This window comes from Neovison vison, chromosome X (genome assembly GCF_020171115.1).
Source record: "Neovison vison isolate M4711 chromosome X, ASM_NN_V1, whole genome shotgun sequence".
Taxonomy (NCBI): domain Eukaryota; kingdom Metazoa; phylum Chordata; class Mammalia; order Carnivora; family Mustelidae; genus Neogale; species Neogale vison.
This window is the reverse complement of record NC_058105.1, coordinates 80429045-80494391: the sequence shown is the minus strand read 5'-3', so window position 1 is coordinate 80494391 and position 65347 is coordinate 80429045. Positions and strand designations below refer to the sequence as shown.

Sequence of the window (65347 nt, the reverse complement as noted above, 5' to 3'; positions counted from 1 at the left end):
ACCTACCCATAAAACTGAGATCCAAGGTCACTGAGTCCCAGACAAGTTTCCAGCATCCATACATCAGCAGGCAAATACCTGAGATCATATGGGTCCTACATATCAACTAAGGACAAAGGTGAAAAGGTGAGTTATTACCAGCAGCTCTGTTCAGGAGATAAGGAAAGGCAGGCTAAAGATGGCTTAGTGCAGAACGTCAGAGGATAAAACTGCCTAATCCAGGAACATCTAAGATTTCACATCACTGAGGCTTAAATTGGAAACCCAGAATATCCTTAACCACCAACCCTCTCCTAACATATTTTCCTTTCCCCAAACTATGCAAAATAAGTACCTCTGAATTTTGCAAAATTTTGGAAAATTTAGAGATAAGTCCGGAAGTAGGTGGCAAAGTTTTCTTTCCAAGGATACCTATCATGTCTTTAGTCATCTAAATCTGCATAGTCTAGCAATCAGCTTAAAACTGGACAGACTTTCCTGTTCTTCACACTTTTTTTCAGTCATTTCCATCACTAGGAAAGGCCTACTAATGATCCCTTCTCCTGGTCCCCACTCCTCATTGCTATTGGGCCCTTTCTGTCCTTCAGCCTCTGGAGGAGACAACTCTTCTATTTTCAATTTTCAGATTCCTATGTCCCCTATCATGAGCTGCTGGTGAAATCTCTCTTTTTCTTCCTTTTATGTGCAGGACAATCTATTTTGTAATACTCTATGCCCAGAAAGCCATCTACCCACAATCACAATGACCTCATTTTGTTAAACCAAGGACAGATTTCCCATAGATGAGGAAACTGGCTACCCTCTTTTGGACTAATTCTTTTTCCCCTGCTCCTTGCACATTGAGTCCTTTCTCAACACAAGTCTGTGAAGCAGGTTCAGGCCATTCAATAGCCACTGAGCACCAACTCCCCTGCATTTTTAAACATTGATATTCCTTTTTTTGTTCTTGCTTAATTTTATAACTTGAAAAAATATAGCCTCCCTTCCTTATTCCATCCATTTTTGACAGATAATTTCAACTACCCACATTTTAGTACAAGGATATTAGGGTCACTACCCTCCCCCTGCCCATTCAATGACTCACTTCTCAGTTTCATCTTTCCTTTACATTGTTCAGGTTATTAACATTTACGTTCTGTTCTGCAGCCACAACCAGGTCTTTTATGTTTTGTCCCCAGGTTGGCTCTAAAACCTGAAAACCAATAAATAACATTTGTGTTATCATGACTATGTAAATATTTTTCAAAACCCAGCTGGGTACTGAGCCAAGAATACACTTCCTTCTTTACAAGTCCAAAGACACAGTCTTTGGGCCTCTCAAAGAAGATTTCTACTCTCAAGGTAGAAGAGAGTCTCCCTTATGTTCTGTCAGTGGCTTATAATCATGTTATACTCTATTTTCCTTTATATATGGACCATGATTTTCTCAGTTATACATTAAACACACACACACACACACACACACACACACTTTCTAATAGACTTTCCTTTTCCTTTGAGTCATTTGCCTTTATCATATTCATTCATTCAACAAATATTTTTTGAATGTCTACTATGTGCCATACACTGTTATAGATGCTGAGGTTACACAGTGGTGAAGATAGACATTCTTGCTCTCAAAGAGCAAATATTCTAGTGAAAGCAAGAGAAAGAAATAATCAGATAAAGAAGTAAAATATACAATAAGTTAAAATGTGGTAGGTGCAATGGGGGGGGGAATAAATCATGGTAAAAAGAAATGTGGAATGCCAGGGAGGGTGGGAGATTATTGTAGTTTTAAATAGGTTGGTCAGAGAAAGACCCACTGAAAAGGTCAAATATGAGCAAAGACTTGCATAACATGAGAGAGCTAACCAAGTGGACACCTGAGGAAAGAACATTTCAAATGAAAGAACAGTCAGCGTAAAGGCCCTGGAACAGGACAGTGTCTACCATTTTTTCCTCCTGCCTGACATTTTTAGAGAGCGTAAAGGTCAAAGTTGCTAGAGTAAAGGTAGAGAGGGAAGTAATATGAGGTCAGATAGATAACAGGACTTAATCTTATCTGGTCCTGTAAGCCACAGTGGGATCCACAGGAGACTTTTGAGCAGAGGTAGGAGAGGATCTGACTTTGGTTTTATGAGGATCCCTCAGGCTCTTCGGAATACATACTGGTGGTGGGGGGGGCGGTGAAAGGGAAGATGACAAAGGGAGAAGCAAGAAGATGGGTGGGGAGGCTACAGTAATCCCTTGGGTGGGAGTAACCACTTCCTGGGTTCACTGTTCTGGGCATCTGTTCTGAAGTCCTTCAGTTTTGGAAAATTAACTTCTAATATGTTTTTAACTATTCTTCTTTCATTTTTTTCTGTTCTATCTAGAACTCCTATTATTCAGATGTTGAAACTGCTGATCTCTATCTCTTAAAATTTCTCTCATACCTTGTGTTTCTTTGTTTTTTGTTTTTGTTTTTGTTTTTTGTCCCCTACATTCTGGGAACTTCCCTCAATTTTATTTCACGGTCCTGTTGACTTTTTTTTATTATTATTATTTCAACAACTGATTTTCCGTTTCTTTTTAAAAATTTTTTAATTTTTTATAAACATATAATATATTTTTATCCCCAGGGGTACAGGTCTGTGAATCGCCAGGTTTACACACTTCACAGCACTCACCAAAGCACATACCCTCCCCAATGTCCATAACCCCACCCCCCCTTCTCCCAACCCCCCTCCCCCCAGCAACCCTCAGTCTGTTTTGTGAGATTAAGAGTCACTTACGGTGATTTTCCGTTTCTAAGGAATCTTTCTTTTCTCTGATTGTTCCTGTTTTGTGGTATCTAGCTCTTGTTTTATTCATGCTGTATCTTCTTGAATTTTACTGAGAATATTATCATTTTTCCCCCCGCAGTTCCTTCTTGTTTCCAAAATTCCCAAATTGCTCTGGGATCAGTAGTTTTATTTGTTTACTTCAGTCTTTTTCTTCCATGCTGCAGTTACTTTTAATTTGCTTGAGGATTCTTGGTTATCTATTCTTAGTTAAGGGATAGGACTGGTAGCTGGTTTCTCTGTTGTACAAGCAGGGCTGTTTTCTAAATAGGGCTCTCCTCCATGAGGAAATTCTGACAGGAAACTTTGTGTGAACTTGGGAGAGGTATCAAGTGACAGGCTATGAGTGGTCCAAATATCAAAATGAAGAGGCTTTGTTCTGTGGCACCTAATGCCATAGGACAAGTCGGAGTGTTCCCTACAGAGTTTGTAAAATGATGTTAGAGATTTTGCCTGAAGCTAAGTACTGGAGTCGTATGTTCTCTACATGGGTGGAAAGGGCAGGGAGACAGGGGTTCTGGCTGATATTGACATCCCATGTGCAGACCTTCAGGTAATCTTTTTCTTTCTTTCTTTCTTTCTTTCTTTCTTTCTTTCTTTCTTGCTTTCTTTCTTTCTTTCTTTCTTTCTTTGACAGAGAGAGAGAATTCACAAGTAAGCAGAGAGGCAGGCAGCGAGAGGAGGTGGAAGCAGACTCCCAGCTGAGCAGAGAGCCCAACGTGGGGCTCGATGTGGGGCTTGATCCCAGGACCCTGAGACCATGACCTGAGCCAAAGGCAAAGGCTTAACCCACTGAGCCACCCAGGCGCCCCCTTCAGGTAATCTTTTTATCATCTCTACTTCTCACTGTCATCCTCCACTATACCTGCAGACAGTCCAGAGCATCTCCGGGTTCCCCCTACTGACTGATGCCTACCAACTCAGCCTCTTCCCAGACTTCCTCCACCTAGGTCTCCAGAGGGACAGGGAGCTTCCCATACTTTTCATCTCAGTCTGGTCTCATCCCACTCTAGTCCTAGCAGTTAATATTTACTGAACACTAATCTTGTTCCAAGCATTCCAAAAATACAGTGTCACTTAATCTTTATTACAACTTTACCACAACCTTATGAAGTAGGTGTTATTATTATCTTCATGTTATAGGAAGAAATGGAGGCTATAGAGTGGTTAATTAACTTAATACTATTAAATACTAATTATTAATATTATTATCTCAATGTTACATCTTCAGTAAGTGACAGAACTGAGCTTTAAATCCAGATGATCTGAATCCACTAGTTCTATTTTAAACTACTGTGTTATATTTTCACTCTCTCCTTAGCCTGTCTTGGCCTCTGACTATTCTGTATAATGTAAGTCTCATGTCTGTGGAAATTCTAATTAGTTATGGGACCCTAAGTAAGCCTTTCTTGTCTCAAAGTTAAAGTTAGTGCCAGAAGGGACCAGGATTGGGGCCTTGCACCACCAACCCCTCTCTCATAACTGCAACATTTTTAAGATGATCCATCCTAAGTGACCTTTCTCTGGCCTGAGTTTCTGGTCTCCTCTAGATGTTTATAAGAAAGAAAAACTCCACCTTGAGCCAACATAGCAAACAGACAGATCCACAACTCTAGTATGTTTAGCTTTTATTCATCTACAGCTGGATGAGGGGGAAAAACGGAGGCATGGAACTGGCCCCTCTCCAGGCAAGATGACAACCCCAGCTCTTGGACAATTCTGGATTGTATGGGCTTCAATGCCACATTCAGAGTCTTCCCCACCCTTCAGGATAGTTCCTCTCTTTCAAGAGAAGGGATACCCTGAAGAAAGCAAGAATTTGGGGAGTGACCCAAGCCAGAGGTGAGATATCTGGGTGGAGATGCTCATCTGTGTCAGCTTTTTGCTGACCATCCTCCTTGAAGTGACATACCGGGGACCTCCATGCCCACCTCATCAAGCCCAAAGGTTAGTTCTGGGAAAAGGAAACAAAGTCTGGGATTTTTGAGAAAATTAGCTCTTTGAAGGGGAATAGGGAAAAGTTACTGGATCTGTTTTCTCAGTCCTACAACTCAGAAGCTAGGGGCAGAGAAAAGAGATATTATTGCTAAGCGCATGTCAGGTGCTGCACCAGAGATTTGAGAGTTACTCTTTCACTTAATCCTCACAGTGTCCCCGTGACCTAAGCTCTATTATTGTCCCCATCAAATAGAGGAGGAAACAGAGGCTCAGAGGTTAAGACCTAGTTAGGAAGTGGCAGAACTAAAATTTGAACCTAGGTCCATCTGATCCCAAATGCCTTCATTTCCCACTGCCCAACACTGAGAATGAACTAGGTGTATGTTATATGTGAATAAATGGAAGGATCATGGCTTCAGAAAAGGTGAGGAAGAAGATCAATATTTTAATTGTAAGTGACTTCAATCTCTGGGCCCAGTTAACACATTGGTAAAATGTGGACTAGAGTAGTATCTAGCTCAGAGAGTAAATTCGAGAGTTAAATAAGATCATGGGTGCCAGATGCTTATCATGCTTTAGGTGCATGATGGCATTTATCGGATGTAATTTTTTATACCTGAGATCTTGAAGAGGAAGAAAATATATATGTTTGTCACAGTGCCTTGCATAGAGTAGGGCTCAATGAATGACAGCCACTCTATTATACTCTAAAGCTTTGCCACTCAAAGTAAAATCCATGTACTAGCAGCATCAGCATCACCTGGGAGCTTTTCAGAAAAGGCACAATCACAGGCCCCAGCCCAGACTTGCTGAATCAAAATCTGCATTTTAACAAGATCTCCAGGAGATTCATGCGCACATTGAAGTTGCTGAAACACTTGTACACAAGTCCCTTAATTTGTGATCTCCTGAAAATCTGGTTCTGAGACTTGATAAAATTCACAGAATATTAAGCAGATTTATGAAATGGATGACAGAGGCAGTTTCCCCTCTCTGGTCTTCAGCTTCTCCACCTGTTCCCTGTGGTTCAGGAGTTCTGGGTTCCCAAGTACATGTTCCTTAGCACATGTAGGCCCATGGGAGAGTCTACTTAACCCATCTCCCTGTCTTCTCTCTCAGCTGTTGATGACAAGTTATTGTGTACACTCTACTGTGGTTTCCCACTGTACTCGCACCTTGGTCACCTCTGTCCTGTTCATCTACATGCTGAGGCCCATAAAACCACCTTTGACCTGCATCTGCCTCACCTTCCCTTTATCTCCAATTTCACTTATGTATGCCTGCTTCCAAACTTATTGTTTTATTCATTCGTGTGGACATTTATTCATTCTTTTGTCCATTTTTTTCAGTAGAGCGTAGTGATAAAGAGTATGCATTACGAAATCAGATTTCTTGAGTTTTAATCTTGACTTTGCCAATTTTGGTACTCAGGACAAGTCACTTCACTTCTCAGGGTCTCATTTTACACATCTGTAGAATGGAGATAAAATTAAGACCCACCTGCAAGAATTAAATGAGTTTACATATGTGAAAATGTCTGCTAAAACCAGTGCCAGGGACATAAGTCCCTGATAATATTAGCTTGATTATTTTTTTAACAAACATTTTCTGATACGATACCGACTGTGTGACTTGCACTGGGCTGCGTACTATGGAAAGAGGAAGATAAATCATACACAGTCCCAGATCCCAAAGAATTCACAGTCTAAAGGGGGGACAGGAAAAAGGAAGCAGATAGTTTTAATAATATGCTGGGAGAAAAGAGAAGTGTGAATGCAGGATTATGGGAATGGTGAGGACTACCAGGAGACAGTTAGTTCCCCCATCCCCAGGCAGTGAGAGAAAGCCTTACAGAGATGACACATAAATTGAGGCTTGAAATATGAGATATTCACCAGGTGAGTAAGGAGAAGGCAGGGCTGGGGAATTTCAATGTGCATGTGCCCATCACTTTAGAAATAACTGCAGTCCAGGGCACCTAAGTGGCACAGTTCGTTAAGCATCCTACTCTTGATTTCAGCTCATGATCTTATGGTCCTGAGATCAAGCTTCCCCTCCCTCATCAGTGGGGAGTATGCTTGTATGCTCTCTCTCCCTCTCCCTCTGCTCTTCCAACTCATACTCTCTCTCTCTCTCTCAGATAAATAAATCCTTAAAAAACAAAGAAATAACTATGGCCCATAATGAGGAGACATGGCAAGGTTTAAGTAAGATGTGACAATAATGAAATGGGATGGGCTGGAGGGGCCAACTGGGAAACAGAGAGCTCAGTAAGAAACCTGAAGGATGCTGGAGCTGGAGCAGTGCAGTGTTGGTGAGATTAGAGACCATAAACAGGGAGAAACAATCTGATGTATGTGAAAAGTAAGTAATACAGAGGTGCCAACCTGATTTCAGCTTGTCTGACCTGGTAGAAGACAGTGCCTTCTTTGAGATGATAAAAATGGGAGAAGGAGCAGGTCAAGGGGAGCTTACTGGGGACTCATTAGCCCATATAACACCTTAGGGTGAACTAGAAAAGTTCCCCCCACCTCTTGGGGAAAGGACTCAGATTTAGCAGTTGAGTAAGGCCAGCACAGGCAGTTTCAGTCTTTGCTCTGACCTCCTTCACCAGAGAGGGTCCCTGTACTGCAAACAACCTGCAAGCCTCAGCAATAGCCCTGGGCTTTGTCATCTGGAACCTTCTGGTTTTGATGAGCAGATGGCACTCCCTAGGTTAAGGAAAGTTTGGAGGATGTAAGATGTGTGCCCCTGGCAAGGGAGTTCACAGGGGAGGTGCTGAAGGGATTAAAGTGGGCTTTCTCGAACCATGATTTTCCATATAGGTAAGAATTGAAGGTACCATAATCATTGCAGGGAAAGGAGAGAGGAACAAAGGCAAAACAGCTGGTATGAATTTGTAGTATGAAGGCTAACCAGAGAGGTTGCTTGTCAAATGATGCAAGGGCCAAGTAGTGGGGCAGAATTTGGATTTTTACTCCAATAGGAAAAAAAATTAAAAACACCAAAAGTTTTTTTTAAAGATTTTATTTATTTATTTGACAGACAGAGATCACAAGGAGGCAGAGAGACAGGCAGAGAGAGAGGCAGAGAGAGAGGAGGAAGCAGGCTCCCTGCTGAGCAGAGAGCCCGACGTGGGGCTCGATCCCAGGACCCTGGGATCATGACCTGAGCCGAAGGCAGAGGCCCCAACCCACTGAGCCACCCAGGCGCCCCAAAAGTTTTTTTTTTTAATTAGGCAAAGTAGGCTGGGGGAAATGTTCTTGGGCAGACTCTATGGAAAGTATGCTTGTTGGAGGCAGCGCATACACAAGATGCCCCAGTGTGCTGCTGCCTGACCAGCTCCACCCTACACCCCCATACCTCCCAGAAGACCTTGGGGGCATTGCCAGTCCAGCCCACCCCTAACACAAGTGCAACAATAGTCTGTTTCAACTCCCTAGAAACACTTCCCTCCTAAGTGGTCTCTTCTGCAAGCTGCATATCTTCCTCAAGTGTTCCTGTCAGACACTGCTTTGCTCAAATAACTTCACCCATGCTTCACCCCATATCTGTGCCTCAGTTTCTCCATATGTAAATGGAGATTGTTTTTTCTTCCTTTTACAGAGTTGCATGAATATTCTCTAGGACACTGAACTCCTTAAAGGACAGCTCTGACCCATCCCTTCCCTTTTCAAGATTTATCCCTAACTCCCTATTCTCCATAGCAAAAGTCTTCACTGCCCTGTGAGCTCCTTGATTCTAGTATTCAAATCTCTTTATTTTCTAGGCCTACCCAAATACTCCAAATTTCCCTCCATATCTTCTTTACCTGCACCTCTGCGCTAACTAAATACTTGCTGTTCCTTGAAATACATTCTGTGTTTTTATGCTGTCTATCCAGAATGGCCATTATACATATAATTGTTGAGTACCTGTTGTGTGCCAGGCCATATTCCATGCACTGTGTATATAGCAGAAAATGAGACAGACAAAATCCCTGCATTAAAGGAGCTCATAGTCCACTGGAGAAGACAGACAAGGAAAAATTAAACATAGATGTATATGTCAGTTTATGGATAAGAAGTGTTACAAAGAAATAGAAAGTGGAACAAGGGAGATACAGAGTGAATAGGAAGGTGCTATTTTAGAGTAATCAAGGGTGTCCCTCTGATGAAATGACATGTGAACAAAGACCTGAAAGAAGATAGTGTGTAAGACTTGCAAAGATCAAGAGGAAGAGTGTTCCAAACTAAAGGAAAAGTTATTGCAGATACTCTGAGACAGGAGTATGCTGAACAAATTCAAGAAACAGCAATGAGGGAAGTGTGGATGGAGCAGAATAAGTGAGGGAAAGAGTAGGAGATTATGGGGTTAAAGAGGTGACAGTGAGCCAGACTGTGAAGGGTCATGGGGCCCTTGGTGAGAGCTTTGGCTTTTACTCTAAGTATAGATAGTCACAGAGAGTTTTGAGTAAAAAAGGGACATGGCCTCACTTAGGATTAAATGACCTCTCTCACTGTTGTGAAGAGAACAGACACTAAAGAGGCAGAGCTTTACAGAGGGAAGCCAGTTAATAAGTCATTTGTCCAAACAAGAGATGTTGGTAGTTTGAGGTTGGGTAGTAATTGTAGGAATGGTAAGAATTAGATTGTGGATGTATCTAAAGATAGTGCCAAAATTCCCTGATGGATTAGATGTGGAATGTGAGAGGAAGAGGGGGGTCAGTCATGACTCTAAAAATTTTCATCCAAACAACTATTTCCTGAGATAAGGAGGACTGGGGAGGAGCAGACTGTGGAGGTGAGGGTGGTACCAAGAACTAAGTTTGGGTTATGTTAGGCTTTAGGTATCTATTCTACATTCTAGTGGAAATGTCAAGTAAGCAATTAGATATGTACCTCTGGGTTACATGGGACAGGTAAACAAGAGAGATACAGATTTGGGAGTCATCTACATATAATGATATTTAGAGCCATGGGAATAGATGACATCACCTAGAGAGGGACTGTAGAAAGAACAGAGGAGGGAAGAGGAAGTTAAGAACAGAGTCTAGGAGAGTCCCAAAGAGTTAGATGCCAGGAAGAAAAAAAGCCAACAAAGGAAACTAAAAAGGCATGGCCAGTAAAAAACATGTATCCAAAGTCTCTCTGTTTTTCAGGCCTAGCACTAAGGCCACCTCCTCTAGAACCCTTTCCTAAAAGCTTGGGAAAAAAGTGACCCCTCTCTTCTTTGAAATTTATACTCTATTAGCTTCTTAGAGCAACGGAAAAAATTGAGGGAGGTGTGGTGGTAAGCAGTCTTACTTGTATTCCATTAGTCTGTGAGTTCTCTGAGGTCAAGACCCCCTCCCTATTCAGGCCAGATGCCTTAGCAGGGATTTGCATTTTGCTTTCACAATTTTTATCACATGTACCACCCACCATATTAATCACTTAATGTAATTTTTTAAAAATAGATATACTTTTTGAGATTAACTAAATTAGTCTTATCTTAAGCAGCAGTATTTGTGAGTTCATGGGTTCAATGTGCTAGTTATATTTTAATACATATTACAGTAGACACATAACAGTTACAATAAAAATGTTCAGTTGTGTTCCATAACTTCATGTGCCAAAACATGGAATTCATTTCAACACTTTGAGAAATGAAAAAGTCCCAGCACCAGGTCTACCATATGCCAACTGGGTGGTCTCCATTTCCCCACCTGACAAATGGAGATAATGATAACTGCTTCACTTGATTTTATCTACCTGGACTCCCCTCTCTTCTGTTGTTCCTTTTCTCACCCTAGTTTTATGGTACGATTTTGCTCTTTCTCTCTCCCCATCCTCCACCCTTCTCTTTTTTTGTTTGTATCTTCTCTCTGTTTCTAACCACCTCTTTTTTTCCTTTGTCTATTTCTGTCTCTCTCATTCCTCATCTCTCAGGACCATCAACAATAAAGTCTATGTTGTGGAAGTCAATGAGAAGCACCAGGCAAAGAAAATCTGTGAGAAAGCCTATCAGCAGGGAAATGCAGTTGCTCATGTGGGCATCAAGATAAGGCTTCATCCAGTCTGAAATGTGACCAATTTCATCTTAACTGTGTGATCAGGAACTTACACATGTTTTCCCAGGGCCTCAGTTCCTACCTCCATGAAACAGAGATAATATTCTTTACTCCATAAGATTATATGAAGATGACATAAATTAATTAATATTCAAACTTGTAAGAAAGTAGGTGTTCAAAAAATGGGACTTTACATCCCCATTTCCACTTTCGTCCTCCCAGCAGGATGTGGCTTATTTAAGAACTGGCACCTTCTAGTGAGGTTATATTCAGGTAAGATTTTTCTAAATTGAATCCTATTTCCTAAATGAGTTTCATTCTACTGGCAGAAATGTAAAGTCTTCCTTCAGTGTTTCCTCCCAGCTTCCAAAAGAGTTTCATCAAGCACATAAACTTTAGGTTTGGCTCCTACATTCTGAGGAATTAATGGCATATAAAGAAGTTTACTCTAAAGCATGGGGAGAGGATGGGTGTGAGGGGCTATTTGATGGGAAAGAAGCATTGTGTGTAAATGGAAAACATTTTTCATAAAACATTAGCCAATTATTTTTCTATTCTACATTCATATTTTCACCCACAGAGTTTCTTTGTGTGTAAGCTGCCTGTGAATCAATTTATCAGGCACAATATTTAGGAGTGTGAATGAGGAAGAGAGATTAACGAGCAGATGACAAACTATGGGTGAGGGGTTTAGTTGAACTAGAAGCCCAGTCAGGTCTCCTAGGGCCAGGGTGGGCATGTGCAGAACTGGGCCATCTATCCATTTTCTTCCCTTATGAGATCTCATCCCCTTTCCACCCTCCTCCCTTTCACGCTCAGGGACTAGAAGAAGAGAAGTTTGGAATCTCTACTAGCCCGGCAGCAGGTCTGGAGGTGAGTTTTCCATGGTCTATGAGGGGCTGCTATAATGGTTCCAGGGACAGTACCTGGCAGTGGTTAGCTTGAAGCTTGGCCAGTTGGTCACAAGGCTGACTGTGGAGGTCACAGTGTCAGAAAGAATGGGAACTGGCTATGTTCACATGCCACCTCTGAAGGCCAGCCACCTGTGTACCAACACCCACAGGGGAATATCAGCAGCACTATGTGTCAACCATCATAATGGATGGCTTCCCCCAAATCAGAAACTGTACTTGGGATTCCCTTTAATACCACTTCTGGCCTGACCTCACTGCCAAGATCCCTCTGCATTCAAATGACAAGGGGTAATACTTGGACTTCAAGATATTTGTGCCATAAATTTGGTCTGACCCATGCAAGCTGTGTGAAATGAGCAAGTCCAATAACTTTTCAGTTTTGATTTCTTTTATGAAAAAATAAAATTGCAGTAGGGAGTGCTGGGTGGGCTCCATTAAATCATGTGGTGATAAGACTGAAGTTGAAGAAGCCAACCTAGACAAAACTGGCAGTCCTCAAATGACCACTGAGAATGCAAGGGCAATGGGAAAACAGTGTGAAGTGCAGGCTGCCCTTGAGGATACCATCTCAGTCTCTCTAGGCCAGAGAACTGTCCTGGCTGCCAGCCTTGTTTTGAACATTACATCAAAAATTAATGATGTATTGTATGGTGACTAACATAACACAATTTAAAAAAAAAGATGGAGCACCTGGGTGGCTCAGTCTAAAACATACAAACAAAAATAATGATGTACCGTATGGTGAAAAACATAAAAAATATAAAAAATTTCATCTACAGATGTTTGAAGTCCAGACTGGCTACATCAGAATCACTATGTGAGCTGTTAGAAATACAGATTGCTGGACCCCATCCTTCTGGATTTTGCTTCAGTAGGTTAGGGAGGGGCCCAGGAATCTATGTTCTTAACCCATTTGCAGGTGAAATTGGTATCCAGCCAGATTGGAAAACCACTGAGCTGGCCTACCCACCTCCTCTGGGAGATGAATGGACAGACGCAGAGAAACCACTCATGCCATGTGACCACCCTCACCAAGCTGTTTAGCTTGGAGGCCTTGCCTCATTTGAGCCTACTGACCCAGAGAGGCAGGGTGGTATACATACATAAAGACACACACAGACCTGGGTTCTGAACCCAGCTTTGACCTTTTCCTAAGGTGGGACCACAGGCAAATGACTCCACTGCTCCGCTTCACTATTTCCACCAGTACAATGGGGAGATGCCATCCACAGCCCAGGACCATTGTGAGAATTTGAGAAAATGCCTTCCTTCAAATCACTGGTGCAGAGTCTCATGAAGATGTGATGATAACTGTAATTGTTAGCGTTATTGAGCACGTACTAAGAACCAAGTATGGGGGCGCCTGGGTGGCTCAGTAGGTTAAAGCCTCTGCCTTCGGCTCGGGTCATGATCCCGGGGTCCTGGGATTGAGCCCCGCATCAGGCTCTCTGCTCAGCAGGGAGCCTGCTTCCTCCTCTCTCTCTCTGCCTGCCTCTCTACCTCCTTGTAATCTCTGTCAAATAAAATAAATTAAAAAAAAAAAAAGAACCAAGTATGGTTCCAAGTGCTTTATGTAAATGGTCTCATTTAATCCCCACAAACGCTGTCTATGAAATAGGAGTTATTATAATTCCCATGCTACGGATGAGGAGACTGAGGCTTAAAGAGTGTGAATAACTTGTCTAGGGGCCCACAGGGAGCATCTGAGTCCTTGCAGCCTGCACTCTTAAGCCCTAAGCTATAAATGGCAGCTCCCTCCCCCTTCTCCTTAAAGGTTAAAGCAGAGGGTAGAGCCAATCCTGTGGGGAAAAAACAGAACAAAGACCTCTGAAAGGAAGGAAGCCAAGGGAATGTATGTAAGCAGAAGTCTCAGAGAGTATGGGGGCTCGGTTTGCCCCTAAGCTTCCTGACAGCTGTAGCAGGAAGAAGGGGGGGACGCAGAATTCCCAAGGTTCCATTTTCTGGAAAAAGGGAGGCACAGGGACATGTCTAAATGGACATTTGTCTTGGGCTGGAATTCCAGAAGAGCTGATCTTGTGGCCTGCTCAGCAAACATCCGGGACCAGAAAATCATCTGTGATTTCATGAGGCGCTAAAAGCCTTCTTCACACACGTGATTCTGAGAGTCAGAAGGCCGGGTGGCGGGCTGTGTGTGTCAGAAAACACATGAAATTCTATCCCAGAGGAGAACCTTGCTAGACTGCAATTTTCCACAGCAGTAAGGGGCATGGGAGGGGACCTAGGCCCTGTTTCCGTGTTTGTCTCTCTCCACAGCACACACCACACAGCCTCTGTGGGAGGAGACCCAGGTCTCTGGTCTAGGTGGGGACATGACACTCCTCCAGAGACTGGGCCCAGGGACGGATGGCAAGTGAGCCAGGGCAAGGTTGTGGGTGAGGGTCAGACTTCTAGAGCCTGGGAGCTGTGGGGAGGGCTGGGTGGGTCAGCCTGGGCCTGCTGGAAGAGGCAGAGCAGGAGGAGCTAGCTGTGGGATTTGGAGAGGATTATAGCACTGGGGCAAGTGGAAGGGTGCTGTAAGCAGGAGGAGCAGTGGGTGGTGCAGGGTTTGCTTTTCTCCATGCTCAGATATTGCCCCTTTTGATGTCATCCCTTTCTGCCTGGTGAGCCCTCCATGCCACCCATCTCAATCCTTCCCACCCGTACAGGTGAGGCTGACTCGTCCCCTTCTACCAGGATTGAGAGGGGGAGAGACCCGTGTCTGAATCACCTTCTGCCCAGCACTGCAAGACCAGTCTGCCTTTTCCAGTTCAGGCACCATGGCCCACTTTGTGGTCCAGCACATGGAGTCATGGAGGGCATCGCTGGAGATGTGCAGGTGAGGGGGAATGGAAATGGAAATGGAATGGAAAGAGTCTGGCTCTGGAGTCAGACAGGCCTGGCCAGTAATCTGGCTTCTGCAAATTGCTCATCTGATTTTCCCTAGAGATCAGTGAGGACAAGTGAACACAGACAGAATGATGTATAGGGACACATGACTTGACACCACAGGAGACACATGTGCTTCCTCTAAGTGTTGGAGACTCAGAACTGCATAAATTGAATAAAACTCCAAATGAACCCGTTCCTTTTTTTTTTTCCCTTAAGACTCCACTTATTTGAGAGAGAGCGAGAGAGTGAATGAGCGCAGGAGGAGGGGTGGGGGCGTGCAGAGGGAGAGGCAGAAGGAGAAGCAGAGGGAGAAGCAGACTCCCCACTGAGCAGGGAGCCCAACACAGGGCTCCATCTCAGGACCCTAGCATCATGACCTGAGCCGAAGGCAGATGCTTAACCCACTGAAGCACCCAGGCACCCTGAAATGAATCCACTCTTGGTTGAATTAAATTATAGCCCACTCTTAACCAGTCCTTTTGGAAAGTGAACCATTAGCCAGTAATTGGTCTCTCACGCTCATGGGGCTCTCACACTTTCTGCAGCTCTGATATTCTCATGTTCCCTCACACTTTCATGCCGTCTCTAAGTTTTAAAAATTCTTTTTGCCTCACCTGAGCCATCTGCCTAAACAGGGAGCCCTTAATTCTGAGCTCACACATTCATGAAGAATATGCAGAGATCTCATGCTCTGCCAGGAGGTTCCAGCATGGATCCAAGACCCTTGGCTTGACAACGATTGCATGGCTGCCTGAGATGTCTGGTCCCAGCCTTCCTTTCTTGCCATATCTCTCACCACCTGCAGCACACGAACCACCCTCCAGCTGCCCCACACACCACACCACACCACACCACACCACACCACACCACACCACGCCACATGCCTTTCTTTAAAAACACCTGAATTTGCCACTCATTTGTGCCTGAGTATTTGCTCATACTCTCTGCTTGCCCTGGGAATGTCTTCTCCCTCCTTTCTCCATTGGTTCTTGTCCTTGAAGATCTTGCTCAAATGCTACCTCTCTGATGAGTCCAGCCCATTGACAATTTTCCTGTCTGCTCTGGGCTAATATAGTGCTTTGGTAACACCTCTCCCCCTGCACATATTTACTCATTCATTCATATGTGGATACATCACCACCAAGCAGAGCTACTCTAGCCCAGTCCTGTCCTCACTGATTCTGGGAGCTCAGAAATGAGGTGGACACAACCCCTAGTCTTCCTTTGGAACATCCTAGCCCCTAAGCAGCCAGATACATAGACCTGTGGCAGTTATAAACGGTTCTAAATGCTGCATATAAATCTGTAATGGGTTATGCACAGATACCACTGAGGAGGGTTCCAGGAAAGCCTTCCTAAAGGAGTTGGCCTTTAAATTAGCCTGGGAAAAATATGGAGACTCTACCTCTGCCAGGGTCGTTGGGGTGAAGGGAATAGCAGATGCAGAGAGATGTAGGGAACAGTGTGTGCAGAGGCACAGAGGTATGGTACAGCCTGTTGCGGAGGGGGAGTAAAATAAGTCTCCCTCAAAAAAAAAAAAAAAAAAAAAAGTCTCCCTCTCCAAATAAGAGCTGAGGGTACCCTGCCAGTAGGTGGCAGCAGGGGCCTTAACCTGGTGTTCTATCCTGGGGGTGTGTTAATTGAGGTATTTGTCTGCATCCTCATTCTTTACCTTTTTGACCATTGCCTGGAGCAGAAACATAATCAGAACAGATGGAATTAGGCATTAAATAGCAAGACAGATACTCCCATTTACTACGTGCCTTGACTCCTGCATCCCCTACCAAGAATCCCTCCACTGACCTCCCATTCCTGCTTGAGGTTGCCCATCTTTCAAAGTCCTGCACATTCACCCCTTCATTCACTCAGTTGGGACTCCCTGGGTACCTAATCTGCTTCATGCCCACTGCTGGCTGATGCTGGGAACCCTGAAGTGAATCACACGGAGATCCTATTCACTGTCTCTGGGTGAAACACACACACACACACACACACACACACGATGAAAAGTTCTCTGTCAATGACAACACAAGCTGGGACGGATGCCATCATGAGGTGGTCAGGGAGGGCTCCCTGGCAGAAGTGAAAACTGAGCTGGGTGAAAGAATGCAAAAATGGATGCCAAGTTGGGAGAGGGGCTGTGAAATGGGAAAGACATTCTAGCCAACCGAGGCCTGCACGATACAGGGAATGAAGGCTGGAAATATCCAGGGGTGTTTAGGGAGCCTCACATAGGCTGGAGTTCCTGGAGCATTCATTTGAGACACAGGAAATGGTAAAAGGTGAGACCGAAGGCTACGAGTGCTGCAGGGGTGTGACGAGGAACATGGAATAAGTCTTGAAGGTGACAAGGGAGCCATGAAAGGGAATGACATTGTGGGGTTTGAGTTTAGGAAGACCTAACTGAGCAGCTGCTGCAAAGATGCATGGATGGGAGGGGCCGCAAAAGAAGGAGCAGAACCAAAGAGAAAGAAGTCTTGAATTTGGGTTTTGTTAGTCTGGAATGGAGAGGAGGGGTGGGCCTGGGATATATCCTGCAGATTAAACCAGCAGGAATCGGTAGCTGGTTGGATGTGGGGAGTGAGGGGCACAGGAAGATTCAAGGGTGATGCTCAGGTTTGTATCTGGAGTGACCATGTGGATGATAGGGTCTGTAAAGGACAAAGGCACACAAAGGCAGGATGGGGGAAATATAGCAATTTATTGTTTGGGCAAAATACGTTGGAAGCATCTTCAGACGTCCAGAGGAATGGGTCTAACAGTGATCAGGTATGTAGTTGTGGAGGGGGAAGAGTGGAGAACATTGGACAGGAGAAAGATGTGGTACTGGGTCATCATGGAGATTCAGGGACTGACAGTACAAGAGCTAGAGAAGCGACCCAGGGAGAATGTGTTGAGCCAGAAGAGCAGATCCACGATGGCAACTGCTAAGGTCCAGCAGCCACTGATCTCCTCAGCTCTCTGGGTGTCTAGCTCCACCAGCTGCCAGCAGTCTGCTCAGAGCTCTATATCGCCACCACTTCCCTCCATTGTGTTACACAAGCATAATCATTCTCTTTGCTTGCCATGACTGAAAAAAAAAAAAAAAAAAAAACCAAAACAGAAAGCACTGCTTAGAGAAAATGGAACTCATGTAAGGACTGAATCAAATGGGCCAGAGAACTGGTCGGAGAGTAAGGAGACTTTGCCATCTGAGTTTCCCAGGACAGAAGATTCTTCTTGGGACCAAAAGTGATCGCCAGTTGTGAAATACATCAGGGAGATGCAGTCTGATAAGAATAAAAAAACACGCACGTGCACCCGAATGTTTATAGCAGCCATGTCCACAATAGCCAAACTATGGAAAGAACCTAGATGTCCATCAACAGATGAGTGGATAAAGAAGATGTGGTGTATATATATACAATGGAATACTGTGCAGCCATCAAAGGAAATGAAACCTTGCCATTTGCGAAGACGTGGATGGAACTTGAGGGTATTATGCTTAGTGAAATAAGTCAATCGGAGAAAGACAACTATCATACTATCTCCTGATATGAGGAAGTAGAGATGCGACGTGGGGGGGTTAGGGGGTAGGAAAAGAATAAATGAAACAAGATGGGATCGGGAGGAAGACAAACCATAAGGGACTCTTAATGTCACAAACCAAACTGAGGGTGGTGGTGGGGAGGGGGGTAGGGAGAGGGTGGTGGGGTTATGGACATTGGGGAGGGTATGTGATATGGTGAGTGCTGTGAAGTGTGTAAACCTGGTGATTCACAGACCTGTACCCCTGGGGCTAATAATACATTATATGTTTATAAAAAAATAAAAAAATAAATTAAAAAAAAGAATCAAAATACACCTATTGAGTTTGGAAACCAACTAAGTACTGTTGCCTTTAGTGAGAGAAGAGTCAGTGTGTGGCGGGGGCTGAAGCCAGTCTGTGGTGTGGAGAGGAATAAACTGGACGTGAGCAGACCACTGCAGGCGGTGATTCCATTACCTTGGTATGCTGCAGGGAGGAGAGAAGATGGTTTAAAGTTTTGATGGGATTGGGATCAGTGGGGATTGTCTTAGTGGATGGAAAAGATACAACACTTTCCATATCCTAAAGAAGACCCAGGAGCTTGTGTGGGGCAGGTTGGAGAGAAGGGTCTGACTGGCGGAGGAGGTGATGGAGCCTGGGAGGGCATGGGGTCCAGGACAAGACTGTTTTGTCCTTAATAGAGGAAGAGGTGTATGGGTGTGTGAACCCTGTGCAAGGGTGGGGTGGGCAGTCCAAGGGACATGGCCTGGTGCCATTAATTTTCTTCATTAGGAAGGAAAGGAAACATTTCCTCCAAGTGAGGTGGCATGGCAGCTGAGGGGAGCGTGAGAGGGTGGTGACCTGGGTCATGCCTCTGGCTTATAGGATGTGAGGTGTGAGGCCACCAGGGAGCCTGGGACCACGAGGAGATAGGAATGTGATTTTCCCAGAAACTCTCACCTGCTTAGGTTTTAGGAGGAATCTCAGGACAGCTGGGCTCTGCCTTGGGCCTGAGCAGTGGTATGGTGGATGACCCAGGTCTTTGAGAACTGCTGTAGAGCGTCAGGAGAAAGTGGAGACAGAGCCCCCACATGCACATGTGAATTAACTCAAAGGCTGGAGTGGAGGGAAAGAGCAAGATGTCCTCCTCCCTTCTCCTCCTTTCCCCCTGAGAGAGGAGGGGATAATGTGTCCAGGCTTGTGATCAGAGAGCGCCTGAATGGCAGAGAGGAGAGTAAAGCTGGCTGTCCCAAGGCAGAGCTTACTTCAGGCTACTGAGCAGCACAGACCCTCAGCAAGCCCATACTTCCCTAGGCTGAGCTGACACTGACCCTGGGGGCCCTCCCAGCATCCCCCCTCCACTTCCCTCATCTGTTCCAGCCCCCAAGCTCTGCAGAGGGGAGATGGAGTGGGGGAAGGGGGTCAGCAGCCAATCACATCCTTGGCAGCCCAAGGCATCTGCACCTGGTCTAACCAATCCCCTCTGAACAAACAGCTCACCCAGCCTCTGCTCCCTCCTTCCCTGCCTACTCTGCCCAGCAACAGCAGAAAGGAGGCTTAAGGAAGAGAGGGAGGCCTTGCAAACTCTCAGCCCCTGGCAGCAATGGAGCTGGGCCCCTGGCTCACTCTATAGAGGGAGGTTAAAACAATACTTACAGTTCCTGGAGCCCAGGCAAAATGTCCCCAGGGGCCCTCAGGACTGTGCAAGTCAGCTCTCATGAACAGGAACTCACATATTACAGAGATCCTGATCCTTGGAGCCTTGGGCCACAAGCCAGCCTCATTCACTCCACAGTTCTGGGACAGGCCCTGGGCTGACAGCCTGAACAGCAGAGACACAGCTCTGGTAGAGGAGGTGGACATTGAAACAAACAATCGCACAGATGCCTATTTAACTAGAAGCAGAGAGAAGGCCTAGGAGGGAAAAAGGCACAGGGTGCTATGCCGGAGAATAAGAGGGGGGACCTGATTTAGACTGCCTTTCCTACTTCTTGTTGGTTTCACTTCTTTTTGTCCAGATTTACGAGGGCGATTTTATTCATTATTTTGCCCCCAGAAGCCTCCCACCTGTCAAGAAAAACGTGGGATTCGTTGTTGATACAAGCGGCTGGCTCTATGTTTGGCACCACGATGAAGCAGGTAACAAGGACCCGGCAGACCTGTTGTAGCTCTTGTTTTAGAAGGCTCAGAAAGCAGAGGGTACAGGAACAGTGGTCCTCTGGGACCAGAGACTCTACCTCCCATGACCCTGGGATCTTAGAGGCCAAGGCCTACCTTGGGGTCCTGGTACCTTGCACATTCAGGAGCCACATAGACCTGAAACCACAGAATACTGGGAACATTGAAACATTGGACATGGGGGGCTGTAACCATCAGGACCCTTAACCACAAAACTTCAGATCACCAAGGGGCCCAGAGTCATAGAACCTTCAAGCTGGAGAACTCTGGTGTCATAAAGCCCGAGTCAACAATATAAAAAGGAAACCATAGTCAATTTAGACTCTGAACCTTCCAGAGGCCACAGGTTTGTTTTGTCTCATTTTGTTTACTTTACCTCAAAGCCAGAAAAATACAGTGCACCGGCATTGTAGTGTTTAGAAACTACAAAGTCCCGGATCCACCTAGATTTAAAATATTGTCGCCCTTCTACAGAGCACCCTTAAAATGGAATACTGGGGCCATAGGCCAAAGAGATTTTGAGTTTAGAGCCTGAATCCATAAAGTTCCGGAAACAGTATTTTGAACTACAATACTCTGGGACTTGAGAATGATAAAGTCCAAGTGACCTGGAGCAGTACAGTCTATGGGCCTTAAAGTTCTGAACCATAGAGCCCATGGGGCCCAAGTCTACTAACTTGTACGACACCAGAGTGTAACCAAACTGGGGGAAGGGAAATATTGAAAGCTGTCTTTTGTAGTCTCAAGTGTAGGGGAAAGGCTATACCCAACTCCAAATTTTTCTAGCCTACCCATCCCAACTAAGGTCAGGAAAAAGCTGAGGAGCACTTGTGGTGGTCATATTTCAGGGGCATAGTTGCCCTCAGTCTTTTAGCATGGAACTATGAAATGCTTCTCCTTCCCCCACACAATATCACCTCATGCACTGCACTCCTGCATAACAACAGGAGATTATAGCTGATGGAACTGGAAGCTTAGCGGCTTTAAGAAAGACTATCCCAAGCAACCCAAGACAATAGAGGAGTCAAAAACAAGGATTCTAAAAGAAATTTTTGCCTCTGACACATGAAACTGTTAGCACCTAGCAAGCACAACCTAATTCCTGGCCGGATAAACATAGAATCTCCCACCAAAGACCTATTTACCTAGGATCTTTTTACGTGATACATCATGTCTGCTTTCACCAAAAACTTACAAGCTATGCTAAAATGAAAACAAAACAAAACAAAACAAAACACAGTCCAAAAAGATGAATCAACCATCAGAACCAGACTGATACGGCAGAGAAATTATTAGACCTGGAATTTAAAGTGGCCATGACTAATATGCTAAGGGCTCTAATGGGAAAAGTGGATAACATGCAAGAATAGACAGGTAATGCAAGCAGAGATGGATACCCTAAGAAAAGAAAAAGTAAATTCTAGAAATATAAAACACCATAACAGGAATGAAAAATGTCTTTGGTGGGCTCGTTAGGAGACTGAACATGGGCAAAGAACAAGTCAATAAGCCTGAGGACATGTTAATAGAAACTTCCCAAACTGAAAAGCAAAGAGGAGAAAGAATGTAAAACAAAATAAGAAAAAAGAGAATATCCAAGGACTGTATACAATTACAAAAGTATCACATATGTGTAATGGGAACACCAGGAGGAGAAGAAAGAAAATAACACAAGAAGTATTTGAAGTATTACTGGGTACAGATTTTCCAAAATAAAGGACAGCCACTAAACCACAGGTCTAGGAAGCTCAGAGAGCACCATGCAAGATTTAAAAAAAAAAAAAAAAATCTACACATAGGCATATCCTATTCCGACTACAGAAAATCAAAGAGAAATTTCTTAAAAAAAAAAAAACATGGAAAATATCACCTTACTTATACAGGAACAAGAATAGGAATTACATTGGACTTCTCTTGAGAAGTCATGCAACAAAAAGAGAGTGAAACGAAATATTTACCATATTGAAGAGAAGCAAAACAAAACAAGGAACCCCCAAAACTACCAGCCTAGAATTCTGTATACAGCAAAATTGTCTTTCCAGCGTGAATGAGTTAGGAAGACTTTACTAGCCAAACAAAAATTGAGGGACTTTTTGCCAGTAGACCTGCCTTGCACAGGTAAATGTTTAAAGAAGTTCTTCAGAGAGAAGGGAAATGGTGTAGTTCATATACTTGGGTCTACATAAAGAAAGGAAGAGTGTTAGGAAAGGAATGAATTATGGAAAAAGAAACTCTTTTCTTTTTTAATTAATAGATGTAACAAAAAGAGTTTGCTGAAAATAGTAATAGAAATAATGTGTTCAGTGAATACTTATAGATAAGTGAAATTAATGACAGCGATGTTACATAAGAGCCAGGAGGGATGAATTGGAAATATTCTTCCATGAGGTACTTGAAGCTGTATAGTGTTTTCTGAAAGTGGACTCGGATTAGTTGTAAAAGCAGATTGCACACTCTAGGGCAATCAATAAGAAAAAAAACATTGAAACCATAATGGCTTTGCTAAAAGACAAGAGAAAATGGGATCATATAAAACACTCAATTAAAACCACAGAAGACAGAAAAATAGTATAAGACCGAAAAAAGGAAGGAAGGAAGGAAGGAGAGACAGAAGGAAGGAAAGAAGGAAGGAAGGAAAGGAGAGAGGGAGGGAGGAAGGAAAAGAAAAGAAAATCAAGGGTAGCAAATAGAAAACAGTTAAAAACATGGCAAATATTAATCTATCCAAAGCAGTAATCACTCTAACCATAAATGGTCTAAATACACGTATTAAATGACAGAGACTATCAGTGTTGATTAAAACAAAACAGAACCTAACAAAAACAAACAAAAAACAAACAAACAAAACCAGACCCAACTCTGTGTTGTCTACAAGGAACCCATTTTAAATAAAAAGACACAGATAGACTAAAAGTCATGGTATGGGGAAAAAAAGATATCCCATTCTGAACACTAATCACAAAAAAGCTGAAGCAGCTATACTAATTTCAGATGAAACAGACTTTAGAGCAAGTAAGTTATCAGGGATAAGGAGATGCGTTGTTTAAAGAAACAAAGCAAATATCCCTGATAGATAACACACTGGTTGATCTCTTGGTAAATATGGCATTGTTTGCATGGAGGATCTGATTCACAAGACCTATAAAGTATCAAAAAACTTCCAGGGGCCCTGCAAATTATCTTCTCCATGAAGTGGAATGAAGAAAAGGATCGCCCATTTTGTGGGAGGCGCAGTTGCTGGCAATAGGGAAGACCAGATGAACAGCTTATTAGAAGGATAAGCTAAGGTATCTGCCATCACTATTTCTGCAGTTTGGCCAGTTAGTAAACCATGACTGCTTTCAGACTGAAAAAAAAATCTTATATAACTATAATTATATAATGGCTCTCCAAGAAGACACAGCAATCCTTAATGTGTAATGCACCTAACAATAGAACGTCAAAAGACATGAGGCAAAAACTGTTAGAACTGCAAAGAGACATAGATGAAACCACTGTTATAGTTAGAGACTTCAGCTCCCTTCTATCACAAATGGACAGATCCAGCAGGCACAAAATCAGTAAGGACAGAGTTTAACAGAACAGCACCATTAATCAGTTGAATAATTGACATCTACACAGTACTTCATCCAACAGCAACACAATACACATCCATCTCAAGCTCACATGGAATGTTTGCCAAAATAGACTACATCGTGGGCCGTAAAACACGCCCTAACAAAGTAAAAGAGTACAAATCATACAATAAATATATGCTCTCAGACCATGTGGATTAAACTAGAAATCAATAACAGACAGATAGCTGGAAAATCTCAATAGATTAAATGACATACTTCTAAAAACACGATTTGTCTCTGGTTAGCGGGAGATTCTCAGGAAGGGCCATCATGCTCTATGTGTCAGTCCTCTGAATGAAAACAAGAATGAGTGGCTAAATCCTTAAAACCATGCAACATTTAGGCCTTAGTACCTTGTATAGAAATAACCTTTCAGTCTTGAGGAAGACCTCAGCTCCCTATTCCAGAACGTGTGACCTCTACCCTGAGCTCATCCTGTGGCAGGAAAGACTCTGATCCCCTTGAAAGCATTCAAGGCATCTTCTATCAGTTTAAGGTGTAGAGAAAGGTGGGTCACAAGTGGTATTCCCTGTGGTCTCTGAAATCTATAACAATATAAAACTTGGAAGGCATAATGTTTAACACCTCCAAAATATGGATTTGCGTCCGTGGTTCATCAGTGACTAGTTGTGTGACCTTGAGCAAGTCACTCTGCCTCTCTGAGCCTCGGTGTTGTCACTGATAAAATGGGTATAATATCAGTATCTTTTCCATTGTGTTGCTATGACGATTAAATGAGCTGATGCATCTAAGTATTTGGCACAGTGACTGAAACATAACAAGTGCCCTGTAAGAGGTACCTAATACTAGGACCTACATTCCCTGTTCCCTGAAACTCTTATGTGCCTAGCCCTATGCTAGGTATTGTTACGGATAAGGGAGCCAAAAGGGAGAAGTATTCAAAGCCCTGTTCTCAGAGGGCTCAATATCAGTGTGTAAAATGAAAACATTCTACATATGACAGCGAGCAAACCATCTGGGACAGGGACTATCTGGGTACAAGGGGCATGGGTCAGAGTAAGCAATCAAGGAAGGGCTGCCCAGAGAAGGAGCAGTGGAGATATGAATAAGTAAAGGGGAAGTGGAAAGGTCTGTTACCTAAAGGGCACAATAAGAGCAAAGTTTGGGGGAGAAAATGGGATCTGGGTTATCTGGGGACTGAGGAGAGGATCCGCCTGGAAGAAATGGAAGGTGAGGTAAAAGAACAGATTACACAGGGAAGAACCAGAGCTTGCAAAGTCACTTAAAGGAAGTTGTAAAGACCCAGAATCATAAAAGTCTTAAGCTTTAGGGTCCTGGAATCACTGAATCCTGGGTCATGGGGTCCGGGAACCATGGAACACATAGGGCCCTAGCACCCTGAAAGCATGGAGCTTGAACCTTCTAGACCACCACTGTCTAACAGAACTATCTTGATGATGGAAAAGTTCTGAAGTTCTGAGGTGTCCCATACAGTAGTAGCCACTGCTCTGCAATAACCCTTGTGTGGTTATTGGGCACTTGAAATGTGGCTACTGCAAGTAAAGGAACAGTTTATTTATAATTTTTCTTTTAATTCTAACTAGCTTACATTTAAGAAGCTACATGTGGCTAGCAGTTTCCACTGGACAGTGCAGTTCTAGGCTTAGATCCATAGGGCCTGTGGCATTTTGACCCCGAGAATTCTAGACTTACGGAGTGCCGGAGTCAGAGAGTCTTAAAACCATACCACACTTAGGCCTCAGTACCTTGTATAGAAATAACTTTTTAGTCTTGAGCAAGACCTCCAGCCTTGGTCCATCTCCTTCATTTCACCCATATCCCACAGACTGAAAGGGCCACGAACGTGATCCTGGGTGGCGTGCGGGTCAACGACCACTTCTAAACCATCACCTTTTCTGACTCGGTTAGCATCTAGCTAGCATCCAGAATATCCACAGCACCAAGGACTACCTGGGTCACATGGAAGCTGGTGGTTGTAAGTGTAGACCTACCCACTCAAATGGATGGGCTGTGGTAATGTGGGGAATTCCTTTTTATCTATTTATTTATTTATTTTTCTATTTTAGGTAGGCCCCATGCCCAACATGGGCCCCGAACTCATGACCCTGAGATTAAGAGTCACGTGGCCTACTGCCTGAACCAGCCAGGTGCCCCAGATATGGGGAATTTTTTAAATGCTCCCTTTGTTCCCCCATCCACCTCACCTCTCACAATACCTGAAACATCACTATTATATTTTATACAAATATGTCCCTTCATCTTTCTGCCTCCCCTTTCCTAGTTGAAAGAACATAGCACTATGTATTTTAGGGCACATTCCTCTTCGGCCCTGAGTTTCTTTAAAGCACATACTCAGAAAAATTTGCCAAAACTTTTAAAAATCAATAATCTGTGTAGGTATTTCCAAGCACTTGGTCAAGCTGTTGCCCTGATTCTGGCTTTTGATCAATCGTCTCTCAGAGAAGTACTGAAGTCTCCCCGACCCGCCACCTCTGGTAAACTCAGCCCTTCCTTCCCGTATAGCATGGAGGTGGGGTTGCTATCATTGGGGAGATGCCCGTCTGACTAGAGAATTAGATATCCCCCCAGGAAACAGGCAAATCGTAGTCTGAGACAGGGAGTGATAAAAGCCAAGGACATGTGGGCCCCACGGTCAGATCTCAGGGAACCCGTGTGGGGGCAGGGGTGTTGGGAAGGATAAGCAGCAGAAACAGCCTGAGCAAAGATGAGAAATGACTGAGCCTGAGAGGTTGGTGAGGTGTCTAAGGTGTCTGCAATGGGGATAGAAATAACTAGAAAAGATGGTCTCACGGTCTGCTTCCCAATTAGGGACCAACATCAGTGCAGCTCTGCTACAGCATAGCATTGCTAAACCACAGCAATCAGGAGACTGGTCAGGGCTGCAGTGTGGGGAGGATCCGTCTCATCATCTTCTTGACAGATGCGGAGCCCATAGCCAGTGTGATGACCCCTAGGGTGATCCTCTCCAACATCTGTCAGGCACTGGGCAACAGGGTGTCCCTTTTTAGTTTGGCCTTCAGGGATGAGGCTGACTTCCCATTGCTGTGTCACCTGCCCCTGGAGAACCAGGGAGAAGCCTGGTGCACGTATGAGGGCACTGATGCAGCCCTACAGCTGAAGGGCCTCTATGAGGAGATCTCCATTCCTCCGCTGGCAGACGTGCATTCTTGAAGGGAGAGCCTCCCCTCCTCTGGGAGGCTTGGCTGGGGCCTCCCCTTGGACCTTTTCCCCATTATTTTCATGGCTCAGAACTGGTGGTGGCAGGACAGGCACAGGCAGGCAGGTAGGAAAGCAGGAACTTGGCATCCACCTGGCAGCCTGTGGCCCCAAGAGTCAGCTTCTTGTGGCCTGCCACAGTGAGGCAGCCACCAGCAGAGCCAGAAGAACTCTGGTGTCCCAGGGGAGTGGGCCTACAACGTAGCCCACTTCACCTGCTGCCTCTGGGCCTACACCACCAGTGGAGAGTTGCTGAGGGATGCTTCCAAGTCTGCTCGCCGCCTGCTGGCCACCAAAGTCCTCAAGCTGTCCCTTGAAAACAATGTTGTCATACCTCTGACTTCACTGGTCATGGTGCAGCCCAAGGAGGCAAGTGGGAAGGTCAGATCACAGATTTCCACTGCAGCTGTACTAGGCACCATTATGCCTTCATCCGCCAGCAGACGTGGCCTCGGGACAGGCACAGCCCCATCAGCCTTGTTACCCAAGGTCTCTCCCAAATTAGGGCTTGTGAAACCAAGGTCCTACTTATCCTCAACGGCTCCTGCTTCTACAGAAATTATGTCCAGTTCCAAGGAGTTGGAGCCACTGGGTCAGGACACTAAGTACCCTATCCACCCCAGCACACCCCAAATCCCCAAATCCTACACAACAGGATTCTGGCACTTTGGTTCAGCCAACTCTCAGCCAACTCTCAGGGCTACCTTTGGCCCTCAAACTCTGGTGCCCTATTGCTTCTGAAGCCCAGCGTGCCATCACACCAGAATCCTGGTACCCTATTACCCATCACTGCCAAGACACAAGTCCCACTTCTGAATCCTAGCACCCCATCCCAGCCCAAAGCTGGCATTGTGAAACATGATATTCCACTGTCCTCCAAACCTGGTGTTCCACCACAACACAAACTGGATGCTCTATCACATTCCCAACTTGGGGTACTCACATCACAGTCACCCAAAAGCTTGCCACAGGCCAATCCTGGAGTCTCCATGCTTCAGGTCTTCAAACACTTATCACAAAACTAGACCAAAGGTTCCTGCTCACAAGACCCCAAACAATCTGTCACACCCTAAACCCAGCATCCTCTTAACCTTAACATCCCGAAAATCCTAACACCTCTTTTTTTTTTAAGATCCCATTTATTTATTTGGTTTTTTTAAAAGATTTTATTTATTTATTTGACAGAGAGAGATCACAAGTAGACAGAGAGGCAGGCAGAGAGAAAGGAAGGGAAGCAGGCCCCCTGCTGAGCAGAGAGCCCGATGCGGGACTCGATCCCAGGACCCTGAGATCATGACCTGAGCCGAAGGCAGCGGCCCAACCCACTGAGCCACCCAGGCGCCCCCCATTTATTTATTTGACAGACAGAAATCACAAGTAGGCAGAGAGGCAGGCAGAGAGAGATGGAGGAAGCAGGCTCCCCGCTGAGAAGAGAGCCCGATGCCGGGCTCGATCCCAGGACCCTGAGATCATGACCTGAGCCGAAGGCAGAGGCTATAACCCACTGAGCCAGCCAGGCACCCCAGTCCCAACACCTCTTAACTCTAATACCCCAGCTCCCCAAAATTACCCAAGCTTATCATTTTCCAAACCTAGGACCCCAATCCCCAATAAACCCAAAACCCCGTTACCTCCCAGACCTGTCAGACCAATGCCCCTACCTCCTCAGGATCCAAACACATTCACAAGCACAACCTCAAGTCCTGCAAGTCCCAGCAAGACCATGACCACCTCTGTCTTTGGAGCACCCTTCCCAATTCCCTTTGACTCCACCTTGCCCTTTCTGCTGCCCTGAGAAAGCTCTGGCTTCAGCAGGATCTGCTGCTGGGGCCCCAAATCACCAGGCAAATTCTGGGACTACCTGTGTCAGAAGTCCCAACAATGGGCCTCTCCAGCAGCTCCAGGCCTATGCCAGAAGGCAGCCCCCAAATGTGCCAGTCTTGCTGCCTTCTAGCATCCTCCCTGAGGTGGCCAGCCTGCTCCATTTCCCTGAGGAGCTAGAGCTGCTGTCTAAGTCAATGGTGGAGTCCATGATCATGGAGTCCTTGAACACACCAGCTTTCTATACCTTCCTCACTCCTGATGAAGATGGTGAGTGCCACGGGCAAGAGGTCAAGCCATGAGGAGGAGGTAAGAATGGAGAGCTCCGGGAACTAGGAATGTACAAAGCTTCTGCAGATTCTAGTGATGACAGTTGCCTGTTTGCTTGCTTTGAGACTTTGAATCAGCTACTTAACCTCTCTGGGCCTTAGAACCTAAGCACAGAATTAGAGGCCCTGAGAGAGGAGGGATATTAAGACTGGGAAAGCGAAACAGAAAGAAACTGATCAAGTTGTGGTTTTGACATTTGCTCTGTTGGACAAGAGAATTGCTCATGTTTCCCAGACAGGGTAGGGATACAGGGTTCTAACTGGAGGCATCACTGGGTAAGGCAGGTCTGATTAGTTCTTTTGTGCTCTATATACAGCCCTGCTTAAGGAGAGGGGTACACAAATTGGAAAAGATAACAATTATCCTTAAATTTCCTAAAGACTGTGAAGTTAACAAAGGTTAACATTTTTTAGTCCTTCGTATGTGCAGGTACTTGTCTATATATTGCTCTTTTAGTCCCTCATTTAATACACATACACACACTCACACACACAAAACCTGTGGATACCTGCATTTTACTCATGGGGAAACTGAAGTGCAGGGAACTGAAGTAACTTGTTCCATGTCATACAACTAGACCTGCATCATTTGATGGCATCATTTGGGCCTGCATCATTTGGTTGCAGACTGAATGTGCTCCACCACTCCATTGTTCTCTCTTCCTAAGAAGAGCAACATTTCTTGGGAGACATTATAGGGCAGGATTAGAACCAGTTGGTGGTGGCAGTAAGTCACAGGGATACAGATTTGGGCATGAGATCCTTGACATGCCCCTTTCCTTCACCACCTGCCAATATCCGATCCATCTTCAATTCTTGGCAATGTTGCCTCTGACATATTTGCTAAATGCACCCAGTTCTCACCACCTCAACTGTCACTATCTTAGGGCAGACTACAATCATGTCTACCCTAGAAAACTGTTCCATTCTCCTCACTGGTCTCCCTGCTCCCTCTCTCGGGATATTTTTTTCCTTCTTTCTTGCTTGCTTTCTTTCCTTCCTTTCTTTCTTTTCTTCCTTTCTTCCTTCCTTTCTTTTTTTTTTTTTTGCCATCCTTCCTCAGCAGCAAAAGGATTATTTAAAAACAAAGATTAGTTCATGTCCCGCTCCCACTTAACCCCCCTCAAGAGTTTCCCATCTTACCTAGAATGAAGCCCAAAGTTCTTTTTATACCCGACAAGGCCCTACGTGATCTGCCCTCTATCCTATACCCCTCTGACCTCACTTTTTCCCACTCGCTCTCTGAACTCTATCCACCCCCCCACCCTGGCCTCCTCTCCGTTCCTTAATGGGCCCTGCCTCAACCCCAGCTCCACTATGGGACCTCTCTCAAGCTGTTCTATTTGATAATCTCTCTGAGCTTACCTGCCCTGGCCCCTGTCTACCAGGCTCATCTTTTGCATTGCCACTCAAATTCTAGATCACAACTTAGATCTTGGCTCAGATGTCCTTCCCACCCTCCCCCAAACACTCCAGACTTCATCAAATATCTGTAACTCCCTCAGTCATTTAAGTAGTTTTTCTGGGGCTTCTGGCTGGTTCACTCAGGAGAGCACATGACACTTGATCTCGGGATTGTGGGTTCAAGCCCCACGTTGGGATGTAGAGATGATCTCAAAAACAAAACAAAACAAAACAAACAAACAAACAAACAAAAACTAGGTGTTGTATGTAAGTGATGAATTACTGAAATATATTCCGGAAACCAATATTGCACTGCATGTTAACTGACTAGAATTTAAATAAAAATTTGAAAAGAAAATTTTCCTTGAACTACTGAAAAAAAAAGTCTTAAGAAGAGAGAAAGTGAGCAAGAGAGAGAGAGACAGAGATATTCACAAAGACCCAGACACAAAAGCAGAGGAGACGAGACACACAGTGACACATAGAGACACAGGGACACAGAAGTAACCAGGGAGACATAGGTCAAAACCATAGCCCAATACACCAAGGTTGAAGAAGTAGAAGCATAGAGACATGATGACATGGTAACTGACAGAAATGGGATAGGGGATGGGAGAAGAAAACAGAGACACAAGACCACAGATCTACAAAATCATAGAAACAGAGATGTTACTTATACCAAGACTTGGTAACAAACACCCAAGGACATGGGCGCATGCAGAGGAGCACACCAAGAGTCAAACTGGAGCACAAATTTATATACTCAGAGATCCAGTGACAAAAGCATGGGAATGCAGACACCCAGACTGTGACAAACACCAGCCAAGACATAAGGGTTAGGGTTAGGTTAGGTAACAGAGAGGCATAAAGACAGGCAAGCTGGAGGCCCAGGTACAGTGGAGACACTGTGACATAGGGACACAAGAATTTAGAAAAGGAGTGAGAGAAAGAAACACACACACACACACACACACACACATCCCAGAATAAGTAGAAATGGGGATGTGAATCCACAAACAAAGCCATATGGATACAAGGTAGAAATGGGAACAGATACACAGGATCATGTCTGGAAGGATCAAGATGGGAACAAAGAAACCTAGACACATAGGAACGGACACACAGAACATAAACAAATGGGCAGAGACACGGTGACAAGGAAATCTATCCAGAGACGCAGGGGGGCAAAGACACAGAATAAAAATAAACCTGGGGACACCCAGAAACAGAATCACACAAATAGGCAGGCAAGGCCAAAAATGAAGAGATGGGGACAGTGAATCAGGCACAGGGACACAGAGAGTAGCTCAAAAATAAAAAAGCCATGAGTAGGAGAAGACAAGATGACAGCAGAGTAGGGGAATGCTGTGCTCACCTTGCACACAATCAGAACTAGATAATTATCAAATCATCCTAAATGCCCCAGAAAGAGACCTGAAGACTGACAGAACAAACTCCACAACTAAAGGGAGAAAAGAGGCCACATCAAAAAAGGTAAGGAAGTGGGGATCCATGGATTAGGGGAGAAAAGAATCCTGGGTGCTGCAGAGGGGAGGGAGCTGTGGTCACAGAGAAGGGTAAGAGAGAGGAGCATGCAGGGGAACGCATAAAGAGAATGCATCCCCAAAGCCACCGGCCTGGAAAGAGAGTGGCTGAATTTCATGAGTTCTTGCAACCAAGGGGCCTTAAAGGCTGGAGTGGGCTTGGCTGGAATAGACTTGGTGGGCACTGCCCGGCTCCTGAAGAGAAGGCAGGCAAAGGACCTGAAGGCAGACAGTGTGGAAACAGTGATCTGAGAAGCACCTGGGACACACAGTGGGAGGGTTTGTTTGTTCTTCTCCTAGTGCATCCCTGAGAGCCAGTATTCGTGGAGATGCTGCTCTGGGGACAAAGAAGCTGGCTGGAGCTATTTCCCTTCCCTGACCCACAGCATAAACACAGAGCCACCTGCAGGAAGCAACACAGCACCCACACTGGCTGCCTAACCTGCTTACACCAAGTCCCACACCCCTGCACACTGGAGAGACTATCCTTCTCAGTCAAACTTGCTCCAGTCCCAATGCAGAGGGTCCCTTCCCAGAAGACCAGAAGAAACCCCTGCCCACACCACATCTCCCAGTCAGAGAGTTCTTCAGCGCTTCAGTTCCAGTTCAGGTAGTATCAGGTCTCATCTAACAAGCAGGCTAGAGCACACGTACTTAAAACTCACCACATTCTGGAAAAGGACCAAACACTGACCACCGCAGGCAGAGAGAGCCTCTGCAGACAACTACCCTGAAGGATAGATCAGCCAAAACATTCCAGCAGAATGCACACAACACACACCAGAGACACTCACTGAAGTGCCAGGCCCTGGACACTGCATGACCTCTTCTTCATAATGCCATTGCTCTCAGAAGCAGGAATCATAACTGGCTATCTATTCTCACATACAGATGAAGGCAGAGACCTAGACAAAATGTCACATGGAGGAATTCATCCTAAATGCAAAAATAATAATAATAATAATAATAAGGCCGTGGCCAGAGATTGAAGCAAAACAGATATAAGTAACATGAGTGAGGGAGAATTTAAAGCAACAAACATAAGAATACTCACTGGGCTAGGGAAAGAGTGGAAGAGTTCAGGGGACTCTTACCCCAGAGATAAAAGAGTTAAAAGCCAACCTGACAGAAATGAAAAAGACAATAACTGAGATTCAAAACCGGCTGGATGGAATGACCACAAGGATGAAAGAAGCAGAGGAATGAATGAGTGGTATAAAGATAGAATGATGGAATATAATGAGGCTGAACAGAAGAGAGAAAGATGAACTATGGATCATGAGAAAAGGCTTTGGGAACTCAGTGACAGCATCAAACATAATAACACTTGTATCATAGGAATCCCAGGAGAGGAAGTGAGAGAAAAAGGGACAGGAAGTTTATTTGAGAAAATAATAGCTAAAAACTTCCCCAATCTGGGGACGAAAACAACCATTCAGAACCAGGAGACACAGAGAACTCCCATCAAAATCAACAAAAGCAGGCCAACACCAAGACATATTGTAATTACATTTGTAAAATAGAGTGATAAGTTAAAAATGTTAAAAGCAGCAAGACAAAAGAAGTCCTTAACTTGCAAGGGAAGATACATCAAGCTAGGTTCAGATTTCTCAACAGAAACGTGAAACAGAAAGCCAGAAGGGAGTGGCATCATATATTCAAAGAACTGAATTGAAAAATCTGCCACCTAGGATACTCTACAGCAAGGCTATCAGAATAGAAAGAAAGATACAGAGTTTCCCAGACAAACAAAAACTAAAGGATATCATGACCAATAACACAGCCCTGGAAGAAGTACTAAAGGGACTCTTTGCAAAGGAGAGATGAACAGTGATAATGACAAGAAAGGATGAAAGAAAATCTCCAGAAATGACAAAAACAAGCAAAAAATTGGCAATAAGTACATACTATGAATAATTATTCTGAGTGTAAATGGACTAAATGGTCCAATTAAAAGACACAGGGTGTCAGAGTGGATGAGAAAAAAAAAAACAACAAAAAAAACAAATGAGGTTCATCTATATACTTCGCACAAGAGACACATTTCAGACCTAAAGACACCTGCAGATTGAAAGTGAGGGGCTAGAGAAACATTTCTCACACAAGAAAATGTCAGATGAAAGCCAGCATATTGATTCTTGTATCAGACCAAGTAGACTTTAAACCAGACTGTAACAAGAGAAGAATGACACAATTCATAATAAAGGGGACAATACAGCAAGAAGATCTAACAATTGGAAACATTTATGTACCCAACACAGGATCCCCAATGAAACAATTAATAACAAACATAAAGGTCCTCATTGACAATAATACAATAATAGTAAGGGACTTTAACACTCCACTTACAGCAATGGACAGATCATCTAAGCAGAGAATCAACAAGAAAACAACGGCTTTGAATGACACACTGGACTAGAGGGACTTTACAGATGTATTCAGAACATTTCCTCTTAAAACAGCAGAATACACATTCCTTTCATGTGCACATGGAACATTCTCTGGAATAGATCACATACTAGGTCACAAATCATGCCTCAACAAATACAAAAAGATTGGGATCATACCATGCACTTTTTCCGACCACAAGACTATGAAACCACAAGTCAACCAGAAGAAAAAAAAATGGAGAGATCGCAAGTACATGAAGGTTAAACAACATGCTACTAATGAGTGAATGGGTCAAGAAACTAAAAAATACACGGAAACAAATGAAAATGAAAACACAATAGTGCAAAACCTTTGGGATGCAGTAAAAGTGGTCATAAGAAGGAAGTATATAGCAACACAGGCCTACATCAAGAGGCAAGAAAAATCTCAAATAAACAACCTAACCTTATACTTAAGGGAGCTAGAAAAATAACAACAAACAAAGCCTAAAATCAGCAGACGGAAGGAAATAATAGAACAGATTTAAATGACACAGATACAACAACAACAACAACAACGACAGCAACAACAAACCAATAGAGCAGATCAATGAAATCAGGAGCTGGTTCTTTGAAAAAAATTAATAAAGTCAGTAAACCCCTATCTAGACTTTTATTAAAAAGAAATGAGAAAGGACCCAAATAAATAAAGTCACATTTGAGAGAGGAGAAATGACAACCAATACCACAGAAATATGGACAATTATAAGAGAATATTATAAAAACAACAAAAACAATATACCAACAACCTAGAAAAACAACCTGGATAAATTCTTAAAAACATACAATCTACCCAAAGATACAGATGTGGTGAAAAGAAGGGCCATATGTACCCCCAATGTTCATAGCAGCAATGTCCACAATCACCAAACTGTGGGAAGAGCCAAGATGCCCTTCAACAGATGAATGGATAAAGAAGATATGATCCACATAGACAATGGAATATTACACCACCATCAGAAAGGATGAATATCCAACTTCTGTATCAACATGGATGGGACTGGAGGAGATTATGCTGAGTGAAATAAGTCAAGCAGAGAAAGTCAATTATCAAATGGAGGACATTAGGAGAAGGAAAGGAAAAGTGAATTGGGGGAAGTCAGTGGGGGAGATGAGTCATGAGCGACTGTGGACTCTGAGAAACAAACTGGGGGTTTTGGAGGGGAGGGGGATGGGGGGATGGGTGAGCCTGGTGGTAGGTATTGAGGAGGGCATATATCGCATGGCGCACTGGGTTTGGTGCATAAACAATGAAGCTTGGAACACTGAAAAAAAATAAAATCAAAATTAAGATGTTAAAAAATATATTATCTACCAAATCTGAAACAGAAAGGAACAATTTGAACAGACTGATTACCAGCAAAGAAATTGAGTCAGTAATAAAACAAACAGACAAACAAGCAAAAAAACTTCCAACAAACCAGAGTCCAGGGCCATACGGCTTCACAGGGGCATTCTACCAAACATTTAAAGAAGACTTAATTCCTATTCTTCTCAAACGATTCTAGAAAATGGAAAAGGAAGGAAAACTTCCTCATTCGTTGTATGAAGCCAGCACTACCCTGATACCAAAACCGGATAAAGATTCCAGCAAAAAAGAGAGCTACAGGCCAATATTCCTGATGAACACGGGTGCAAAAATTCTCAAGAAAATACTAGCAAACCTAATCCAACAATACATTAAAAGAATCTTTTACCGCGATCAAGTGGGACTTATTCCTGAGCTGTGACCATGCTTCACTTTCTGCAAATCAATCAATGTGATACACCACATTAATAAAAGAAAGGCGAAGAGCCACATGATCCTCTCAACAGATGCACAAAAAGCATTTGACAAAGTATATGTAATATGTAATGAACATCCGTTCATTACAAAAACTCTCAACAAACTAAGGTAGAAGGAACATAACCTAATAAAGACCAAATACAAAAAGCCCATAGCCACTGTCATCCTCAATGGGCAAAAACGGAGAGCTCTTCCTCTACAATCAGGAACAAGACAGGGATGTCCACTCTCAACACTGTTATTTGACATAGTTTTGGAAGTGCTAGCCACAACAATCGGACAACAAAAAGAAAAAAAAAAGCTGCCAAACCAGGATAGAGGAAGTATAAATTTCACTACTTGCAGATGACATGGTGTAATAGAGAAAACCTAAAAGACTCCATGAAAAAATTGCTAGAACTGATGCACAAATTCAGTAAAGTTGCAGGATACAAAATCAGCATACAGAACTCTGTTGCACTTCTGTACATCAATAATGAAGCAGCACATCGATCCCATTTACACTTGCAGGAAAGACTGTAAGATACCTAGCAATAAACCTAACCATAAAGGTAAAAGAGATGTTCCCTGTAAACTCTAAGACACTGATGGGAGACCCAAGATGGCAGCATAGTAGGAGGACCCTAGAATTGCCTCATCCTTTGAACACAGCTAGATAACTATCAAATCATTCTGAATACTCAAGCAATCAACCTGAGGTTTGATAGAACAGACTACACCGCTAGAGGGAGAGAAGAGGCCACACTGAGGAAGGTAGGAAATACAGAGATGTGGTTTGTGGAGGAAAGGGGGCATGGCAGCTGCAAAGGGGAGGGTGCCCTTGCTGCAGAGAAAGGCAGGAAAGAGTGGAGCACACAGGGATATGCATGAAGAGAACACTTCTCCAAAGCCATTGACAGGCAAGCAACCCTGGGACAGACTGTACGATCTGTGGATCATCTCAGGTGCATGGGGAGGGACTATTTGTATGTTTTTGGAGTGCATCCACAAACGGTGGCATGGCCTCTCTGGGGACAAAAGAACTGGTAGGCACCACTTCTCTCCCCAGCCCTTCAGCATAGGTGCAGAGACACCTGCCGAGGGCAGCAAACCCAGACACTGGCTGTTTAGCCTGCGTTGTTCCAAATACCGTGCCCTTGTGCTCTGGCATGACTGCCTTTCTGGGTCACACCTGTGTCAGTCCCACCACTGTGACACTCTTCCCCAGAGGACCAGCATGGGTCCCTGCCACATCAGGTCCCTCAGGTTTGGAATTTTAAAAATCATCAGGTGTGGCTGAGATAGAGCCCAAGTGCACTGTACTGCTCCAGGCAGACAAGCAACCCAGAGACAGACAGTGTGGAAGCAGTGATCTGAGAAAAAAAAAAAAAAAAAAGCCTGGGATGCATGAGGGGAGATCATTCGCTCCTCTGAAAGTGCTGTCCTGAGAGCAGCAGGCATGGGCTCTCAGACTCCTGTCTCTGGGGACAAAGGAGCTGGCTGGCACCATTTCTCTGTCCCGCCCCTCAGCATAAACTAACTTCAGTAAACACCATAGTGCCAACACTGGCTGCCTTACCTGCTTCTACCGAGTCCTGCCTCCCTGTGCTCTGCCGATACTACTGCCAATCTTGGGCAAGTGTGCTTAAAGACCAGCTCAGTGGGCCACATCCCCAGAAGAGCAATGGAAGCCCCTGCACACAGGATGTCTACGGACCACAGAATTCTGTAAATGTTCCATTCTAGTGGAAAAAGCATCAGGTCCCTTTTAACAAGCAGACCGGAGCACGACTAGTTAAAACTTGCCACACTCTGGCCAAGGTCCAAACATCCTCCACTGCAGGCAAGGAGAACCTCTGCAGACCACTGGCCTGAGGGATAGAGCAGCCAAAACACAGCACCAGAGGGCACACAACACATGCCAGAGACACTTCCTGAAGCACCAGGCCCTGGACCTTATATGAACCCTTCTCTGTAAAACCATTACTTGCAGGAGCATGAACCACAGCAGGCTTTTCTAACATGCAGAAAAAGACAGAAACCTAGGCAAAATGCTAAGATGGAGGAATTTACCCCAAAAGAAAGAACAAGAAAAGGTCCTGACCAGGGATCTAATCAAAACAGATATAAGTAATATACAAGACCCAAAATTTAAAGCAATAATCATAAGGACACTAGCTGGGCTTGAGAAAAGCTTGGAAGACATCAGGGAGACCCTTAGTGCAACCATAAAAGGGTTAAACACCAGTCAGACCAAAATGAAAAATTAAAGAACTAAGATTCGAAACTGACTGGATGTAATGAGCACAAGGATGGAAGAAGCAGAGGAATGACTATGTGATATAGAAAACAGCATTATGGAAAACAATAAAGCTGAACAAAAAAGAGAAGGAAACATTTTGGAACACAACAGTAGACTGAGGGAACTCAGTGACTCCATCAATCATAATAACATTCATATCATAGAAGTCCCAGAAGAAGAAGAGAGAAAGGGGGACAGAAAGTTTATCTGAGGAATTAATGGCCCCAAACTTCCCTAATCTGGGAAAGGAAACAGACATCCAGTTCTGGGGGTCACAAAGAACTCCCAACAAAATCAACAAAAGCAGGCCAACACCAAGACGATATCGTAGTGAAATTTGCAAAAGATAGTGATGAAGAAAAAAAAATCCCCAAAGCAGCAAGACAAAAGAAATCCCTAACCTACAAGGGAAGACCCATGCAGCTAGCAGTAGATCTCTCCACAGAAGCTTGGCAGGCCAGGAAGGAGTAGCATGATGTATTCAACATGCTGAATGGGGAAAATGGGCAGCCAAGAATTCTCTATCTAGCAAGGCTATCATTCAGAATAGAAGGAGGGATAAAGAGTTTCCCAGGCAAACAAAAGCCAAAGGAGATTGTGACCATTAAAACAACCCTGCAAGAAGTATTAAAGAGGACACTTTGAGTGGGAAGGGAAGACCAAAAGTGACAAAGACAAGAAAGGAACAGAGGAAATGTCCGGAAACAATGACAAAACAAGCAACAAAAGGGCACCAAATACATATGTATGTATAATTAGTCTGCACATAAATGGATGGAATGCTCCAATCAAAAGACATAGGGTGTCAGAATGGATAAAACCCCAAGACCCATCTATGTGCTGTCTACAAGAGATTTATTGTACACCTAGAGACACCTTCAGATTGAAAGTGAGGGCATGGGGAAACATTTATCATGCAAATGGACATCCAAAGAAAGCTGGAGTAACAATACTTATATCAGACAAACTACATTTTAAACCAAAGACTGTAACAAGAGATGAAGAAGGGCACTATGTCATAGTAAAGGGGACTATCCATCAAGAAGATCTAACAGTTGTAAATATTTATACCCCCAACTTGGGAGCACCCAAATATATACAACAATTAACAACAAACATAAAGGAACTCATTGATAATAACACAGTAATAGTAGGAGACTTTAACACCCCTACACTTACAGCAATGGACAGATCACCTAAGCAGAAGATCAACAAGGAAAGACTGGCTTTGAATGATACCCTGGACCAGATGGACCAAACAGATTTATTCAGGACATTTCATCGCAAACAGCAGAATACACATTCTTTTGGAGTGCACATGGAACATTCTCCAGAATAGCTCACATATTGGGTCATGAATCTGGCCTCAAGAAGTGCCAAATGATCAAGATCATACCATGCATCTTTTCTCATCACAACAGTATGAAACGTGAAGTCAACCAGAAGAAAACATTTGGAAAGACCACAGACAGATGGAGGTTAAACAGCATGCTCCTAAGCAGTGAATGGACCAACCAGGAAATTAAATAGGAAATTTATAAAATACATGGAAACAAATGAAAATGAAAACATGACAGTTCTACACCTTTGGGATGCTGCAAAAGTGGTCATAAGATGGAAGTATATAGCAATACAGGCCTACCTTAAGAAGCAAGAGGGGCACCTGGGTGGCTCGGTGGGTGAAAGCCTCTGCTTTCAGCTCAGGTCATGACCCCAGGGTCCTGGGATCGAGCCCCGCATCGGGCTCTCTGCTTAGCGGGGAGCCTGCTTCCCTTCCTCTCGCTCTGCCTGCCTCTGCCTACTTGTGAAATAAATACATAAATAAATAAATAACTTTAAAAAAAAGAAGAAGCAAGAAATATCTCAAATAAACAGCCTAAACTTGCACCTAAAGGAGCTGGAGAAAGAACAACAAACAAAGCCTAAAGCTGGCAGAAGAAGGGAGATAATAAAGATTAGAGCGGAAATAACTGACCTAGAAACTAAAGAAACAGCAGAAGAGAACGATGAAATGAGGAGATGGTTCTTTGAAAAACATCAATAAAATTGGTAACCCTTATCTACACTTATAAAAAAGAAATGAGAAAGGACCCAAATAGATAGAATTACAAATGAGAGAGGAGAAATGACAACCAACCCCACGGAAATACAAGTAAGTGCAAGAAGATATTATGGAAAACAATATGACAACAAACTGGACAACCTGGAAGAAATGGATAAATTCCTAGAAACATATAAACTACCAAAACTGAAACTGGAAGAAATAGAAAACTCGAATGGACCAATAACCACCAAAGAAATGGAATCAGTAATAAAAAATCTCCCAACAAACAAATGTTCAGAGCCAGATAGCCTCATAAGGGAACTCTACTAAACATGAAGACTTAATACCTATTCTTCTTCAACTAGTCCAAAAAATAGAAATGGAAGAAAAACTTCCAGTTCCATTCTATGAAGTCAGCATTACCCCGATTCCAAAACCAGTCAAAGACTCCAGGGGGAAAAAAAAAAAAAAAGATAACTACACGCCCATATCCCTGATGTATATGGATATAACAATTCTCAAGAAAATACTAGCAAATTCAATCCCACAGTACATTAAAAGAATCATTCACCAGGATCAAGTGGGATTTATTCCTGGGCTGCAAGAGTGGTTCAGTATTTGCAAGTCAACCAAAGTGATACACCATGTTAGGAAAGGAAATGATAAGAAACACATGGTCCTCTCAATAGATGCGGAAAAAGCATCTGATAAAGTAGGACATCCATTCACGAAAAACACCATCAGCTGAGTAGAGGGAACATATCTGAACATACTAAAGATCATATATGAAAAACCCACAGCTGATATCATCCTCCATGGGGAAAAACTGAGGGCTTTCCTTCTTCAGTCAGGAACAACACAGGGGTGTCCACTCTTACCACCGTTATTTAACATAGTATTGGATGTCATAGCCACAGCTGTCAGACAACAAAAAGAAATAAAAGACATCCAAATCGTCAAGAAGTAAAACTTTCGCTATTTGCAAAAGACATGATACTCGATATCAAAACCCCAAGAGACTCCCCCCAGTGATTGCTTGGACTCATACACGAATTCAGTCAAGTCACAGGACATAAAAAAAAATCAATATATGGGAATCTGTTGCATTTCTATACACCAGTAATGAATCAGCAGAGAGAGAAATCAAGGAATTGTCCCCATTTACAATAGTGCCAAAAAGCACAAGATACCTAGGAATAAGCCTAACGGAACACATGAAAGACCTGCACTCTGAAAACTATGAAGCAATAATGACAGCAATTGAAGAGGACTTCAATTCAGAGAAATGGAAAGACTTTCCATGCTCATGGATTGGAAGGACACATATTGTTTTTTTTTGTTTGTTTGTTTGTTTTTTTTTTAAAGATTTTTATTTATTTGAGAGAGAGACAGTGAGAGAGAACATGAGCGAGGAGAAGGTCAGAGAGAGAAGCAGACTCCCCATGGAGCTGGGAGCCTGATGTGGGACTCGATCCCGGGACTCCAGGATCACGCCCTGAGCCGAAGGCAGTCGTCCAACCAACTGAGCCACCCAGGCATCCCAGGACACATATTGTTAAAATGTCTATACTAACCAAAGCAATTTACACATTTAATGCAATCCCTATAAAAATTCCAAGAGCATTTTTCACAGGGCTAGAACAAACAGTCCTAAAATTTGTAAGGAACCACAAAAGACCCCAAAGAGCCAAAGCAATCTTGAAAAAAGCAAAGCAAAGCTGGAGGCATCACAATTGTGGACCTCAAGTTGTAGTACAGAACTGTAGTGATCGAGCAAATATGGTACCGGCACAAAAACAGACACATAGATCACTGGGACTGAAATTAAAAACCCAGAAATGGACCCACAACTACATGGTCAACCAATCTTCAGCAAAGCAGGAAAGAATATCCAATGGGAAAAAGAGAGTCTCTTCAAGAAATGGTGTTGGAAAAACTGGAGAGCAACATGCAAAAGAATGAAACTGGAGCACTTCTCACACCATACACAAAATGGATGAAAGACTTCCATGTGAGACAGGAATCCATCAAAATCCTACAGGAGAACACAGGCAGTAACCTCCCTGACATTGGCCATAACAACTTCTTACTAGATATGTCTCCTGATGCAAGGGAAACAAAGGCACAAATAAACTATTGAGACTTCAAGATAAAACACTTCTGACCAGCGAAGGAAACAATCAACAAAACTAAAAAGCAACCTTCAGAATGGGAGAAGATATTTGCAAATGGCACCTGTGATAAAGGGTTAGTATCTAAAATCTATGAAGAACTTAGAAATGATCCAGTTTAAAAATGATCCAGTTTAAAAAATAATAGGCAGAAGACAAGAGCAGACATTTTTTTTTTCAAAGAAGACATCCAGATGGCTAACAGACACATGAAAGATGCTCAACATCACTCATCGTCAGGGAAATACAAATGAAAGCCTCAATGAGCTACACCCTACACCTGTCAGAATGGCTAAAATTAAGAACACAGGAAATAGCAGGTGTTGGCGAGGATGTGGAGAAAGGGGAACCCTCTTACACAGTCAGTGGGAATGCTAACTGGTACAGTTACTCTGGAAAACAGTATGCAGTTTCCTCAAAAAGTTAAAGGGGTAACTACCTTATAATCCATCTAGTGCACTACTAGGTATTTACCCATGAAATCCAAAGATACTAATTTGAAGGGATATATGCACCCCAATGTTTATAGCAGCATTATCTACAATAGCCAACTTCTGGAAACAGTCCAAGTGTCCATCGACTGACGAGTGGATAAAGAAGATGTGGTATACATATATATTGGAATATTACTCACCCATAAAAGTGAAATCTTACCCTTTGCAATGACATGGATGGGGCAACCGAGCATTATGCTAAACGAACTAAGTCAGTCTGAGAAAGACAAATACCGTATGATTTCACTCATGTAGAATTTAAGAAACAAAACAAATGAACAAAAGGAAGGAGGGAGAAAGAGGGAGACCAAGAAACAGATTCTTCACTATAGAGTACAAACTGATGATTACCAGGAGGTGGGGGTGGGTTATATAAGTGATGGGGATTAAGGAGAGCATTTTTTGTGATAAGCACTGGCGATGTATGGAAGTGTTGAATCACTATATTGTACACCTGAAAGTACTACTACACAGTATGTTACCAAACTGGAATTTTAATAGAAACTTAAAATAAAAAGACATTGATCAGACACTAGACACAAGCAGCAAGGCAGGAACAAGGAGGTGGTGAATCGGATCAAAACAAAAGCAGGGTCACAGCAAAAAGGAAAGAGAAACAGATGCAGAGAGGCACCCTGGAAAATAGACCCATAGAAACAAGAACACAGCCATAGGAACCTAGAGAAAATGAGGCAGGGACTGAGAAATAGGGGTATTGAGTCACAGAAGAACTTAAGGCACTGTCACAGCAACATCAAGAAATGAGTGCAGAGGGGCACCTGGGTGGCTCAGTGGGTTAAAGCCTCTGCTTTCGGCTTGGGTCATGATCCCAGGGTCCTGGGATCGAGCCCCGCATCCAGCTTTCTGCTCAGTGGGGAGCCTGCTTTCCTTCCTCTCTCTCTGCCTGCCTCTCTGTCTACTTGTGATCTCTGTCTGTCAAATAAATTTAAAAAAGAAAGAAAGAAAGAAAGAAATGAGTGCAAAACTGACCAAAACTTGGCCAAACCTGGGTGAAGTACATGGGGAATGGCAGTAAATACCAAATCACAGACATGGAGAACAAAGTCCCAGAGATGCACAGACTCAGAGACTCACCAACAAAAGGTACATGGAAGAAGGCTTATGCATATCCAGGAGCACAGACACTGCAACACAGAGGCTCAGAGACATCCAGATGCAGGAATGCAGAGACCCTGAGACACACCTTCCAGTGGCTCACAGTGGTTCAGGGATATGCAAGGACTTGGGGATGCACAGAGATAGAAACTCTGAGACACTTGCCCTGGAACACAGAGCCTCATGGGCACCCAGATACAGAGATGCACAGATGCTAGTTCACAAGCTAAGACTCAGGGACATGTAATGACTTAGGGACACGCCGACTCAAGTATGCACGATGACTCAAGTACACGTAAAGGCTTGGGAACACGCAGAGATTCAAGGACATGTAAAGAATCAAGAATGCACTAAACTCAGTGATGCACAGAAGAAGGGATGTACAAACACTCAATCAGAGAGAGTCGTTGGTTTCTCAGGCACTGAGACACAGAGATCTGTGGGTACATAGAAACAGGAAGACACAGACAGTAGATTGAAGAGGCTCTGGATATGCAGAAACTCAAGTACCTTCAAAGACAAGGATGCACAGACACTAAAACACAGTGATGAGGGATGCACAGAGACAAGAACATAGAAGATGCAGAATACAGGCAGAGACTCAGGGACACTCAGAGATGGTGGTATACAGACGCTGAAACAGGGACTAATAGGATGTACAACACAGGGATGCGTGAAGAATAAGACACAGAAACTCACAGACTTACAGGGGGTCAAAGACATGCAGATACTGGACCACAATATAAAATGGAAGCCACGGACACCAGAGCACAGAGGCACTGGGACACAGAAACCTTGGGAAAATGAAATATGCAGACACTGGAACACAGCTGGATACTTGCTCATATAAATATTAAGAAACACACAGCCATGAAGAAACATGGGCAACCACTAACACACAGAGAGACACAGGTATACACACAAACACACAGACACTAGAATGCATACACTAACACACAGACACTAGAATAGATGTCAGAGCACACAGAGATGCTGGCACACAGAGATAATGGGACCAGACACTGCCACAGAGTTACCGGTTCATACAGACACTGGGATACACAGAGGGACACCTAGGACCCAAGATGGACACACACACTGGGATACACACACCTTTGAGACACAAGGAAACCGGGATATGAAAACTGAAGCACACACAGAAGCAGAAATCAGAGACACACAGTAGCATGACAATACTGGGACACACAGACGACAGGATACAGGCGCTGAGGCACACAGACACAAGGACAGACAAAAACACTGAGACACACAAATAGTGGAACAAGCAAATACTGGAATATGCATACACTGAAGCGCAGTGGCATTGGGACATACAGAAACTGGAGCACACACACCCTGGGACATAGAGTTGTAGAGGCTTACACAGGCAGTGGCTCATACAGCCATGGGGCTACACAGAACTGGCCCATACAGACTCTGTAATACATAGACACTGGGCTATAGATACTGAAGTCCACAGAAACACTGAAACTGATAGACACATGTAACATGCACATGGTCAAGTTACACAAACTGGGACATAGAGAAACTGAGGGATGCAGGCACTCGAACATGCACAGACACCAAGACACACAGACCCTAGAATGTACAGTCACTAAGACATAAACAGATACTGGGGACACTCAGACATTAGTGTAGAGAGAAACTATGATCTGCAGACACTGGGAAATACATAGACACTGTGACACACAGTCATTTTTGACACAGACACTGATGCACAGGCAGGGGTAGAGGCAGAAATTGGGATTTATAGACACTGAGGTTCACAGACACTAGGATACATAACACTGAAATATAGACAGATACGTGAGGGGTGGGAGTATAAACACTGGGACACAGCCCCTGAGACACATAGACATTTGTATGTAGAGACATTGAGGAATAAGTCACTGGGACATTCAAGCACAGGGAAACAAGGTGCACAGACAGAGACAAACGACCACTGGGACATACAGACACTGACACACATAGATAATTGCAATGCGTAGGTAATGGAACACACAAACGCTGAGGGTCTCAGAAACTGGGAGGTACAGACACCAGAAAACATATAGACCATGAGATATACGAACACTGGTTGCAGACACTTAAACCTACAAATTCTGTGACACATAAACACTAGGACATACAGGCACAGGGATATAGTCTCCGAGGCACACAGAAACACTGAAACTCAGACATACGACACCATGCTGACACAGGGACATCCTTAGTGAAACATACAGACATTAAGATACTCTGACCCAAACACACAGAAACCGGAGTACAGGCAGTAGAGCGCACAAAACACCAAAACACATAAACACACTGCAACATGCTTACTTTGGAACACAGTCACTGGAACACACAAACACTGGAACATACAGACATTGACACCGACACTGGAACATACAGGCATTGGGACATGTGGACAGAAGAACACATAGACACTGGAACTTATAGATGTGGGGATACAGTCACTGGGACATGCAGACTCTTTTCACAGATATCAAGACACACAGAAAAACACTAGGGCACACAGACAAGGATAAAGACACTGAGGCACGCAGAAACACTGAACTGAGATACACAACCAACATGCTGGCATTGTGACAAACAGACACTGGGGGCACACAGATGCGAATGCACTCACATACAGACATAAGGAGAAAATGAAATACAAAAGACATTGTGTTACAAAGACACTAAGACACATAGACCTTAAGACACATAAACGTTTGGATATACAGAGACTGGGTGAATGATGGAGCCATTTCCTAAGACGGGGATACCTAGGAGAAGAAGGAGGCTTTGGTGGGGAGCCTACATTAGTTTAAGGTGTCTGTGAGCCTCCAAAAACATTTATTCATTAATTAATCTCACTTCTTTCTCCCAAAGTCTTGAGATTTCATGCATAGATCTCTGTTACAATAATTTTGGTTGCAAGTGGTAGAAAATCCAACTCAAACTATTTTAATAAAGGGGACTTATTGGTTCATGTAACTGAAAGAAATTCAAAAGCAGGGTAGGTTTAAGAACCAGTTCACAGCTGTTCAATGATGTCACCAAGGTAACATTCAGCTCCTTTCTATCTATCTCTTCACTGCCTTCCACAGTCACTCTAGCCTAAGCTTGGCTCCCTTAACAACAGGGTGATAGCCAGCAGCAACAAACACTGACAGGAAGTCCAGAGCTTCAACTTGTGTACATTCCCACTTTCAAAACAGTTATTGTGTCCTAGGATGTAGGGTCGTGTTAACTGGCTTAGACCAAACCCGCGCCCACTCTTGCATGTAAAGGTTGGGTCAGCACCAACCAACTACATGGCTGCTACAGATTGTGTGAGGGGTAAAATGAATGTGGGATAGACCACCAAGCATGTCACTACATTAGAATAAGTGGTTTGGCTATAATAAACACTGCAGACCAGGTCAAAGGACTAAGTGCTCAGTAATGGTGGGGTAGTAATTATACCAGAAGACCCATACTGGAGAAAGCTACTCCAACACAGCCCAAAAGCTTGAGCTTCCTAGCAACCGTGGTGCAAAATGTCAACACAGTGATGATCTCTGAAGGTGTTCTTCAGATAGCTGTTTCTTCATAGTAGCAAACGACTACTACTGCCATAAGAGTCACAGTCCCCTTTATCTTCTAGGTAAGTAGGGTAGAATCTACAGTTCAGCAATGCTACTATTAACAGAGGATAAGACCGAGGACAGGAGAGTGTGTGTGACCTACTTTGGAGGACAGAGCAAGTCAATGGCAGAGCCGGGACTAGAACCCCCACTCTTTCTTAGCTAGAAACAACAAAAATAAACTCTGGCTGATTAAAGCACAAAGAAATTTGTTAAACAGTTATTAGATCATTCACAGAGTCTGCAAGAGCAGGAAAACCAGATGCTACGGCTACATAGCCAGGAATGATACCCAGAATCCCACCTCGGAATTTTTCCTGCAGAGATACTGATGCCATCATTTGCAGTCACCACCTTACCAACTCTTCTACTGCTTCTGGAAATCAGATGTAGCCACTGCAGCTGCATTCACCCACCAGCAAAATGGATTGCAGGTAGCCCCTGCTTCCTTAGGCTTAACTCCTGATTATAAGTCTAGGATAAGTTGATCTAATTACTGTAGTCTAGTCATGTGCCCAAGGCTTAGCTGCAAAGGAGTCTAGGCAAGCGAAGAGGTGGCTTTTTCAGCTTCTGTTGGGGGCAGGTGGACTCTGCCTTATAAGGCAGGGGATTATCAAACACAGAAAAGGAGACCTGGCTTACTATCACCCTACCCAGGGCTTCAACAAAAAGTGTTGCAGTAAACCCAAAACAAATCCCATCTAAAGGACTATGTTGAATTTATTTATAGCCAGGATTCCTTAAATTGAATCAGTGTAGACTGAGCATATTGTATTATTGATTTTCTATTTGTAAAGGACTATAAATTATGTAAAACACATATTCCTAAACTGGATCATATAACTAACTGGTTTCTAGTTTATGCTATTAGGAGATAGGTTAAATAGTCTAATAAAATATTCTAGGGACACCTGAGTGGCTCAGTTGGTTAAGCATCTGCCTTTGGCTTGGGTCATTATCCCAGGACCCTAGGATCGAGCCCTGTATCAGGTTCTGCTCACTCAGGAAGGAGTCTGCTTCTCCCTCTGTCTTTCCCCGGTTTGTGTCCTCTGTCTCTCAAATAAAATCTTTTAAAAAATATTCTATATACCTGCTTCTAGGAGACCAAGAATCTGACAGTTTTGTAAACAGCAGGCTATGGAGAAAATAAGATGCTTGGGAGTGCTAGATGATTTGCCCTTAGTCCTAAGTTACTACCAACAGAATTTAAAAGTATGTTAGTTCATGAACAGTAAGTTCTAAACTACATCATGTTACTCAAGATGCAGCATACCATCGTGGATCCCTAATCTACAGTGGAAAAGCCTGCCGACTACTAATGAATAAATTCTTAAGGTATTCTATTTAATTTACTATAACAGTTTGGACAGTCACTGTATTTATTACCCAAACAATGGGAACATTTTTTAAACAGTTCTAAATTCTGCAAGATGAAAATTTAAATATTTTATATGCTTTTCTAACTCAGTGTGTTTAAAACTTGCAAGAGGTACAGATGGCCCTTCTTTTCACGACATCTGTATCTTTGGGGTAAATACCCAGGAGTGCAATTGCAGGGTCATAGGGAAGCTCTATTTTTAATTTCTTGAGGAATCTCCACACTGTTCTCCAAAGAGGCTGCACCAACTTGCATTCCCACCAACAGTGTAAGAGGGCCAGCCAGCAAACAGGCAGTATCTGAACATGAATAAGATACTCCTCAGTGAAAAGGGAACAAATACCCATTATTATTGCTTCATTTAAAAAAAAATGAAGTATGTAGGGGTTAACTTTCTTATTATAAATGGGAATTGTTTGCTTATCCATTTGCCAGGGCTTTTTCTTTTCTGCATTAGCTCGGTGTTACACTGTAACTGAAGTTGGCAACCACTTGGTTTTCAAGAGGAATTCTGGTATTGAATCAAGTCTTTGCCCTAACTATTTGATTTTGGGATATTGATTCTAAGGAATTAAAACTAAAAGTTATTAACTCAATAATCAGCCATGGTTTAGGTATTAAAAGATCCAACAAAGATGGTTTGTATCACAACACAGTCATTAAATATGTAAATACATGAGCATGGACTTAAATAAAGCAAGATGTGAAACTCTAAAAAAAACAAAAACATAAACATAAACAAAACAAAACAAAAACAACCAGTTGTTCAATAAGCATTCCCCAACATGGTAAAGTAGCAATACTAGGAGAAAAAAGTAGGGTATAGGAGACACATGCCCCCCCCCCGCCCTCCTTCCAGGATGATTGGAGTGTTCTGCCCAAAACAGGAGTTCCTTGGTAAATAGCACCAAATGCTTTGAACAAGGTTTAAGACTGGAAAGTCTTCCAGGGTACCTGGGTGGCTCAGCTGCTTAAGCATCTGACTCTTGATCTCAGCTCAGGTCTTGATTTCAGGGTTGTGAGTTCAAGCCTTGGACTGGGCTTCATCCTGGGCTTGAAGTTCACTTAAAAAAAAAAAAAAAGACTGGGAAGGCTTCCAGAAGAAGTAAAACTTGGCCTGAACCTTCAAAGATGGGTAGACATCAGAGAGGAAAAGAAGAAGAGAGGAGCATTGCATCTAGGCTCCACTCTTTTCCTCTCCTTTTTCGTCTGCTCCCTACCTGGTTGCTGCCTGTCTGAGGACCTATGCACATGTGTAGAGGATGGTTGATCATCCCCGTTGCCTCTGGATTTGCAGGACTAGAGCCAAGGGCCACTCTGGGGCCAGCAGCAAACAGACACATGATACAAATGGCTGGATGGTATAGAACACATGAGGTCCAACAATGGTCTCCATTGTCACCCAGTGGGATGTGTGTGTGATAACATTTCCTTCTCCCCTTTCACTTGACGTCAAGTTGGTGAGGTTTTCCCTCTAAGTCTCAGTAGAAGGGAGAGAATCAGTCATATTTTGCAAGGCTATGAAGTTGAAGTACAAAAAAAGATGTATGTATGTATGTATGTATGTATTTATATACATATATATATACCTTTATGGTACCCAGCTCAAGGCCTAACACATAAATGGTACTTGATGTTATTGGCATTCCTCATAGAAAGAGGTAAAAGGAGCTTTTTAAAAATTGCCCGCTCTAACACTCAATTCTTAGAGTAGGTAGGGCTCAAAGCGGGTAAAAACATTAACTGGGATCACACAGGTTAATGGCAGAGAAAGAACTGTATCCCATTCTTCCCAACTCCTTCTCTATGGCTGTTTTTTTTTTAAACCCTTTCTAGCTGAGTCATGTTGATTATAATCCACACTGTGGAAGTAAAGTCAATGAGTCACCCTTCCAATGGGTGTTGGCCTGTCCTTAAGTTAGAGGATTTATTAATCTAAGATGTAGAGAAAATTTATCTATGCCAGGTTATTGCCAGACAAGGTGAGGGACTAAAGAGGACTCAGACCTGATCCCTGCCCCTGAGATATTCCAAGACCTGAGAGAAGATGGTTATAAACACAGACAACTGCAAATAAACAATCAAACAAAAACTAGAGATTTGTGTGGGGGTCCGGTAGTGAAGGGACTAAAGGGTGACTTTAAGGGATATTAATGATATTAGCCTCCCCCCATATAAAATCCATCAACCAATCCACATCCATATCAAATAAATTAAATATTCTTTCTATGGACAATTAAAGCTGCTCAATCTTTTGTAAAGCGTGACTAAAATAATCGTGAGAGACTTCCAGCTATGGTTTATTGAGAAGATCAGCAAATGCTCGCCTCAAAAAGTAACCATAAAGCAGACAAAACTGATTTTAAAAACCCTAACTGTATTGGAAACCAAAGGAATACAACAATCTAAGAAGTTTTTATACTTTTGTGTGTGAGTGAGTGTCTCTATTTTTTCCAGGTTTATTGAGAAATAATTGGCAAACATCACTCTATAAATTTAAGGCATACAGAGTGATTGATTTATATGTATTATGAAATGATTATCACAATAAGTTCATCTGATATCCATCTTCTCATATAGACACAATAAAAAGGACAGAAAAAAGAAAGGGGTAAAGGTAAAAATGTTCTCCTTGAGGTGAGAAGTCTTAAGATTTACTCTCTTGGATTAAGGACCTAAATGTGAGACCCGAAATCCTAAAAGCCCTACAAGAGAGCACAGGCAGTAATTTCTCCAGCATCAGCCACAGCAGCATTTTTAAAGATATGTCTCCTGAGGCGAGGGAAACAAAAGCAAAAATAAACTTTTGGGGACCATATCAAAATAAAAAGCTTCTGCACAGCAAAGGAAACAATCAACAAAACTAAAAGACAACCTACTGAAAATGGGAGAAGATGTTCACAAATGACATACCAATAAAGGGTTAGTATCCAAAATACATAAAGAAGTTATACAACTCAACACCAAAAAAACAAGTAGTAGGAATATATATATATATAATGTATATCATATATATGTTTAATGAAAAGAAATAAAAAATAAATTTTCAAAAACGGGCAGAACACACGAACAGATATTTCTCCAAAGAAAACATAGAGGTGACCAGTAGACACATTAAAAAACAAATTCACATCACTTAACATCAGGTAAATGAAAAGCAAAACTATAATGAGCTATCACCTCACATTTGTTAGAATGGCTAAAGTCTAAAACTCAAGAAATAACAAGTGTTGACAAGGATGCAGAGAAATGGGAACCCTCATACACTGTTGGTGGGAACGCAATCTGATACAGCCACTGCGGAAAACAGTATGGTGGTTCCTCAAAAAATTAAAAATAGAAATACCATAGGATCCAGTAAATGCACTAGTGGATATTTACACGAAGGATACGAAAATGCTAATTTGAAAAGGTATAAGCCCCCCTATGTTCACTGTAGCACTATTTACAGTAGCCAGATCATGGAAGCAGCCCAAGTGTCCATTGATAGACGAATGGATAAAGAAGAAGGGATACATAATGGGTATATGACTGAATATTATTCAGCCCTAGAAAAAAAAATTGAAATCTTGCCATTTGCAACATGTGGATGGAGCTAGAGAGTATAATGTTAAGTGACGTAAGTCTGTGAGAGAAAGACAAACACCATCTGATTTTATGCATTTGTGGAATTTAAGAAACAAAACAAATTCAACTAACGAATCATTGAACACCACGTCAAAAACTGATCATGTACTGGACCTTGGCTAGTTGAATTTAAATTAAAAAAGAAAGAAAGAAGCCAAATGAATGCAGTATAAAAGAGAGAGACGGAGAGACAGAGAAGAGTCAAAAACAGACTCTTAAGAAAGGAAGAGAAGAGAAGGACCTGGTGGTTGTGAGAGGGGAGTTGGGTGGGGTGGGTGGGTAAAATAGAAGGTAGGGATTACAGAGTACATTTATCACAATGAGCACTGGGTGACACATGGAAGGGTTGAATCTCTATATTGCACACTTGAAACTATTATAACACTGTATGTTACGTATACTAAAATTAAATTTTTTAAAAAAGTTTTCCTCTCTTAACAGATTTCCTATATATCACACAGCAGTGTTAGCTATAGTCATTGTGTTGTACATTGTACCGTGGTACTCATTTACCATAACTGGAAGTTTGCACCTCTTGACCACTTTCTTCCAGTTCCCCTTCAATGCACCCTCTGCCTCTGGGAATCACAAGTCTGATCTTTTCCATGAGGGTTTTGTGTCTTTAGAGCCCACATCTAACTGCGATCATACAGTATCTCTCTGTCTGAATTATTTCACTTTAAAAAAAAGATTTTATTCATTAATTTGAGAGAGAGGACACAAGCGGTGGGGAGGGGCAGAGGGAGAGAGAAAAGAAGCAGACTCCCTGCTGAGCAGGGAGCCCAATGTCGGGCTCCATCCCAGGACTCTGAGATCATGACCCGAGCCAAAGTCAAATGCTTAACCAGCTGAGCCACCCAGGCGCCCCCGAATTATTTCACTTCCCAGAATCCTTCGAAGGTCCATTCATGTTGTCACAAATGGTAAGAGTTTTTCCTTTTTATGTCTGAGTAATATTCATATATATAATATATAATGTGCTATGTCTATGTTATATATATATATAGTGGTATATATGTATGTAAATATAATGTGGTATATACATATGTGTAATGTAGTATGTGTTTGTGTATGTGTGTGTGTGTGTGTGTGTGTACCACAACTCCTTTATCTATTCATCTGACACGGACACCTTCTATGTCTTACCTATTGTAAATAATCCTGATATGAACACGGGGGTGCAGATATATTCTCAAGTTAATGTTTTTATTACCTTTGGATTTATTCCCAGAAATAAATATCCACAAAATTGCTGGATCATATGGTAGTTCTATTTTTAACTTTTTGAAAATCCTCCATAATGTTCTCCTTAGTGGCTGCACTAATTTACAAACCCACCAACAGTGAACAAGGGTTCCTTTTTCTCCACATCCATGCCAGTCTGTGCCATCTCTTCTCTTCTTGATGATGGCCTTCTAGCAGCTGTGATGTGATAGCTCATTGTAGTTCTCATTGTAGTTTCAATTTGCACTTCCCTCATGACTGGTGATGTTAAGCATTTTTTCATGTACCTGTTGGCTTTTCATGTATCTTCTTTGGAGAAATGTCTATTCAGATATTTTGCTCATTTTTAAAATTGGGTTATTTGATATCTTGCTGTTGAGTTGTATGGGTTCTTCTTATGTTTGGGGCATTAACCCATTATTAGATATATGGTTTAAAAATGATCTCCCCATTCTGTAGTTTGTCTTTTTCACATTGTCGAAGGTTTTATTCACTGTGCAAAAGATTTTTAGTTTGATGTAGTATGACTTGTTTATTTTTTGTTTTGTTGTTTCTGCTTTACGTGTCCTATCCAAAAAAGTCATTACCAAGACCCATGTCAAGGAGATTTGTTCCTGTTGCCTTCTAGAAGTTCATGGCTTCAGGTCCAAAGTTTCAGGCCTTAATATATTTTGAGTTGATTTTTGTAAGTGGTGTAAGGTATGGGTCCAGTTTCATTCTTCTACATGTGACTATTCAATTATCCCAGCACCACTTAGAGACTGTCTTTTACTGAGTATGCTTGACTCCCTTCTCAAATATTAGTTAACCATATGTGCTTGGGTTTATTTCTGGGCTCTTGATTCTGCTGCATTGGTCTATTTCTCTGTTGTCATGCCAGTACCATACCGTTTCGATGATGATAGCTTTAGAGTATAACTTGAAATCAGAATGTGTGATATCTGCCCGCTTTGTTCTCCTTTCTCAAGATTGGTGGTGCTGTTTGGGGTCTTTTGGGGTCTACATGAGTTTCAGAGGGCCTTTTTCTACTTCTGTGAAAAATGCACTGAGATCTTGATAGCGTGTGCGTGTGCATCAAATCTCTACATGGTTTATGGTAGTATTGACATTTTTAATGATATTAACTCTTCCAGTCCATGACTACAAGATACCTTTCCATTGATTTGGGTCCTCACCAATTACTTTCATCAGTTCCTTCTAGTTTTCAGTATGGAGATATTTCCCCTCCTTAGTTTATTTTTAAGTCTTTCATTGCTTTTGATGTAATTATCAATGGCCGCAATTCCTTTGCCCTCTGATTAGATGCGTATTTTATTTAAAACAGATTTGGAATTGAGAAAATCATTAGAATAAAAATCTTTAACATAAATAATATTTATTGATGACTTCATGCTAAATATATGCATGTATAATTGTATATATGCATATGCATACATGTATATATGCATGTATGTGTATACCTATATATATATTGTTTTTCCTGTCATTATCTCACTTTGCTTTATGTCGTTCAAAAGAGTTGGTCATTTTATGCCCATTTTTATGGGATACTTGACTATGTAATGTAAACTGATCTAAGTATATGCAGTTAATAACTGATAGAGACATAAATTCAACCCAGGCAATTCTGTCTCCAACAACTATGCCTTATATTTTATTTTATTTATTTCTAATTTATTATTGAGGTATAGTTGACATACAATGTTACGTTTCAGGTGGACATAATGCTTTAACAATTCTCTACATTACTCAGTGCTCACCAAGATCAGTAGAGTCACCATTAGTCATACAACATTATTACAATATTATTGACTGTATTTTCTATGCTGCAATCCCTACCTCTTAATCCCCTTCATCTTTGTCACCCATACATCCTCCCATTCACCCTCTGCTAATCCCAAGTTTGTTCTCTATAGTTGAGTCTGTTTTGGGGGTTTGTCTCTTTTTTCCCCTTTGTTTGTTTTGTTTTGTTTCTTAAATTGCACATAAGAGTAAAAGCATATGGTATTTGTCTCTCTCTGACTGACTTATTTCATTTAACACTATACTGTCTAGCTCCACCCGTGTTTTTGGAAATGGCAAGATTTCATTCCTTTTTGTGGTTGAATAGCCATTCACCTATCAATGGATACTTAGGTTGCTTCCCTAATTTGGCTATTGTAAATAATGCTGCAAGGGTGCTTGTATCCCTTTGAATTAGAGGGTTGGTTTTGGTTTTGGTTTTGGTTTGTTTGTTTGTTTGTATTTTGGGGGTAAATACTCCGTAGCACAATTACTGGATCATAGGGTAGTTCTATTTTTAATTTTGTGAGGGACATCCATACTGTCTTTCACAGTAGCTGTGCCGGTTTGCATTCCCAACAAGAATGCATGAGGGTTCCTATTTCTCTGCATCCTCGCCTACAATTGTTGTTTCTTGAGTTTTTGATCTTAGCCATTCTGACAGGTGGGAGGTAATATCTCACTGTGATTTTACTTTGCATTTCCGTGATGATGAGTGATGTTGAACATCTTTTCATGCGTCTGTTGGCCATCTGTATGTCTTCTTTGGAGAAAAGTCTGTTCATGTGTTCTAGCCATTGTTTGACTGGGTATTTGGTTGTTGCTTTTTTTCCTTTTTCTTTTTTGGTCTTGAGTTCTATGAGTTCTTAGATCTTTGGATACTAACTCCACTGGATATATCATTTGCAAATATCTTCTCTCATTCAACAGGATGTCTTTTAGTTGTGCTGGTTGCTTCCTTTGCTGTGCAGAAATTTTTATTGTGCTATCGTCCCAATAGTTTATTTTTGGGAGTTACGCTGTGGAAACAGGTTGCATTTGTAATCAGGTTGCTCTCTGTAGTGAAGAGTCTGTTTGTTGGTTTGCATCTCTCTTTTTTCTTCCATTTGTTCATTTGTTTTGTTTCTTAAACTCCACATAAGAGTGAAATCATATGGCATTTGTCTTTCTCTGACTGACTTATTTCACGTAACACAATACTCTTTAGCTCTATCCATGTCATTGCAAATGGCAAGATTTCATTCTTTTTGAGGGCTGAGTAATATCCCATAATATACATATATACCACTTTTTTATCCATTCATCAGTCTAGGAACACTTGGCTCTGCATAATTTGGCTATTAGAGCTATAAACATTGGGGTGCACGTATACCTTGAGTTAGTATTTCTGTATTCTTCAGGTAAATACCTAGTAGTGCAATTGCTGGATCATAAGGTAGTCTTATTTTTACCTTTTTGAGGAGCCTCCATAATGCTTTGCAGAGTGGCTGCTCCAGTTTGCATTCCCACCAAGAGTGCAAGAGGGTTCCCCTTTCTCTGCATCCTCACCAACACCCACTTTTTTTCTTGTGTTGCTGATTTTAGCCATTCTTACAGATGTGAGGTGATATGTCACTGTAGTTTTGATTTGCATTTCCCTGATAATCACTGATATTGAAGATCTTTTCATGCATCTGTTAGCATCTGGATGTCTTCTTTCGAAAAACGTCTATTCATGTCTTCTATTTCTTAATTGGATTATTTGGTTTCTGGGTGTTGAGTTTCACAACTTCTTCATGTATTGTGGATACTAACCCTTTATTGGATATGTCATTCGCAAATATGTCATATGCAAAATATCCCAATCCATAGGCTGCCTTTAGTATTGTTGGTTGTTTCCTTTACTGGGCAGGTTTTGTTCTGATGGAGACTCAATAGTTTATATTTTACTTTTGTTTCCCTTGCCCCTGGAGACAAATCCAGAGAGACGTTGCTATGGTTGATGTCAAAGAACTAACTGCTTGTGTTCTCCTCAAGTTTTTGATGGCTTCCTGTCTCACATTTAGGACTTTCATCCTTTTTTGATTGATTTTTGTGTATGGTGGATGAAGGTGCTCCAGTTTCATTCTTGTGCATGCTGCTGTCCAGTTTTCCCAACACCATTTGTTAAAGAGACTGTCTTTTCCCCATTGGATGTTCTTTCCTGCTTTGTCAAAGATTGGCCGACCATGTAATTGGTTCATTTTTGGTTTGTCTCTTCTTTTCTTTGATCTATGTATCTATCCTCGTGCCAGAACCATACTGTCTTGATCACGACAGCTTTGTAATATAACCTCTACTCTGGGATTGTGATGCCTCCAGCTTTATTCTTCTTTTCCAAGGTTGCCATGGCTATTTGGGGTCTTTTGGGATTCCATACAAACTTTAAGATTCTTTGTTCTAACTCTGAAAAATGCTTTTGGTATTTTGATGGAAGTTACATTAAATGTGTACCTTGCTTTGGGTACTTTGGACATTTTAACAATATTTGATCTTCCAGTCCATGAGCATGAAATATCTTTTCATTTTAATATGGCATTTTCAATTTGTTCATCAGTGTTTTATTGTTTTGAGAGCAAAGGTCTTTCACCTCTTTGGTTAAGGTTATTGCTGGGTATCTTAATGATTTTGGTGCAATTGTAAATGGTACTCTTTAATTTCCCTTTCTGTTCTTTTATTATTAATGTATAGAAATGCAATGGATTTCTCTACATTGACTTAATTTCCCATGCTTTTACTGAATTTCTTTTTCAGTTCTAGCAATTTGTTGGTGGAATCTTGAAATTTCGGTATAGAGTATCATGTCATCCACAAAGAGTGAAAGTTTGCCTTCTTCCTCATTGATATGGATGGCTTTATTTGTTTTTGTTGTCTGTTTGCTGTGACTAGGACTTCCAGTACTATGTTAAATAGAAGTGGTAAGAGTCAACATCCTTATCTTGTTCCTGGCTGTAGAGGAAAAGCTCTCAGTTTTTGCCCTTGAGGTTGATATTAGCTATGGTATTTTTTTCACATATGGCTTTTATTGTGTTATGTTCCCTCTACTCTACTTTGTTGAGGGTTTTATTTTTTTCCTAAGTTCAACTTTTTATTAAGCACTGAGAGCAGAGATTAGCAGAAGGAAATGGCCACTGAACTCCTAGTGCTAAGAAAGCTGTATAAGGAAATAGTTCAAAAGTGGCAATGTTGAGCCCTACATTTAGCCATAAGTAATGATCTTTGTTATTCTACTGAGTTTGTTTGTGTTCATCCAATCTTTGAAAGTCCACTAATGATTTGTAAAGTATATATTGTATACAAATTCTACAGCATTTAAAGAAAGATCATAATACTGTAATTGGCAACATTATTGACAAGATCCACAGAGGGTTTTTTTCCCCCAATTTATTTATTTTCAGAAAAACATTATTCATTATTTTTTCACCACACCCAGTGCTCCATGCAAGCCGTGCCCTCTATAATACCCACCACCTGGTACCCCAACCTCCCACCCCCCTGCCACTTCAAGCCCCTCAGATTGTTTTTCAGAATCCATAGTCTCTCATATGAGTGAATACCCTAATTTGTCAAATGCTTCTCCTGCATCTATTGAAACGATCATTTCTAATTTGAATTTAATTAATTGACATAGAGTATATTATTTATTTTAGAGGCAGAGTTAACTGACTCATCACTTGCATATAACAACCAGTGCTTATTACATTACGAGCCCTCCTTAATGCCATCCCCCAATTACCCCATCCCTTTACCCAGCTCTCCTCCTGCAACCCATGATTCTTATTTTTTAAAAAATGTGGTCTATCTTGTTGATTGATTTGTAAATATTGAACCAACCTTGCAGCCCAGGAATAAATCCCTCTTGATTATGGTGAATGACTTTGTTAGCGTCCTGTTGGATTATGTTTGGTAGTATTTTATTGAGTATTTTTCCATCTATGTTCATCAAGGATAATGACCTGCATGTCTCTTTTTCAGTCATGTTTATATATGGTTTTGGTATCAGGGTATTTCTGATCTCAGAATGAATTTGGAAGATTTCCTTCCTTTATTCTTTCTTTGGAATAGTTGGAGAAAATAGGTATTAAGTTTTCTTTTAATGTTTGGTAGAATTCCCCTGTGAAGCCACCTGACCAGGACTTTTGTTTTTTGGGAGTTTCTTGATTGCTGATTAAATTTCTTTGCTGTTTATTGGCCAGTTAAAGTTTTTCTATTTCTTTCTCTCAAGTTCTGGTCACTTATATTTCTAGGAACATATCTATTTGTTCCAGATTGTTCAATTTGTTCTCATAGTTTTCCATAATGCTCTCTTATATTTGTTTGTATTTTTGTGGTGCCTGTTGTCATTTCCTCTTTCTCATTTTTGACCTTATTTGAGTCCTTTTTCTCTTCTTTTAATTAGTCTGGCTGTAGGTTTATAAATTTTATTAATTTGTTTTTCAGTGAACAGAGCAATTGATCTGTTGTAAAGTGTTCCTTTCATTTCTATATCATTTTTAAAAATCTTATTTCATCTGCGAAGAGAGAGAGTTTGACTTCTTCATTACCAATTTGGATACCTTTTATTTCTCTCTGTTGTCTGATTGCTGTTGCTAGGACTTCTAATACTATGTTGAACAAGAGTGGTGAAAGTGGGCATCCTTGTCTTGTTCCTGATCTCAATGGGAAGGCTGCAAGCTTTTTCCCATTGAGGATGATATTTGCTGTGGGTCTTTCATAGAAAGATTTGATGAGGTTCAGGAATGTTCCCTCTATCCCTATCCTTTGAAGTGTTTTAATCAGAAACGGATGTTGGATTTTGTCAAATGCCTTTTCTGCATCAATTGAGAGGACCATGTGGTTCTTCTCTCTTCTCATATTAATTTGTTGTATCACATTGATTGATTTGCGAATGTTGAACCATCCTTGTAGCCCAGCGATGAATCCCACCTGATCGTGGTGGATAATCTTTTTAATGTGCTGTTGGATCCTGTTGGCTAGGATCTTGTTGAGAATCTTAGCATCCATATTCATCAGTGATATTGGTCTGAAATTCTCCTTTTTGGTATGGTCCTTGCCTGGTTTGGGGATCAGGGTAATGCTGGCTTCATAGAAAGAGTCTGGAAGTTTTCCTTCTGCTTCAATTTTTTGAAACAGCTTCAGGAGAATAGGTGTTATTTCTTCTTTGAAGGTTTGGTAGAATTCCCCAGGGAATCCGTCAGGTCCTGGGCTCTTGTTTTTTGGGAGGTTTTTGATCACTGATTCAATATCGTTATTAGATATCAGTCTATTCAGGTTGTCGATTTCTTCCTGGTTCAATTTTGGTAGTTTATATTTTTCCAGGAATGCATCCATTTCATCTAGGTTGCTAAGCTTATTGGCATATAACTCTTCGTAATAACTTCTGATGATTGTTTCTACTTCCTTGGTGTTAGTTGTGATCTCTCCCTTTTCATTCATAATTTTATGAATTTGGGATTCTTTATATGGAAAACCCAAAAGACTCCACCCCCAAACTACTAGAACTCATACAGCAATTCAGCAATGTGGCAGGATACAAAGTCAATGTGCAGAAATCAGTGGCTTTCTTATACACTAACAATGAAAATACAGAAAGGGAAATTAGAGAATCAATTCCATTTACTATAGCACCAAGAACCATAAGATACCTGGGAATAAACCTAACTAAAGAGGTAAAGGATCTGTACTTGAGGAACTATAGAACACTCATGAAAGAAATTGAAGAAGACACAAAAAGATGGAAGACCATTCCATGCTCTTGGATCGGAAGAATAAACATTGTTAAAATGTCTATACTGCCTAGAGCAATCTATACTTTTAATGCCATTCCAATCACAATTCCACCGGCATTCTTCAAAGAGCTGGAGTAAATAATCCTAAAATTTGTATGGAATCAGAAGAGACCCCGAATCGCTAAGGAAATGTTGAAAAACAAAAATAAAGCTGGCGGCATCACCTTACCTGATTTCAAGCTTTATTACAAAGCTGTGATCACCAAGACAGCATGGTACTGGCATAAAAACAGACACATAGACCAGTGGAACAGAGTAGAGAGCCCTGATATGGACCCTCAACTCTATGGTCAATTAATCTTTGACAAAACAGGAAAAAATATACAGTGGAAAAAAGACAGTCTCTTCAATAAATGGTGTTGGGAAAACTGGACAGCTATATGTAGTAGAATGAAACTCGACCATTCTCTTACACCGTACACAAAGATCAACTCAAAATGGATAAAAGACCTCAATGTGAGACAGGAATCCGTCAGAATCTTAGAGGAGAACATAGGCAGTAATCTCTTTGATATCAGCTACAGCAACTTCTTTCAAGATACGTCTCCAAAGGCAAAGGAAACAAAAGCGAAAATAAACTTCTGGGACTTCATCAAAATCAAAAGCTTCTGCACAGCAAAGGAAACAGTCAAAAAAAACAAAGAGGCAACCCACGGAATTGGAGAAGACATTTGCAAATGACAGTACAGAAAAAAGGTTGATATCCAGGATCTATAATGAACTCCTCAAACTCAACCCACATGAAACAGCCAAACACATCAAAAAATGGGCAGAAGATATGAACAGACACTTCTCCAATCAAGACATACAAATGGCTATCAGACACATGAAAAAATGCTCATCATCATTAGCCCTCAGGGATATTCAAATTAAAACCACATTGAGATATCACCTTACACCAGTTAGAATGGCCAAAATTAACAAAACAGGAAACAACATGTGTTGGAGAGGATGTGGAGAAAGGGGAACCCTCTTACACTGTTGGTGGGAATGCAAGTTGGTGCAGCCTCTTTGGAGAACAGTGTGGAGATTCCTCAAGAAATTAAAAATAGAGCTTCCCTATGACCCTGCAATTGCACTCCTGGGTATTTACCCCAAAGATACAGATGTCGTGAAAAGAAGGGCTATCTGTACCCCAATGTTTATAGCAGCAATGGCCACAGTCGCCAAACTATGGAAAGAACCAAGATGCCCTTCAACGGATGAATGGATAAGGAAGATGTGGTCCATATACACTATGGAGTATTATGCCTCCATCAGAAAGATGAATACCCAACTTTTGTAGCAACATGGACGGGACTGGAAGAGATTATGCTGAGTGAAATAAGTCAAGCAGAGAGAGTCAATTATCATATGGTTTCACTTATTTGTGGAGCATAACAAATAGCATGGAGGACAAGGGGCATTAGAGAGTAGTAGGGAATTTGGGTAAATTGGAAGGGGAGGTGAACCATGAGAGACTATGGACTCTGAAAAACAGTCTGAGGGGTTTGAAGTGGCGGGGGGGTGGGAGGTTGGGGAACCAGGTGGTGGGTATTATAGAGGGCACGGGTTGCATGGAGCACTGGGTGTGGTGAAATAATAATAAGTCTTTCTAAACTTCCTCTTGTGGTTGAGTTCTAGCTTCAGAACATTGTGGTCTGAAAATATGCAGGGAATGATCTCAATCTTTTGATACCAGTTGAGTCCTGATTTAGGACCGAGGATGTGATCTATTCTGGAGAATGTTCCATGTGCACTAGAGAAGAATGTGTATTGTGTTGCTTTGGGATGAAATGTTCTAAATATATCTGTGATGTCCATCCGGTCCAGTGTGTCGTTGAAGGCCTTTATTTCCTTACTGATCTTTTGCTTGGATGATCTGTCCATTTCAGTGAGGGGAGTGTTAAAGTCCCCTACTATATTGTATTAATGTTGATGTGTTTCTTTGATTTTGTTATTAATTGGTTTATATAGTTGGTTGCTCCCACGTTGGGGGCATAGATATTTAAAATTGTTAGATCTTCTTGTTGGACAGACCCTTTGAGTATGATATAGTGTCCTTCCTCATCTCTTATTATAGTCTTTGCCTTAAAATCTAATTGATCTGATATAAGGATTGCCACTCCTGCTTTCTTCTGATGTCCATTAGCATGGTACATTGTTTTCCACCCCCTCACTTTAAATCTGGAGGTGTCTTCGGGCTTAAAATGAGTTTCTTGGAAGCAACATATAGATGGGTTTTGTTTTTTTATCCATTCTGAAACCCTGTGTCTTTTGATTGGGGCATTTAGCCCATTAACATTCAGGGTAACTGTTGAGAGATATGAATTTAGTGCCATTATATTGCCTGTAAGGTGACTGTTACTGTATATTGTCTCTGTTCCTTACTGATATACCACTTGTAGGCTCTCTCTGTGCTTAGAGGACCCCTTTCAATATTTCCTGTAGAGCTGGTTTGGTGTTTGCAAATTCTTTCAGTTTTTGTTTGTCCTGGAAGCTTTTAATCTCTCCTTCTATTTTCAATGATAGCCTAGCTGGATATAGTATTCTTGGCTGCATGTTTTTCTCATTTAGTGCTCTGAAAAGATCATGCCAGCTCTTTCTGGCCCGCCAGGTCTCTGTGGATAAGTCAGCTGCCAATCTAATATTTTTACCATTGTATGTTACAGACTTCTTTTCCCGGGCTGCTTTCAGGATTTTCTCTTTGTCACTAAGACTTGTAAATTTTACTATTAGGTGACGGGGTGTGGGCCTATTCTTATTGATTTTGAGGGGCGTTCTCTGAACCTCCTGAAATTTTGATGCTCATTCCCTTTGCCATATTGGGGAAATTCTCCCCAGTAATTCTCCCCAGTATACCTTCTGCTCCCCTCTCTCTTTCTTCTTCTTCTGGAATCCCAATTATTCTAATGTTGTTTCGTCTTATGGTGTCACTTATCTCTCGAATTCTCCCCCCGTGGTCCAGTAGCTGTTTGTCCCTCTTTTGCTCAGCTTCTTTATTCTCTTTCATTTGGTCTTCTATATCGATAATTCTTTCTTCTGCCTCATTTAGCCTAGCAGTGAGAGCTTCCATTTTTTATTCAACCTCATTAATAGCTTTTGTGATTTCAGCTTGGTTAGATTTTAGTTCTTTTATTTCTCCAGATAGGGCTTTTATATCTCTGGAGAGGGTTTCTCTAATATCTTCCATGCCTTTTTCGAGCCCGGCTGGAACCTTGAGAATTGTCATTCTGAACTCTAGATCTGACATATTACCAATGTCCATATTGATTAGGTCCCTAGCCTTCGGTACTGCCTCTTGTTCTTTTTTTTGTGGTGAATTTTTCCGCCTTGTCATTTTGTCCAGATAAGAGTATATGAAGGAGCAAATAAAATACTAAAAGGGTGGCAACAAC

General features: G+C 42.2%; 1 protein-coding gene across 1 annotated transcript; it reads left to right on the top strand.

Annotated features, from left to right (window-relative positions):
- Nucleotides 1-4665: 4665 nt before the first annotated feature.
- ITIH6 (inter-alpha-trypsin inhibitor heavy chain family member 6) lies at nucleotides 4666-29221 on the top strand. Its single transcript, XM_044234727.1, is given in 25 exon segments — nucleotides 4666-4755; nucleotides 5862-5937; nucleotides 5940-6039; nucleotides 10652-10778; nucleotides 11593-11647; nucleotides 11650-11856; nucleotides 14354-14391; nucleotides 14393-14486; nucleotides 14489-14523; nucleotides 20103-20192; nucleotides 20194-20223; nucleotides 25687-25771; nucleotides 25774-25836; nucleotides 26691-26715; nucleotides 26717-27062; nucleotides 27064-27104; nucleotides 27106-27166; nucleotides 27169-27253; nucleotides 27256-27701; nucleotides 27703-27783; nucleotides 27785-28107; nucleotides 28109-28189; nucleotides 28674-28887; nucleotides 28890-29016; nucleotides 29019-29221. Coding segments are annotated over 25 exon segments (3123 nt in total).
- Nucleotides 29222-65347: the final 36126 nt, after the last annotated feature.